Source organism: Carassius gibelio, chromosome A9 (assembly GCF_023724105.1).
Source record: "Carassius gibelio isolate Cgi1373 ecotype wild population from Czech Republic chromosome A9, carGib1.2-hapl.c, whole genome shotgun sequence".
Lineage (NCBI taxonomy): Eukaryota > Metazoa > Chordata > Actinopteri > Cypriniformes > Cyprinidae > Carassius > Carassius gibelio.
This window is the reverse complement of record NC_068379.1, coordinates 2,488,250-2,549,394: the sequence shown is the minus strand read 5'-3', so window position 1 is coordinate 2,549,394 and position 61,145 is coordinate 2,488,250. Positions and strand designations below refer to the sequence as shown.

General features: G+C 39.2%; 3 protein-coding genes and 1 long non-coding RNA gene across 6 annotated transcripts; 2 read left to right on the top strand and 2 right to left on the bottom strand.

Annotated features, from left to right (window-relative positions):
- Positions 1-4,658: 4,658 nt before the first annotated feature.
- On the bottom strand, positions 4,659-14,303 carry LOC128019417 (uncharacterized). Of its 2 annotated transcripts, XR_008185150.1 has the most exons (4): positions 14,158-14,303; positions 13,029-13,644; positions 8,213-12,906; positions 4,659-6,149 (listed from the first exon to the last, which is right to left on the bottom strand). It is a non-coding gene; the product is annotated as an uncharacterized LOC128019417 (long non-coding RNA). The 2 variants fall into 2 exon arrangements; XR_008185149.1 differs by lacking the exon at positions 14,158-14,303 and having other exon boundaries at positions 13,029-14,151.
- Positions 14,254-20,509, top strand: LOC128019416 (indian hedgehog B protein). Its single transcript, XM_052605379.1, has 3 exons — positions 14,254-15,131; positions 16,808-17,069; positions 18,867-20,509. The coding sequence occupies exons 1-3, from the start codon at positions 14,832-14,834 to the stop codon at positions 19,544-19,546; spliced, it is 1,242 nt and encodes a 413-aa protein (XP_052461339.1). The 5' UTR covers positions 14,254-14,831; the 3' UTR covers positions 19,547-20,509.
- Positions 20,510-29,424: 8,915 nt separating this feature from the next.
- On the top strand, positions 29,425-32,046 carry LOC128020350 (uncharacterized). Its single transcript, XM_052607180.1, has 6 exons — positions 29,425-29,441; positions 29,634-29,725; positions 29,778-29,831; positions 30,534-30,803; positions 30,968-31,144; positions 31,764-32,046. Exons 1-6 carry the CDS (start codon positions 29,425-29,427, stop codon positions 31,967-31,969), a joined length of 816 nt encoding a protein of 271 aa, XP_052463140.1. The 3' UTR covers positions 31,970-32,046.
- Positions 32,047-34,764: 2,718 nt separating this feature from the next.
- Positions 34,765-52,629, bottom strand: LOC128019415 (uncharacterized). Of its 2 annotated transcripts, none has more exons than XR_008185148.1 (2): positions 51,993-52,629; positions 34,765-35,228 (listed from the first exon to the last, which is right to left on the bottom strand). XR_008185148.1 is itself a non-coding variant. In XM_052605378.1 (2 exons), exons 1-2 carry the CDS (start codon positions 49,193-49,195, stop codon positions 35,138-35,140), a joined length of 3,855 nt encoding a protein of 1,284 aa, XP_052461338.1. In that variant the 5' UTR covers positions 49,196-49,924; the 3' UTR covers positions 34,765-35,137. The 2 variants fall into 2 exon arrangements, 1 of the variants encoding a protein (XP_052461338.1); XM_052605378.1 differs by lacking the exon at positions 51,993-52,629 and adding an exon at positions 45,432-49,924.
- Between the last annotated feature and the right edge of the window lie 8,516 nt (positions 52,630-61,145).

Genomic DNA, 61,145 nt, shown 5'->3' with positions numbered 1-61,145 from the left:
GACTACTAACAATATAGCATATAATCGGCAAAGTGAAGGCTCAAGACAAGAAAGGATGACAGACAAAATCACAAATGATTAAAGTCTGTTAAAAGTATGGTAGAGGTAAAATTATTATCTGGCAATATCTGTGAATAGTTTGGGTCTATTAATATTAGACACAACATAATTAAACTCTAATGCCATGACAAGATGCACATTTGTTTTACTTTATTCTCTTTGAATTCAAGAGGTTCACAACACAAAACTGTCATGCACAAAGTGCACATGATGAACATAGCTTAGGCTGTGCTTTCTCAAGTATAAAGTGCAATTGGAGGACCAACCCCGTAGCCTCAGTCATTTAAATCCACAGAACTGAACATATAGTCTAAACAGCCTAACTGCTTACCACCTTGTGAATGTACAGTCGTCTTCTGCCATCTTCATTAGCCGCTTTTCCACTGTTAAGCGTGACTCGCGAGCACAGCAGGGGCAGAAATCATGCCTCGCGCCACTCCTGTAAAACCCTCCTTCACGGGACTATATCACGCAATAACAAAGTAACACCAACAAGAGGGAGATTAATGAAATCTCGCGGTCTGGCAAAGGTTTTTTTTTTTTTTTTTTTTTTGTAACGCAAGCTTTGCTGAAAATGTACCGAGTAAAATATTACTGCGTTACAGGAAAAAGTAATAAATTACTGTAATGCATTACTTTTGTAACGCGTTACTCCCAACACTGGTTCAGACACACTCTCTCTGTTTAAATCTAGATTAAAAACGCATCTCTTTCGCCAAGCATTCGAATAATGTATCTCTTAAATTGTGAGTGTAGTTGCATCTGATCAAAGGTGCATTTTTATTCATTAGCTTGGGTTATTTTAGTTTGTTGGATCAGCAGCTATGCTAATGATGTCTCTCTGTGTTTCTCTGTTTCTGCTGGATCTTCATCCCGTGGTAACTAGGATTTACACAAGCTCCAGTCTGGATCCAGAACACCTGAGAAGAGATGATGCTGACCCTCAGAGGACCTCAGATGATGCTAACCCTGAATCAACAAACTGAACTAACAATTATTGCTACATGTGTGACTGCATCATATAACAATTATTAATTAATAATATTAATAATGTTCATCGTCTAGCTGACTACGTCGTGTATAAATCTTTTCTAAAAATCCTGTCAAATGCGCACAAACTGACAGTCACCACCATAAGCTACTACTAAATATTGTAGAAACATTATTTTCTGTAAAGTTGCTTTGAAACGATTCGTATTGTAAAAAGCGCTGTACAAATAAACTTGAATTGAATTGAGCTTGCTCTATCTGGTAGTATTTTCTCCTCTTTGCATTTTTCTTCAGCATCTCTGGCCTCTGTTAATGGCCGTGTTACACAATTTGTAATATTTCAACACAAATGACATTTTGGAAAATGATTGTGGTGCAGTTTATGTGCACGCCCGGAACAGAAATCGGTTGAAATAAAATAAAAAATGGCCAGTCGAACGGTGCATCTTTACTCCACTGTATGAATAGATTATTCATTGTTAAAGCTACAGTTACTCACCAAGATGGGTATTTTGACATACTTTTGTATGTATTTGTCCATCCAAGTGCAAGAATGTGCACTGTACACACAGAACACAGCGTGCGAGTACTGAATAGAGTTGTCTTTCGTTTCTTGCTTAAAAGCTTTAAAATTGCTTGATTTTTTTAATTAGAAAGGCTTAAAAACATGTGCAAATAATAAACTTTCATGACGACAACAGTGGCATGATCTGGCCTGTGACAAACCCATCAACTGTCCTGAGCATCTTTCATGCTGGCCTCAGGTCATCGGGCAGTCCTTATTGTAGAGCCCTGGTGTTTATAAGCACATATTTTATTGATTCTTTCATTCAAATGCAGTGAACTCACTTGTCCGGGTCCTTGCTCTGCGTGTCTGGCTGTTGCAGACTTGTATTGAATCCGTGTAGTTCTCTGCCTTGTCAATCAATGGGTAAAAAGCAGTTAAATCTCTCTGTTAGCCATACATGTAATTATAGCTTGCCAAAATGTTACTAAATATGCCCTCGCTGGCTTTCTGGTTTTGTTTTTTCCTCCCCTTTTGCCTTTTGAAGGAGTTCTAATTGGTGGAGACAGTGTGTCAGGATTAGAGGCTGGGAGTTTTAAACCCCAACACCCCCTGAAACCACACCCCCCCCCCCCCCCCTCCTGTTCCCTGCTCGGAGCAGTAGCGCAGGCTCTGTGAGGGACATACAGGGCTGTGTGCTCGCTGTGGCGGGCCTCTCAGCACCTCTGCTCTGGTTCTGCTCTGCACCTACCTCTCCACAAAGGCCACAGTCAATATACCGCTACATATGACTCAGGCATTTCAGGGAATTGTTGTTTAATTTCAAGTTCAACAGTCACTGATTTACCCAGGTCCTGGGAAGGAAATGCCTTGACTGAGCAGTGAAGATGAACATAACTGAAGATTAAAGATGCATACAATCAAATATTGGGATGCTGGATTCGGGCAGGCACTGTAGGTTCCGGGACAGGTGTATGAGAGCAATCAATCAGCCTCTTTCGCCTTCTCCTGGAGTTGTCAACTCTGTGGGTGCCTCATCGAAGGTGATGGGAGGTTACTCTGCCCTCCTGTACACAGCGCAACTGCTGTCCATGCAAGTCTGACTGAGCCAAGTCAGAAAAACACAGAAACCCTGAGGTGTCTAGACTTACTTTCCATGACAAAGCCTGCTGGGACCTGCTGATTAATCAGGTTAGAGTGTGGGTTCAATAGCACTAAAGAACATGAATGTAAATTGTTATTTGAAATCTGCTAAATGACTGGGAGTTCAGTTCAGCATAGATGTTTTAACACTGCTGCTGCAGAAAAAAATTGTCATCTGAACGCTGATTGCACAAGAGCTCATAGTCCCAAACAGCCCACTAGTGGTTATCCTGATTTTTGACGTCAGAGCATGGAAAATATGTCCATTTCATGGTTTTAGAGTCCTCAAGAAAAAAGCAAAACATCTTTTTCTCTTTGCTTGTATAGTGCTTTATTCAGTACACATTGTTTCAAAGCAGCTTCCCAGAGAAAAACTGGAAAATAGCAGTGTTGCAAAATTCATCAATTATGAAATGACTTCAATTTCAGCTTTAACCAGCTTTATTATTGTTAAGCCGCTTTATGTCATGTTGATTCAGTTCAGTTTAATAAATTAGGTGAAAGGGCATCTGTCTCATCGTATTTACTTTATATGCTGTATATTTACTGTATGAAATATGTAGTTAATTTTCAATGATCATCAATAGAGAAAGATGCATTTTGAGTCCTTGACCTTGAGAAAAAAAGTGCTTTAACATTTCTTGGTATATTCTTGCAAAGATATCATGAAAAAGTTTGTCTGCTTTTCTGAGAACAGACTAGCTTGGTAAATCCTTCTATCACATCAGTCCCATGCTGACATTTGTAATGTTTATGTTTATTTTTTCAATTTAATACAACATTTGTTCTATATATGCCCCATGGATTTTCACTGTAAGAGTTCCACTCGATTGTTCCTTTGTTTTTAAAAACAGACGGATTAATTCTTTGTTGTGCCCACAAATGCTGTCAACATAGCTGAAATTGTATTTAAGCCAAAAATATTCCTGTAAAACCACATATGAACAATTCTGTATTATAAAACCATCAGAAAATAATTGACTCATGCAGCAGACCTGTGAAGCGTCACTAAAGGCGAACCCTGTGGCCTTTTTGACAAATGGCAGTGCAAAATACTCTCCATTAGCAAGTGAATTCACTCACTGACCATTTGTTTAGGTCCATTTTAAATAAAATCCAATGAAACAATATGAACAATCAGCGAAATCTCTGGGAGCCAGCTAAAGTAATATTGTACTCTACACAATAAACTCAAGAACAATGAATGAGTCTCCGAGTGTAAATATCACTCCCCTCGTGCCCAATGCCCTGCAGGACAGACCCCTGATGGGCTTCTGGAGCCGTCTGTGTTTTGAGGGTGTACATGGAGTTTGCCATATTTATATCAATAATTATTGCTTAGAGTAGGCACTGAAGCTTTTAAATACTGTAAGTGATGATTATCCACTAGACTATCAACAAAGTGAATTTCTGATAATTGATTCCAGGTTCACAAACAGTGTACCTCTCCATGATGAATGACCCACACATGTACACCAGACTGTCACATACACTAACAGATTTACAATTATATCTATATTTGGTGACTATATTGCCTCATCATAACTATTTCTGACTCTGAGTTCTTAGGAAATAGTGTAAAAATGGTTTGCACTGTGATTGTGAATGTTTTTTCTCCTTCCTTTGCTCTTTTTTTTTTTCAAAGTTGTGTTGCAATTCAGAGTTCATTGTACCAGAGGCTGTGCAGCTATCAGAAAGGAAGGGCTACGAGAGGCCAGTGCAGCCTCTGATTATACTGCTTGCTTGCTCGTGCTCTCTCGCACTCATTCTTGCCCTCTTCCCTTTATTCCACAGGTTGAACATTTACAGACAACCTGTCAATAAATGTTCAAGCTGTTTGCTTTTGTGAACTTTTAGATGTGATGCAAACCTGTCCATTGAAAGAAATACTGCATTGAAAATGGGCCGAGATTCAACAGCATGCTTACATCCATTTTATATATTGAGAAAATTAGCAGTACATTAAAATGTCTTACCCACTATGAAATGGTATTGGAACATTACGTTACTTCCTGGTTAAAACCTGTCAAAAATTGTGAAGACTAAACAAAGATATTTTTGTCTAGTGATGTTTTGGTGATGTTTAGGTTTGTAGAGATTCAGATTATAATTTGTAATCACAAAGATCTTTATTGCCAAGTATGATTGCACATATAAGTAATTTGTAGGAATCCAGCACACAGAGACAACAACAACACAGATAATAAAAAATAATTATATGTGAATAAAATACAGACAATGTCTGAATGCTTCCATTGGCAAAAATGCATTTGGTGTGCTGTTTCCGATGTTTAGGAGTTTGTCCATAGTAAAGCGTATAGGAAAAAAAGTTAGTTAAAACAGGACATGCAAACAAATTACTATTTAATAGTAAAAGTACCAAGGGGCTACAAACTGAGGCAACCATGCACAGAGCCATTTTATGAATTATTATAATTGATTTTTGATCTTGAATCGATGTAATCATATATTATGGTTCAGTTTCTGGTTCAGGCATAGTTCACACAGTCAGATGGCGTGAAGGTGAGTAAATTAACAGCAAATTTTCATTGTTGGGTGAACTATTCCATAATACGGTTAACCAGTTGATTGGCTCTAAAACCACATTATTTACTCGCCAAAGCCTTTTTGTATTCATTTTACTCTCAGCTGACAAATATCTCATGCCATTAGTTGGTTAGTTTTTAAGCGGTGTGAAAAGCTCATTGGTTGTTACAGATGGGTTAATATGCCTCGTGCCAGCAGCACACCAGCAGCCACAGCTGGGTTGGATCGAGGCTGTTTCTTTCCAACACAGCTGTGCTCTGAACTGACCAGGGCGCCCATTGCTTTTGCCCTTTAAAAACCACAGCCGACCAAATCGCTCTCTCTCTGTCTGTCTTGCATACCCACTCGACAAACATATAGTCTCTGTGCCAGTCTAGTGCGGCCTTGCATCTCCTCTCTAAAAATACTATTAGCAGCAAAATACAAGGATTATATAAAAGCATGAATATAAATGTATAAATATAAAGTGCATAATGAATGTATTGATATTTGCCATTTCAGAGTTGCAGTTCCTCAGGGAGTGGCGAACCAGAGCAGCCGGGACACTCTTTAAAGTGGTGCACTGGGATGTGGGAATGTGCGCTTTTGGGCCGGAGTGCTGAGCGATGCAAGTGACTCTGGCTCTCGCTCATATAACATCACTGATCAGCCTCACTCAGGCTATACCTTTCATCTCCAGACCTTTCCACGTGCATTCATAGACTCGAATGTTACTGTGTTGTGGAATAGTTCCCTCAGTTTATCCTTTTGTGTGTCAGGTTATCTCTGTTTATCTCTTCTCTCACTATTTCCCCTCTTGTTCAATCTCTTGTTCATTCTTCTCATCATGTTCTCTTATAATGCTTTTAACTTTTTCCTCTTCTTTACACTTCTCTGAAGTATATTTTGTCCAGGAAGGGTGTTTCTGGGAAGATAAAAGATATGTTGACTGAAACAAAGGAGACAATAACATTAGTCATTATTATAACTTCTGATTAAATGGCAATTCCGGTCAATTCTGTTGTTCTTACAGAAGTATTAAAACTAGCGTGATTAAACCCCCCGCTGCTGACGTTTGAAATCTGCGAAGATCACAGAACAATGTTTTGGTTTCAGTGCATCTGTACGCCGCTCACTGATTGCACTTGCCTGTTTTAAAGCACTACTGATGACAAATTGGGGCTGAGGTGGGACTGTTAGCACACGCTAGCACAAGAGTACCAATGAGTTCCAGCGGCTGCATGGGAGTTGCCATTATTACTTCCTTCAGATTTGAATCTTTTTGTGAACATGAAGTTTGTTCAATGAGTCTCCTCCACTTTCCTTCCTATTCTGAATTTGACTTTCAATTGTGAGTCTGCAGAGAACACCTCCACCCATATCTATATGCGGAAATAAAAGTTTGATTATTTATAGATATCCAAAATTATAAGTGGATTTTTCCACTGCTTTTAGTTGGCGAGAAGAATTAATATTAGCTCTTGGCTTGTTCATTAATATAGCAATTTTAATACATTTGGTTATGCGATTAATTTAATACAGTCAAGGCAATGTCATTTTTTACTACTATGATTTTTTTTTCTTGCATTGATCTATTTAAAGGGATGAAAATGCTAATTAAAATGCTATTATCATTTACTCACTCGTGTGTCATTATAAAATCAGTTTGACCTTCTTTCCTCTGTGAAACATAAAAAAAATAATTGTTAAAAAAATATTTGTTTGTTTTTTACACCATTGATATTCATAAATTTTAATTTAACCTAGTCTCTTATGCTCACCAAGGCTGAAATTATTTAGATCAAAAATACAGTAAAAGCAGGAATATTATGAAATATTATTACAATGTAAAATAATGATTTTCCTTTTAGACATATTTTAAATGTAATTTATTCCTGTGACGCAATGCTGAATTTTCTGCAGTCTTTACTCCAGTTTTCAGTGTCACATCAGAAATCATTCTATGCTGATTTGCAAAATAAAAAAGATTTTATTTTTTATTATTATCAATGATGAAAACAGTTGTGATGCTTAACATTCTAGTGGAAACTGTGATACAATTCCTTTGTAAGTGTAGCTTTGTAAGTGTAAGTGTGTTACTTTTGAGCAAACGTTTGAATGGAAGTGTATTGGTAGAAACTAAGTCAGTCCAAATGTAAAACACCAGAAAGCAGAGCATGATGTTGCTTACCTATTAATGCTAAACTATATAATAAATAAATAAATAAATAAACAATAAATCACATATTGTAAATATTAGATGGCTGTAAGTATCCTGATTGTCCCATCTCAATCTAATTCAGTTCCCTTCCCCAGACGAAAGCACTATGGGACAATTTACTCTAATATATACACAAACCATGAGGACAGAAAAGATTCAAGATTCAAGATTTGTATTCGTCACATACAAAATTATATATAGCATATATAACCAGTAGTGAAATGTGAGTCAGGTCCGCTCCATGGACAGTGCAATTATTAAAGAAAACAACACAGATTAAAATATACATAAATAAAGCTATGTAAGAATGAAATAAAAGTAAACAATAAAAATATAAGAGTAAAATATAAAAAATGTATATTGTAGAATTAAATATAGAACGCAAAATAATGTGCATGAGTGTAAACTGTAGTCTTAAAAAATTAAGATGTACAGGGATGTACAAGAAGCAAATGTGCAAAACAGGGTGACACTGTCAGTGTGTCTATGTGAGGTAGTGAATATAGTAAAAAGATAAAGTGAACATGAAGTGGAGGCATGAGGATGTTAAGAAGCTGGTTTAGAGTTTGTGTCATGTGTCATGAATCAGATTGTGGTCTTTCTTGGAAAACCCTGAATGATATAAGCTCTCTCTGAGAGCAACAAACAGTAAGTCTGCTTTAAGGTGTATGTGTGCATACTGATGTTTGAGTGTGCATTCATCGCAGTGTGGTATTTTTGTCCATTATAGCCCTAAGTGAGCATGTCTGTGGTAAGACAGTGTTTACCTATGGTCGGATTAGCTATACTGCAGGCCTGTGGGTCTCCCTCCCTATATAGGTGAGACAGGGAATGTGAGGGGACCTGAAGACAGACAGGGAAGAGGTTAAAATTAGCAAAAAAGGACCACTATGTTGCTGTGCCGATCATAAGCAGCATTTAACAGTCCAGGAGGAGATGTGGCCGTGATAATGAACTGATTCATCGTCACAGTGTGTACTAATGGCTAAGAGTTGTGGAATGATGAAAGAATGTTGCAGTAATCCTCTGGTGTCCACTAAATCATTACACTGAGGAAACATCCAGGTATTTTTAACCAAAAACTAACTATATCCTAGAAATGTGGGAATGATTCTTGCGGTCCACAGATCCAAGGAGACCCACATTATTACCAAAAGGATTGATTTTAGGATCCAGTAAAATAATAAATTTAAAGCCACAATAAAAGAAAAAAAAAACAATGCGAGAGGTGAGAAGTTTTATATGCCGATCGAGTCATACTGCCAGGAAAGACACAAAAATCTGCTCACCATAAAAGACAAGAAAGGAAGGAGACTGAAAACAGAAGCAATGTAGAAACACAACACAACGCAAATCTAAATTACTTTTAAAGAAAGTTTATTTTAATATTGTAATATTGGTAGAATTGGAAAATTACACAAGCAAGATTTTAATTTGGGTAATTTACATTTACTCTTTTTTTTTTTTTCAGGTCATTTGCATAAAGCACATATAACACATCTTCGTCCAAGCTTGTCTTAAAAAAGGTGAGGGGCCTAGAGAAATATACAGACAGGAGGCCCAGACTCCCTACAGCTACAGTCGCAGATAGGCTACATCTACAGCACTAAAGGTTTCCTTCCAGGCCTGTGCCATGGATTGACAGAAAGAGATACAAACAGATATAAAGAAAGAGAGACTATTATGAGACAGATGAGAGTAGGATGCTATCCCTTCCCTTCATCCATGTCAGCCTACTGCTGCTGAAGCATAGTGTGTGCACTTGCGCACACGTTCCGCTAGCTTATCCCCAGCTCCAAGCAGGCACCCTCTAATTAGGGCTGCGGGCAGGACTACAGTCTTTGAAGCTTGAAGCAGCACCACAGCAGCTTGCCACAGCCGGGGTGACAGTGGCATCCCACAGTAGATCACGAGACAAACCCGTACAACATGGACACGCAGGATCTGTTCGGTCTTTTCTTCACTTGCGTTATTGCGCAATAGTCTCCCTCTCACCTCTCTATCCTTTCTGTCCTCTTCCTCTGTGTTTCTTCAAGCACCACCTTTCAGAACAAAAATCCATGAATAGATCCATAAGTTTCATGAAGATCAATCCAACCTTGGGATGCTTGAATGATTACTTTAAAGTGCAGAAATATTTGCATTGGCAGGTGTACAATTAAACAAGCTTGACAGCTTCTGACATAATATCAAACTTAATTTCCTGCTCACTGAGAAATCATTGTACTATTGCCTTTTACCTCAGTCTTGCCTCTCAGCAAAAACTGAGGCCTAAAATCCAGCCTTTTTTGCTTGTGGGCTCTATGTCAATACTGGGCACTGAATGTTGATGTTTACCTTCATTTTAGCTGTTTAATCATATTGTCACAGCCTATTTAAAGGAAACAGGCTGTTAGCCAGTACACAGCTGGCGAGGGCAGCAGCGGTATAGTAAAATATAAATATAATAAGAACGTTTTTGAGCTGGTGAATCCATTCTGAGCAGTGAAACATCACCACAGTGACCACAGCTGTGGCATGCGTGCAGGAAAAAAGCAGCCCAGGCCTCTGAAGCCTGAGAGAAGAACCCAGTAGAACCAATAAACAGGCAGAAATGTGCAGCATGTGCCCTACTTCATTTTAAACGCTGCCATTAGGATGGATCCCTCGACAGCTATCGGTTAAGCAAAACAACACTGGACAATCATCAAAATAATGATCACTACGTTTATCGTTATTAAGATCCCTGTGAATCACAAACAGCTTTGACTTCTTTCGGGTTCTTTTAGGATAGGCCATAATCAGAGTGACATCTTAAACTAATTTCTGGTGTATGAATAAGCAATATATTTGAAGTGGGCTTCAAAACACGCTGCATGAGTTAAAATTCCTTAATCCCAAACACAAAAGAAAGTTTCAAAAGAGGTTATTCTAGAAACAGAAACACTGAAACCCACTTTCATCCCATCATCTCATATATTCAGCCAAGAGTAAAGGTCATCACAGCCATGGAGGTGATTGAGGTTTCAGCTCATCCGTGGAAAAAAAAGAGACCTGAGGTTTCAGGTCGGTAATGAAGGTAAAGAGAACCATAGAGGGGGGAGGTCCCACAGGCTGCTATTGATGCATTGAGTTATTCAGGGCTCTTGACTTTAGGCCTCAATTACAGCCATTTGGCAGCAGCACTAACGTGTGGAGTCGCGGCTGTGGCGAGTCCGGTCCACACTGCCCGACCCTGTGCTTGTCCCCTGGGCAGTGCTTTGTTTTTTTAGCAGGCGGCTAGCTCAGGCTGCTTTTAGCCTCTGCTTTTATACATCTCTGGTATTATTTTTTCCCTGCTTGCTCCAGCTGTGACTGCCCCAACCACTCCTCGTGCTCCACTGCATGTGGAGGAATGGAGTAATTGGACATTGACATTGCACAGCCCTCTGCATGCATGAATGAATTCAGTGACATCTTCTATCTCTGCTCCAATCAAAACAGAGGCCTCCAGAGACTTCGAGTGAAGTTGGGATTCAGGTGCCCTTAACAAAAGTTCTGTCGTAAATGATATATTATAGATTGTGCACCTAAACTACACACCATGTCATGTAATGACATGAGCAACAGGTTTAATTAATTAAATTAATTAATTAATGGAATTTTAGAAAGATAGTGTTGTCTCAAATGTTGCACTTTCTCATGTGTTTTAACACACTAACACTATTTTGCTACAATGTGGCGCAGAACAGTGTAAAAGTTTGCAAAATGGGACACACCTTTCACTCTGAGAAAAACTGCAAAAAACGAAGCTTGTCACTAAGGCAGTACCCTCAAAGCGATTGTACCTTATTTAAACTTAAAAGGTTCATGGTAGTACTTTAAGGGTAATCTAAGGTGCTAATATGCAACGGTTAGGGCAGCATTGTCCAATCCTGCTCCTGGAGGGCCAAAGTCCTGCAGAGTTTAGATCCAATTGGATTATTATTGAAACTAAACTCTGCATGATAGTGACCTTCCAGGAGCAGAATTCAGTATCCCTGTTTTAAGGGTAGGTAAGGTGCAACATTTTTTCTTTAAAGGTTTTTCCTTTGCAATTTTATAAGAGTGTTTAATTGTAAAATTGCCTTTGGCTTCCAACGTAGAGAGAATTGCTGGAGTAGGGGGGGTGTTAGGACCCCACATAGTTTATCATGCAGTTTGAGGGCACTGCCCCTCTTTCCCCTGAAGTTTTTAGGGACAGCAGGAAGTGGTGAGGGGGAAAAAGCTGCTATTACCTTCAGGGGATTGAAAGAGTGGCTCACAGAACACCAAATCCCACCACAATCCACAAGTACGCCATTCCAAAGAACGAAAACAACTAAAAACAGAGTTGTTTACCAGTTAATAGTGGAGAAACACCAAGTTGCCCACGCTCTTTCTCTCTCTCTTTCTCCTCCTCCCCCTCGGCACTCATTCTCCCTGTCTCTCCTGCCCACCCTTTGTTGGTTAGTTCCGTGGGTAGCACTGGTGCCCATGTGAGAACCCAGCAGACCCAGTTCACTCACCCCAATGACAGCAGATGAAAGGCTCCCTGGCTGGCATTATTTGAAAGGCACCCATCTCCCTCTGTTTTGGCCCGGGTGTCCTCTTATTTCACAGGGCAAATTAATAACTCTGCTACATCAATGGACTCTCACTAAAAGAGCCTGGGTTGGTGACTGAACCACTGCCATCGCCCGGTTGACAGGGAACAGCCACTGCTGCGTTGCCTTTAAGGACGTGGGCTCTTTTCTTGAGGGCAGGAGGGATTTCTGACTGGATCTGACCACTTCTGAGGCATTGTCAACAGCCAAGTTCAATAGGCAGGCCTGCAAGGAGCCATGTCTTTATTTACATCCATCAAAGGGAAGAGGACATGCTCAGTGGGATCCACACACTCTGTAATTGTGTCTCTGTGATCTTTCATAGTCAAGATGCAAAAATTTAAAAACAAGTTGCATTCCATTTATGCATGCTGGAATTGCTCACACATACCTGGTTTCCATGGGACTTTACAGTACCTGTAAATTAAATCTGTGGAAGGTGAGCTAGTGGAAGTTAGTCACCAAGTTTAGAGGAGAGTTTGACACAGTTTTTTTAAGACTTTGGTGACTGTAATTCATGAAGTGCTTATTTCATGTCAAGAATATATTTAGATTAATGGTCCAGATACAGGGCGGCATGGTGGCTCATTGGGTAGTACTGTCGCCACACAGCCTGGGACTCCCTGCTGAGCAATGAGGCCTTTCTGTGGGGAGTTTGCATGTTTTATCTGTGTTGGCATTGATTTCCTCTGGCTGCTCCAGTTTTCCCCACAATCCAAAGTGATGCAGGTGAATTACAGAGCCAAAAATGCCAATAGATGTGAATTAATATATGTATGTCTATTTATGTTAGCCCTCTGATGTACTGGCTTGTTGGATTTCCTGTGATCCTGCATGGGTCAAGAGGTTTGGAGAACGGATGGATTGGTCCAGTTAATCTAGAAAACAAGAGTTCAACATAAATAGCAAATAAAAGACTATAATGATTGTTTAGAGGAACAACTGGCCATTATGGTAAGAATGAGGGATGGGTAAAATCACCACACAGTTTCACACTGACCTGTACCAAATGGTCAAAATGAGAGTGAGTTTGATTGAAAGAGTGTTTTCCTCATCCGCTCAATTACACTCTTTTACTCCTTGTTCCAAATGAGGACATACCAACCAACAAACCTAAAATACTTTGATATTTACAGACATAAATAATAAAAAAATAAATCAACACCAAACACCATGTCTGTTAAATTTGCTTTTGAAATGGGCACAAAACCACTAGCCCCATTCCGGCAAATATTTGCAGAGCTAATTTGGAAGACTTGGGTCTGTTTCCTTTCCCTCGTTTAAAGAGAAAGTGAACAGAGTTTGAGTGTCATGGATATATCTGTTCTTAAGGTGCTGACCGCTGGCTACCTCCACACAGTCATGACTTGTGTAAGTGGAGTGTCTTCTCTCAGAGCTGTAGAATAGAGCTGCTCCTGTGTAACAGTCTTCCAAGCTATATGGTCCTGTCTTTACCAGCTTCATCTTCAGTTAGAACAGTGAACCCCTCATGCATGTCCCACCACTTCTTATTACCTCAGCACAGCCCAGCACACACTGGAACTTTGTCTCCTTATATCTGATACAAATCAGATCCATTGAACAACTGATGTGAATGGAACTTGGGAACCAGGAAGCTGTAATATACAAACCAACATTTCTTCAGCTCAGCCAAATTTTCACAATGCTTATCTTGTCTGTTGTCTATAATCTAAGGGTCAATGCAGATTTTTAATGACCTGACACATAGTCATGAGAGTCTAAGGCGATCACAAAACACCAAAATGACCTTCCTATTTGTTACATCACACTGGATTTGATCCGGCTGGACAAATAAGTGTTTTTTTTTATATTATTATTTGAAAACGAAATTACTTTCTATACACCACTTTTATGTAATATTGCATAACTCAATGTAAAAAATAAAAAATAAAATAAATAATAATAATAATAATAAGCAACTGGTCTTTGACTCATAAGCAACATAGTTACACCTGTCACCAAAAAGAACGGTCTCAATAAACGGGTGTCTTCTGATCAATAAAAGATCAATCATTCATTCGAAAACGAATGCGCCAGGTTCTAGTCTAGTGTGTTTCCTTAAGCGTATCAATGTTATAAACAGGTTGGGGAGGGCAACAGTTGCTCACGTTTGTTTGAGGAGCAGCCAGGCTAGTTCTCTATTTGTGGATCTATGAATAGGAGAGTCTGAGTTCACAGTTCTTCCCCGAGACTTGTGTTTGCCCAGCCAGGCGCTGTGAAGCGTTAAAGGGAGCCGGTGGGTATACGACGCACCCAATGTGACCCATGGGGAGGAGTGGCAGGCAGGGACAGACAGGGGCAAAAAACTGGCAGGGTGCGGTCTCAGTTCGCCGGCAACTCGGATCACTTGACGTGCGCCCAAGGACGTGCTCATTCAAAGACAGCAGCCGCGGCAGTCTCTGAGTCTGACAGCTGTGTGCGCCGGAGTCGCCATGTATCTCTCTCTCCTATAATCTGTTAGATAAATAAATGGACTTGCCTGCTCACTCTTATTTCGGTGATTTTCTCGAGAGACCAGCGTTTCGCATTCTATGGGCACGGAGCACTTGGTACCACTGGATCTTTTCTCCAGCGTCTCTCCATGACAGCCTCTGCGTAAAGCGACTTTTACGCACGGACGATGGCGTGGATAAGGGTGATAAAGAAGTAGAGGTTGTGTCGTCCTCCCCATCTTTTACCCCGTGGGGGGGAATAAGGTTATTCCGGGGGGTAGTTTCTCTTTGAACGGCGAGCTGTGCCACCATACCACTCCGTGTCGGAGTGCCCGGCCAGTTGGGGTGGAATGCGTCTTCCCGTGGTGTTTGGGCTCCTCGTCGGCTGCGCCCTGATTTTCGCACCTGTTAACGAGGGCTGTGGGCCGGGGAGGGGACATGGGAAAAGGCGGCCTCCAAAGAAACTGACACCCCTTAATTACAAGCAGTTTAGTCCAAATGTAGCCGAAAAGACACTGGGAGCCAGTGGGAGACACGAGGGAAAGATCACCAGGACCTCGGAGCGCTTTAAAGAGCTCACACCGAACTACAACCCCGATATCATCTTTAAAGATGAGGAGAACACAGGTGCGGATCGACTCATGACGCAGGTGAGCGACACTCGGATAATGCAGCTCGAATGAATTCAATTATCTGCCCATTAGAAACACTCTCAGATCCTCTGATTCGATTGCGAGCGCATTAAACCTGTTGCTCAGCGGTGTGCCCTTTGCTCAGCCCCACCGACGCGCTATAATCGATCTTCACAGCTTTCAGAGGAATTTGTTGCTGACAGCTGCTTGTCTTTTAACATGGCTTAATAATAAAGCTTCTTCGATGGCATTATGTTTTCAAAAAGCATACGTTTGGGTTCTTGAGTTTGGTTGTATGGCGCTTTGGATATAAAATTATTATTATTTGTTTATGTAACTTTGCTGGTCCTTCAGATAAACATGTTGGTTTCCTATTTAAAGCTAAAAACTTTACTAAATGACTAGAGAATATGCATTTCTTATGATGGTTCTCTGTTGAACGTACAGGTTTTCTCATTCATGGAAAATCTAGGACCTGTCAAATACTACTTTTCGACATGCTTATGAACTCTTTTATATAAAATGTGAATATTTCGTTTTTGCACAATGGATCGAAATAACAGCGTTTATTTTGCATGCAAACCATATAAAAAAATATTTTCGTGTAGTATCTTATAAGCAAAAAATGTAAACAAAAAAATCAAAAAGTTTCTTATGTTAATTCACTCTAAAACTTGAATTAGTCATAAATGGAAATAGTTCTAAAACAAGTAAACTTTCCATTTAGTGTGTGGTTTATTTAAATCATTTATAAATAAATCGTAAATGACTCTGAACTTATGACATAAAAACATTTTAATTGTGGTTAGATACATTATATCTGTGCTTTGGCAATGAATGATCCTTTCTATTCTGAAATATGAATTTGCTGTTAAAAGCAAATTTGTCTTGTGTATTCTAAAGGGTGGCGAATGTGGTTAGGTTAAATGAGTAAAAGTGAATCACTCAACATTTTGTACACATTTTGTACTTTGGTTGTTGAAAAATACCTGTGGGATGGTAAAAATAAGTCAGTATGTATTTGTGGGTTCAGGCATCACTCAGTTCTCCTCATGATTCAATAATCTGTCATTATGTAATGTTTTTCATGGGTGCTTTTGAAAGCAAACTCTTCAGGCATGAAAGAGAGGTGCCAATGTGGAAATACAGGGATTACAGTAACTTAATAAGTTAGTGTAGAATTAAATACTAATTTATTTAGGAATGCAAAACTTATTGTTGGAAAGTGTGCAGTGAAAAGCTCTGCATGGAAGACACAAAACAGGGTAAACAAAGGGAATTTGAATAATAATTTCTAAAATGTCTTTTAAAGCATAGTGATCAAATCATCTTTATGTTAACAAGATGTAAAGCTTTAGCCTGTGTTTTTTTGTTGTTGTTGCATATTTTCTGTGGTGCTATGACTGTATTCAACTCATTGAAGAGGTGATCATGGACTCTTTAAAGTATAATTTGCAGATCTCTGGATAATGTTTTTATTCTTCTACCACAACAACATGATTCAGTGTCATTTGAATCAACTCTGCCTGCTTTTTTGCCTGTAATGTAATTGTTTGTATGTGTGTGTGTGTTTTGCCCTTTGGAGTTATAACTTGTCTTGTTTGCGTATTTCTTGCAAAACTCCAGTAAATGCAGGCCATGATCTTCCACGTGTGTAACCCAGGTCTAAACATCTTTCCTTGTTGCATTCACAGCGCTGTAAAGATAAGCTGAACTCTCTGGCTATCTCTGTGATGAACATGTGGCCCGGGGTGAAGCTCAGGGTGACCGAGGGTTGGGATGAAGACGGCAATCACTTTGAAGATTCGCTGCATTATGAAGGAAGAGCTATCGATATCACCACCTCAGATCGCGACCGTAATAAATATGGCATGCTAGCACGTCTAGCGGTGGAGGCCGGTTTTGATTGGGTCTACTATGAGTCCAAATCTTACATCCACTGCAGCGTCAAGTCAGGTAGGGCTGACACTACATATATCACTATGTCCAATGAGTTATTCAAAATAATATAATGTAATATTCAGCCATAATACTCCTAATTTTACTAGGCATCCCATCTAAAATGAATTCTTAGGAAAAAAGGGACAAAAGCTGTCACTGGGGTGGTACCTTTTAGGTACTAACATGTACATGTTAGGTACTTATATGTATCTTTATGGTACCAGTATGGACTTTTTAGTTACAAAGGTGTGCCTTTTGAAAAGGTACCGCCCCCAGTGACCTCGTTTGTACCTTTTTTTCGGAGACTGTGGGTAAAATTGAAATATGTATGTAGATTAAAACAACAAGAAATTGTTTTTTTTTAAAAGGTTTATGATTGATTGTAGAACACTGTCTGGTCTGTTCTCTGCTGTTTGAACTAAAGAGACTCCAGACTGAAAGATTCATATGCGTTCAGTGTGCAGTTAACTCAGGTGTGTCCTATTGTGGTAAAGGTGGTCATTTCTCATTAACTTGGGTGAGATAAGTCTTAGGCCTGCGATGAAGGTACCAACAGGTAACAGATCACATCATTAAACCTTAAATACCTGCCTCTACTTGAGTCACCAGAGACCAAATTATGGTTAGATTACATCCCATCCCACATTACATCCCATTTGGGTCTGACTATCCAGTTTGTTTTAAAGGCTGTAGAGTGTTTCACCACTGCTAGAGAGGAACGAGACCTGTGTCTGGACATATCTGAGGCCCTTCTGTTATCTTTCTGATAGAGCATGTAAACACAAGCATGACCTGTTGTCTTCTTCTGCTTTATCAAAGTCCTTTATAGGTGTGTTTTTCAGCTGGCTTCTTCAACTCTTGTCAGAATTGTAAGAATTCAGGGACTTACTTCAGTATAAAAACAAAACAAAACAGGGACACAGTTTAATAGAAGATACAATATTATGATATATATATATATATATATATATATATATATATATATATATATATATATATAAATCTTTATAACTCAAATATAAACAAAACATTTGGAGTTGTGAATTTTTACTTTATGCACGTCTGCACACACATACATACATATGCTAGAACAGTAAATATGTATTTATGTGTTTATGTAAGAGAGAGAGAATGTGCCTCAAGAAGTAGGACTGGCTGCTAAAGTCCTGTGAGATGATTAACCAACTCCTTTGTTTTCCAGACGGTAACTCTGTTGTCCCCTTTTCTTAGATCTCTTATCTCCGCCTTTCTTATCACATGGCCCCAGTACTTACCTTTCACAAATATTTGTGTAGGACTCAACAGAGACTTAAGACTCATTCAACTTTTTGTAGTGCATACATCACTCCAGACCCCAGACACTTCTGCCGGACAGAAGTCACAGGGAGCTGAGATTCAATCAAGTGGTTATTTATTAGCTTTTATTGCATTTTTACCCACTGACTGGAGTCGTGCGAAAAGAAAAACGAATTAGCTTGAAGGATGGCGCTTGAAATGTTTGCCCACACACGCCAGGTTATTTAACCACTGCAGCTTTCAATTTGATTGGATTTTTATGGGTTTACAATGAGAGCAGGAGTGTGTTTGTGCTTGGGTGGGTGTGTGTGTGTGTGTGTGTGTGTGTGTGTTTTAAAGATTGAAGATTAATCTGAAGAAGGCACTGTGCCATTTGAACAACCCAAACCCAGTCTTTAACGAACACATGACCTTTGAAATTATTTTAAGCTACTGTGCACATCAAGGAGTCGCAATAGAGAAAACGGTCAATTAGATTGCTCATTTGTCATTATATTCTCTCCATTTTTTTTTCAGAGCATTCTGTGGCTGCAAAAACCGGTGGTTGTTTTCCCGCATCGGCTCTTGTCACCGTTGAGGATGGAAGCGTGAAGACTATGGACCGCTTACAGCCTGGTGACAAAGTACTTGCTTCATCAGAGAGCGACGGAAATGGGCTGCTCATCTACAGTGAAGTCATCGCCTTTCTAGACCGCGATCCTTTTGCAGAGAAACAGTTCTACGCCATTGAGACAGACTCGGGTGCTAAACTGAGCTTGACTGCAGCACATCTCCTGTTTGTATCCGAAGGGAACTGCTCAGGGCCTGTAGCGAATGCAGAGCTGAAGTCTGTATTTGCTAGTGATGTGCAGCCAGGTCAGTGTGTGGTGTCCACACGAGGAGCAGAACAGCAGGGATATCTGTCCCGAGTTACTCGGATCCGAATACAGGAGGACAAGGGGGTTTTTGCACCACTCACCCGCCATGGCACTGTGGTGGTCAATGGCATCGTTTCCTCCTGCTACGCTGCCGTGGACCAGAACTGGCTGGCTCACTGGGCGTTCGGCCCACTCAGGGTACTTTCTAGCTGGGGAGGGACAGTTGGACATCAGGCTGTGGGGATACACTGGTATTCCTCACTCCTGCACTGGGTTGGGACTCATTTGCTGGATCCAACACACTTCCATCCCTGGAGCATGATGGACAATGATAGATGAAAACAAGCAGGGTTAATGAGAATGTCACGCAAAAACAGAAGTTCTGGAAGGATCAAAAAGAAAATAAAGGAAGAAAAGTCCTGAAATGAAGATCACAATAACTTATGACCCTGAATAGACCCTAAAAGACTAGAAAGGATACAGCTTTTCTGTGGGTTGACTCTCATTTGAGGAAGTGGACATTGGATGTGACAAAATTGATCTTTAAAACCCATATTTAACACTTTTCAGATGTGTTTTCTTTACTGCCTACACTGGAACATTATCAGAAAATATATCAAGACGCACACATTTCCGCTCGGATATCTCCTATTCAGTCTCTATCTCTCTTATACACACATACACATTCCCTAAACATATAGTTTTAGCCGTTGAAGTAAGGAAACTATAGATGAATTAGGATTAAACTCAGGTATGCAGTGACTCAACCACAGGCAATCAGACCAACGTGGCCTGATAAGGCTTGAGACGGAGGAGGAAGTTCTGTGAGTGGAAAGTACACACAAACACGCCCATAGAAACATACATTTTACAACTGGTTTAAGGCCCTTAAGGCCCTTTCAGGTCCGGAGCGGTTCATGATAACTGTTCTGCGTTCATTCATATGGTCAGTTAAATGTTTCTCACTGTAAATGTAGAGGTGTCTTACCCAACTTAATCAAGTATTTAATGGTCACATTGTACACTGTATTTCTCCATCCAGCATACATAAGGGTTTTGAGTACTTTTATGAAAGCTTCATTCAAACAAATTAAGAGTTTACTCTGTGCAATGTGTAGCAATGTTTATGCCAGTTTATGTAGTCCTTATGTGTGCTTTATGCCGTAATACTCAATTTCCTGACTTACTGTATTTATCTGTTTTGTGGCATTATTTACATTTTACTTAAAGATGTCAGAAATTATATAATATTTGTAAAACTATTTAAAGATCTATTTTTCAGAATTAAAGATTATGGAAATATCTGCCTTTGTATTTCTTTAGTCTCTTCACAAACTTTCTCTGTTTTCAGAACTCCATGTTATTTTTTCCATTCAATTTTTCTAGTAGGGATATTAAAAAAGACTTCATTATGGTGTTACAAGCCATGAACCGAATCAACCAGCTATGAGGTGAATCATATCAGCACAAACTTTTATTTGAAGCACAAAAGATATTTGAATGTCGGAAATAAGCCTAAGGTACTAAACTGTGTACCCGATTTAGTGATGGAAAGAACTAAAATCTCATGAAGCATGAGAGTAGTTTTTTTTTTTTTTTTTTTTGAGAGAGTAGGTACACCCGAATTATTCTTTTGTTGTGACTATCTCATGGATGGAATTTTTTTCATGCTATCATGGGTAATGTCGTTTTTCTACTACAAATTCTAAGAAAACCATAAACCACAGATTGAGAACTTTGGAGCTCAAGACTAGTCTTTTTTTAAGGTATAAGTTATCTTAAAAATCAGTTCCCCTATAAAGAAAATGAATGGGATTTCACTTCCAGAACCCCACTGTTGCATTCTATCCAGTGGTTCTCAACCGGAAGGTTGTTCCAGTATTGTTTTAACTGAAACAGTTTGCACTAGAAGAAAATTAAAATGTAATTTTCAGGATCATCACTCCAGTCTTCAGTGTAAACAATCCTTCAGAAATCATTTAAATATGCTGATTTGCTGCTTTTTTTTTTGATGAACAGATAATCCAAAAGAACAGCATTTATTTGAAATAGAGATCTTTTGTAACAGGATAAATGTCTTTCATCTCACTTTTAATCAATTTAATGCCTTTTTGCTGAATAAAAGTTTTATGTTTTAAAATCTTACTTAAACCCAAACATTTGACCACAAAAATATGAAGCAGAAAAAAAAAAAGAAAAAAAAAAAAAAAGAAATAGAAATAATTTTGATGGATCATGTGACACTGAAGACTGGAGTAATGACTGCTGAAAATTCAGTTCAGTATAAGCAAACTTAACTGTCACCACTGTGAAAGCATCAGTGCAGTCTCTTACCTCAGGATGCTGAGAGCTGAGAGCTGATGCTGGCAGACAGGCCTCCTGCAACTCCTGCTGCAATGCTTTTTCCAGACAGCAGGGGGAGTGCTGGGGCTGAAAGTACAAAAGAAACATAATGTTTTACAAAAAGCACGTGGAAAGTTACATTTTCAACACACAACTAATGCCTACATGGCAACAAAAAAAATATTTCTCATTACCAGAAAGGGGGAAGTCCAGCCAGGGTATAGAGTCGCTAGGAAAGACCAAGCAGATGACTCTGGACTGTTCCTGGACTGAATGAAGCTGGTGTTTCTCTTAGTTGAGAGCATGAAATGAACCACAGATAGAAGTTACCTACACAGGATGGACACAAGAGCATGAACAATATCTCTGTTACTGAGTGTGGACCTAAAGAAATACCTACATACAGTGACCCAACAAGTGCATAAATGTCAATGCACCTGCATTATTTTACGTACATAAAAAAAAAGATTAAAAGTGATTGCAATAATGGCCTAGAAAAGTAAAATATATATATATATATATATATATATATATATATATATATATATATATATATCACATGTATTTGCAGATTCCACATAGTTTTATTTTACATCGAATGTAATATTTATACACTTCTCACATGTCTGAGGTTGGTAAGATTTTATTTGAGGTTGGTAAGATGTTATTTGATCAACAACAAAAAATAGTAATAAAGGCAATAATATTATAAAATATTATAACAATTTAAAATCAGTTTTCTATTTGAATATACTTATTATGTATTGTATTCTACGATGTAAAGCTTTTCAGTATTCCAGTCTTCAGTGTCACATGATCCTGAAATGTCTTCACTGTGGCTTTTGAACAATGTAATGCAATACTTTGCTGAAAAGGAATACATTTCTTAAAAAAGAAATCTTACTCACCCCAAATTTTAGAAGGATAGTGTAAACCTAATTTGAAATATATTCCAACAACCATTAATCTCTACACATATTGTAATGTATATTTACAAATAAATGTTTTAAAAAATACATCAAACTGGATACTGTAATTCATACATTTTAAGCTGCACACAAACACCCCCACATCAAAACATTTACACATCCTTAGATGGATGAGAATAATAACTAGACAGTCAGGCACTGTCTACTTCCACGCAGTTGAGAAAAACCAATAAGGATTTCCCAAAAGCAAGATTCCAATACGAGCTTACCATCACTCATAAAAAGCTTTAAACTGTTTCCCATAACCTTTGACAACATTCAACCTCATATTAAATTAAGAACATTTTAGCCAAAGATCACTGTAACACAAGGCACAGCTTTGTTGGGAAACTTTGCCCAGATCAATGATATAATCTTCTTACAGCCAAAACACTGATCTAATGTACTGCAGGTTAAAAGCTGTAAAAGAGCCAGTGCAACACAGGAAATCCCATAAATCATGACTGAAGGTGTCTGTGTTGAACGAGTTTTGGAAGTGAAAGTAAACTTCTTTCAATGTTGTAGAAATGGCTCTCAAAATCAAACTAATGGCTGGAATTCACTACATGACTTTCCCAATCTGGGGTGCGTTTCCCAAAAGCATCATTAGCCAACAAAAAAATTAACAGTTTACATGCCTAGGGTCTTTGCATTGTAATAATGTACAGAGATACTTCATATGTATAAACGCTGACTTGTTAGGTGATGCTTTCTCATTAAAATCATACAAATTCCTATTAATTCAATGGAACATTTTCGCACACTAGGGATTACCAATATGGCGGCGTGGCGGCTTCACTTTGATGACTTCATGAGCAATCCAGTTCTGTTTTATATAGATCAGTGGGTTAGAGGCATATTTCGTCGTTAGTTTGCTGTGTCGACGTCATTGATTGCGCCGCACCTGGGCTGTGTTCTGCTTAGAGTTATAGACTCTATGCCATATTCTTTTAGAAGATTTCACCATCCACTTTGAATAATTTAAAAGACTTAAAGTTGTGGTTTATTATTATTACAAATACAGGTAGAACAGCATCCAGATGTGAGATTAACCAAAACAACGCTCAACTGCAGGGAAAACACTATTCAGAGATGACTTTAACAACGCTCCGCAGTGCGTGCATTAAGCAGTTTAAGCGTTTTCTGCCAGGTCACAGGGTAAGTGACTAATTATAGGTGATGAATGCTGGATAATGTTTATTTTTATTTTTATAGGAGTCTGGTATTGATAAATAAATGCATATATGCTTGTGTTCGATTAATCAATGTCTTGTTTATTTATTTATTTATTAAATATCCTCTAAATTAATAACTCTGACGTCATTGTATGGCGCGATCGTGATCCCAAGGTTCATTGCGTTTTTCTCTTTCCACTCGGTAAGTAGAAATTAATTAATAGAGATCGAGACTATTCTTAAAGATGAACAATGTCATAAATATACCTCTTGGAAAAGGAGAAGCTAAGGCGATAATTAAAAAATAAATGTTAAAGAAATGGCAGGATAGGTGGGATGTGGATAAAAGTGGAAGGAAATATTACAGCTTGCAAAAATCTATTAATGCTCAGGGTGTGAATAGAAGTAACAGAAGAGAGGAGAGTGTTTTAACCAGGCTAAGGTTTGATCACACAGGGTTAAATAAAACACTGTTTTTAATGGGCAAACGTCCATCAGATGAATGTTTGGAATGTAGGTCCAAGGAAGATGTAGAACATGTATTGCTATATTGTAAGAAATATAGAGATGAGAGGATGAGGCTAAAACAAAAGATAAGTCAGACAGGAAGGAAGTGGAACCTTGAAGGTTTATTAGGCACAACAGGAGATGGGGTAAAGGATACACAGAAAGCAGTTATACAATATCTAAAAAATATAGGGATATACAATAGGACATAGAATTTTTTTTTTTTTTTGATATAAAGTAGTATCAATGGATATAGCTCATGTTACATACTCTGATACAGTAGGTGGCGGTATGCACCTTTAAAAGTCATGGTTGCAATCTGCCAAAAAAATGAAAAGAAGAAGATGAAGAGACTATTCTTAAATTTACACAATAAAACTGTAGAATCAGGACAGGTTGTGTTTAGAACTTTTAGACGTGTAAGGCAGCAATTTATTAGGACGGTTAATGATAGAAAACGTACATATACTTACTATATATATATATATATATATATATATATATATATATTTAAATTACTTGCTGCACCACATGTGCAGTAGGCTAGCAAAGTTAGCTAATTAAATTCAAAGTTAATTTTTTTCCGCGTATAATCATGAAGGTGCAATCATGGGGAATACAAGATTTTCAGTACTGATGTGTTTCCAGTTACCTATTTTATATAGCTCAAACTATTAAGCCATTTTAGCTAACATTATAAATGGTCAGGCCAGTAATTGTTTAAAATCCACGGCTAATTTGATAATAAATGCCTAAATATTATCTAGATTCAAGATTTTTATTCGTCACATACAAAATTATATATAGCATATATAACCAGCAGTGAAATGTGAGTAAAAATATTATCTGTTATTATCTGTTTAAAAATTATAATCTGTTATTATTATAAATTATTATCTGTTATTATCTATAATAATAACAGTAGAAACAAATTCATAACAACAACAGTATTGTGTCTCAGCACAATTTCTCACTATAGAATAAAACCATGTGTATAATTAATGTAATAATAAATGATGTCGTCATAAGTTATTGATTGATTCATGTACTTTTTTTACAGTGAGTTCTGCTGTGGTTTTGTTTGGAACTATTTTTGTTGGCGAAATAGAGCAAAACTTACATTATTAACAATTAATAAAATAAATTTTACATACACTCAAGCCCAATCTGACCACACAGGTGAAGAGAATACTGGTGTAAAATGTTAAATTCTGTTTTTTTTTGTTTTGTTTGTCTGTTTGTATGTTTTTTCTTTATCATTAGGTCCCTCAAATTTGCCAGCAAAAATTATCTTTATTCTAACCACATACACACACACACACACACAAATAAATAACAAAGGCACTTTTAAGAGCCACGTTCGTCTTGTTCACCTTTACCCATCACCTGTACTCTCTTCAGCTCTCTTTCTCGCTCCCCACTCCTCTCTTTGTCTCTCTTTGTCCCCCCTCCCTGTATATTTATTTATTTGTCCATCTCTTTGTTGCGAGTCTTTCTGTCTGTTTGTTTTTCTGTCCATCACTATGTCCATGAGTGATTCAGAAATCCAAGAAAATCTAATGGTCTTGGATAACTTGGTTGATCATCAAGAACTGAAGGATGAGCTCCAAAGTCTTGATGGCTTTCTTGGTGAGTTGCAAGAAGAGGAGGCAGCAGCAGCACCATCAAAGACACCTGAGCCAAGGCAACCAAAAGGTGCACTGGAGAAAAAGAGACGTGCATGGAAATATTGTCTATGCAAGGCCGAGATCAAGCAGGGATCAGTCAAAAAAGGGTCAGTATTGTTTTTCATTAAAGATGTTTTGAGAAATCACATTGTTTAGGACCTTAATTTTGTAATAAAGCAATTAAGAAAATGAAGGAATACATGTTTAGCTTGATATTTCAGGGAAACAATCAAACCAGAACTAGTCATTTGATTTCTGACATAAAAAGTAGATTTATTAAAGATGTCACTAGTCTTAAGTGAAAGTGAAAAATTAAGTGAAAGTGGGACATTAATGTTACTATTAAATATTTTTGTAAAGCAGTATGAACTACAAAATTAGCACATAAAATTTTTTTTATTTGTGGGCTGTTATGACATTTTAGGAAATCTTGTCAATATTATGGTTATGCAGTAAAATGTGCCTGCCTGGTTACCATCATAGTAAATCGCTTGCAAGTTATTGGTCTTGGGAAGGCTGTATTTGAAAAGACTTGTTCTTCTGAGTGTGTTGTCAATGGCCAACCAGCTTGTTTCATTTTAATTTGCTTCTATATTAGCATTCCTATATGCTGTTATCATCTATATGACACCTTATAGGCAGCTAAACGAGAATAATTGGACTGTCCACATTAGGGTTTGGGAAATAAAAAGCTCTCCAGCTGTATGTTAAAGGGATAGTTCACCCAGAATTAAATTTTTTTTTTTTTCGTAATTTATTCACCCTCAAATTGTTTAAAACCTGTATTCATTTATTTGTTCTGCTGAACACAAAGGAATATATTTTGATGAATATGGGTAACCAAACAGTTGTGGGACATCGGTGACTTCCTTAGTATGGAGAAAGAAATACTATGGAAGTCAGTGGGGTCCACCAACTGTTTGGTTACATACAATCTTCAAAATATCTTCCTTTTTGTTCCATTTAAGTCTGGTAATTTCAGTTGTAAATTTGAATAATATATGTAAATGTTGATTTGTGTTGTTTTTATCCTCTACAGCTGATCACATTCAGAACACTGATCCTACCTTCAATGCTCCTGTGACACTAACTGTGAGGTGGCCTTTGCTCCAGAGACTGTTGGTGTGTACTTCATTGTACACCATTTTCATTGTTTCCATCTATATCTGACAGTGGGTTAGAATGTAAATAAATGTTTGTATTTTTAAATTTGCTATTTTAACAGAGTGTTTTCTACAAGATCTCCAGCACTCACTGAGCGATTCCTCAGGTTATGAGGCATCACCTCTTGGAACCCCAAGAGATCCTCTTCTGGCATCTTCGAACTGGGGCATTCGTCAGAGTCTCTTTTCAGAGAGGTGGAGGGCAGAGAGACCCCGTCTGGTAAACACGGCTGCAGCAAAAGAAAGTGTGGCAACACACATCTGCCAGCAGTGTTGGAGCAGTCCAGCAGTTATCCGGTGCAGTGACTGTCGACCACACCCCTTCTTCTGTGCTGAATGTGACATCAGCGTGCACACCAGACATGTCCTCCACAATAGAGATGCCATGACTGCTGGCTTCTTCCAGCCATTGCCTCCAACAACTGTCGTGGTCGATAAGGCTCTTTCCCAATGTGGTAAGTTTTGGTTTGTGTTTGTACAACATATCTAATTTTCAGAATAGTTAAGCTCATAAGTTTTATTTTTTAAATTATCACTCTTTTTTTTAATTTTTCTCTTTTTGATTGAGCTTGAATTTATGTAGATACCCTGTGTCAATCGGCTTTTTGAGCATATCTTGTGTTCTTTTTCAGCAATGTGCTTCAATAACATTGATCCATTACAATCTTATATTACTCAGTCAATACAAATTATGTTAATTCACATGTACTGTGTGATCTTTTTCAGTGCGGCTTGTACCTGTGGAAATGCCTGACAAAATCTGTGGTTGTTCACCAGAGTCATTGAGGGTCAGTCGAGGAAAGACTGTTGCTGTGGTCACAATGAATGGTAAGAATGTGAAGAACTTCATTTTGTCCTGTTTGAGAAGCATCTTATGAAGTATACAAAGTAATGTATAAGTTGTATTAAGAACCCAAACCCTGACTGACCCAGCAAAGGATTGCATTACAGTGGATGTGTTTTTGATTTTTCCAGGATGATATGATCTAAGCATGCCCGAGTTATTTTGTGAGGCATGCAAAGCCACTTGGACTCCTGCAGTGGCCGACCTTAACAGCAGTGACTACTGGCCGGCAACTCTTCAGTTTGCCACAATTTATACTACCGATATATTTTTCTCATTTGAGGAAATGAAGATGGTGGCACCAGGACTGTCCTGTCAAGCATTTTTAAGAATGCTGGATCAGCGAACTGTTCGCTTTGGTCATGTGAGTATTGAATGTATAAATCCTGCAGTATCGTTAATGTATTTGAATTGTGGGCTGAAAACCTGTTTGATGTTAATGTATTTGTTGTACATTTATAAGCTTTTGGTTTCTTTATTTTTAATAGACTGGCAAGATCTCTGCAGACAGTTTTCAGAAAAGATTTTTTGAGTGGGAGGCTGTGCGATTTGAGGTGGACAGTATATGCAAGGAAGAGCCCTTCATCTTCATCTGCCAAATATGCTCGCCGTTTCCGTAGATGGAAACCGCAAGCATTACCGTTTTAAGAATGCTGCTAGGTACTTCAAACTGTGTGTCACAGTGTTCTTACATATTAATAAGATAACATGGCTCTTTATTATGCACTAAGTAATCTTACATTATAAGTTATAGAGTTGTCGAAAATACTGACTTATAAAAATTATAAAAAATTATAAAAATGTGACTGATGCTTTTAGCGCTGATCATTTAAAGCCATTCTCAGACATATCCAATGAGTGTGTGAACACAATGGCCAATCAGAGGTGTTTATGAATCCGCTCAACAGCGCTCAAAGCATTACGTTTTTTAAATTTCAGACTGGTACTGAAGTTGGTACTTATGACAACTCTAATAAGTTATCATAAACTGTATTGTACCTTTGTTGTTGTTTTTGTTGTTGTTGTTTTTTTAGATCTGAGGAACAGGCCATCTAGCCAAAGATGAAGATGTTACAAGATTTGTGGACCACATTCACAGCACAACCAAACATGTAAAAAGTGTATATGATGATAAATAAAACTACAATACTACAGTCACCTCTTACTGAAGAGTTTGTTTAGAAGAGTCTTGTTTTCATTGACCATTATCCATGTTGTAGGTCAGTGGGAGAGGTGTTTGTGGAGGGGAGTGGTCAGCAGCCAGAGAGACCTCACAAAGATCTGCCAGCAAGGTAGACGAAGAGGGATTGGAGGTTGCGGTTTGTCGGCACGGAGTGCTTCTCTGTGCTTTAAATATGTACAGGGGTGAAATTTTTGCCTATCCCCTGTACCTTCAAGAAAAGTTGGCCAGTAGGCAAGTCACTTTTTTTTTTGTATGGATGTGACCTGCAAATATTGGCCCTACCTGCAAAGAGTTACAAAAAGCTGCCCAGAGCTCCAGCACCTCCTTAACATGAGACCATTCCTTTCGGTATTTCATGCCAAAGCCCATGATTTTAAATGTGAGGTAAGAAAATGTTGCTATGTGACAGAACCACATTATCTTAAACCAAACATCTGCAAACATCTTGTTCTTTGTTTATTTATGTTTTCTTTCTAACAAAACATAGGTCAAAAGCAGGTAAGATGACCACATAGTGCTCTAGTTACATAATCACATAATAACATATTTTATGCATCATATCTTTTGTGTTTGCAGGACGCACAGACATGCTGACTCTCATGGCCATGCGATGGAATCAGCAAAAGTTCCGAAATATGGCAGTTTCACTGACTCGCCGATATCAGAAGGTAAGGACAACTGTAGAGTTTGTTTTACATGGTCAGTATTGTGTGTTTGCAGTGACAGAGAGCCAACTGGAAGACTGGCTCAGTGATGTAAAGGAGTGGGCAGATGGTGAGGAAATGATTACTGTTAAACCTCAAGTTCAGAATACTTAAAACATTTAGGTAAACTAATTTTTCAAGTTCAGAATCACAGACACCCCATCACTCCCACAGTTATCAGCCTTACCCCACTCGTCATAGTGTTAATTACAAACAGCTAATTTACATAAACATCACATTCAGATCTTGTTTCAATGTTTGATGGCAAATAACACATTTTAATATAACTATCAAAGAGACTGTCATTATATGTATATAATCAAACAACATACAGTACATGTGGTTTCAAAAGTTTAGCAGCCCATCCTCAACCAAAACACATGCTCTACTCTTCACCACAGTAGTAACCCTACAAAACTAACTTAACAGAACCTCCTGTAAATCCCAGCATAAATCAATATTAAAGAATAGCCTATGATAATCTGCAAAAACACACAAAATAACACTTAATTTCAACATTTATTTATACTGTCTAACACAACGAATGCAGGAAATTAGAAATGTGCTGCAATTAAACTGCTTACTACAATTAAATTTTGAGTTCCAAAAACTTTTTTTTTCTATTAAATACAAAGAACTTCCATTATTATTTGAGTGAAATGAACTCATTTCATTTAATCAATTACACTGTTTGGTTTTACAGTGCACAAATAATTGTAATTGTTACTTTTATTTTAATTTAAACTGCAAACTACCTATTTCTTCTCAGCAGCAAGAGTAACAACCACAAATGATGCTGATGGCTTGGCCAGCAGAATTGAGGTCCTAGTAGCGAGTATCAAGAGACGTTCCCATCGGCTCTACAAAGATATCGATGGGAACAAAGGTCGTGCCAGAATCCGCCGCAAGATCAGGGAGGAGAAGGGCATCCTGACATCTGTTGTGGAGAAATACAACAGAATGGTTCCAAGCACAGAAAGTCTTTGCATGGAAACCATTCTGTCTGGTGGGACAGCTTGGCCATGGCAGCTACCACACAGTGGTGTGTACACTAGTCTGTTGACTGCTTCTGACAAATCTGATACATACATTATGACATATTACCCACAATGCTTCAAATGTCATTCTGTGACTTTTTTTCTGTGATTCTTTAAAGGTTGATGTTTGATACATATGAATTAAGCCTTTCTCATAAATGCATTCCAGACTCTGTCGATCTAAGGACAAAAAGAAGAGCGTTTGACATCATCATGTCAGTAAGAAGACTTGAGGAGGAGCTGAAGATTCTTGTGGCAGAGATGGACCACCACTGGAAATCTCTTTCAACTCGTGCTGATACCCTCAGAGAGCTGTCCCACATGTTTGCCAGTGAGACAATGAGAAGTATGTATTGTATTTGTACAAAAAATGGCATAAACATTTAGGGTTGCTATGACCATAGATTTCCAACTGTCAGAATATTTTTATTATACAGTTAGTAAGAGTGATCTGTTAACTAAAATCTACTAAAGTGCATATTCCCATAACTACATATAGGACATGTCCTCTCTAATCATTAAAGTAAGTAGCCTAGTAATAAAAAAAAAAACAATATTATTGAACGATAAGTGGCTTTTAGCTCTATAAGTCATTACACTTGGCCTAATTCTCCACTCCACTCCAACTGGTAGCTGAAAGTAGAGAATGATGCTTTCTTGTCCTTGATGCCCTCGCAATGCTCAAACTTTGAATTTCCTTCATGACATTTACTATCTAGTGAAAATGAGGACCAGCCGTTTAATCCATAATAGCTGTCCGTGACTGTCTGATTATCACCAAGACCTATGGCTATGTTTGGTTGTGTTGTTTGCAGGAAAAACAATTATTTGTCCAACTATGGTCATTCTGACTGACTAACAATTCGTTGACTGTTTGGGGGCAGCCCTAATAACTATACACAACAATGATGTATGTTTATAAAGTTTCTAAAGCATGCTTAATGTTATTTTGTTCCTCTTTTAAGATTCACCATGTGGCTTAAGTGAAGAGGGTTTGAAAGGTCTGCAGAGCATCATCCTGAGAAAGCGACATAAAGTCAGAGAAATGAAGGTGCAAGCAAGAGACTGTTACCTGCAAGTTTTGTCTGGAGAAGGCAACATCAACTTTTTGTACAGTGCTTCAGCTGATGAGTATGACAGTGACTGTGAAATGTCTGATGACGTACTGTAATCCACAAGACTGTGACACCTTTCATCGTTCTGGACAATGACCTTAACTCTGTATATAAAGAATGTAATAAAATCTGCTTTTCATCACCTTTATAAATGGAAACAAAAGTGTTGCCTCTTCTTTCACATACATAGAAATGTGTGCATGCATGCCTCTAGAACCAGTATGTGGTGGAAATTAAGTGCATTAATTGAAGTATTGTATGGTACTTAGAGATTTGAGGTAAGAGTTTCTTCTCATCCAAACTTTAATTTATACTCCACTGTAATTCAGAGAGAGAAAAAATGCACTTGACAGCATATGGAGAGCTTTTAAATGACATTTTGTTGCAAAAGAAACTTCTCAACAGTACAATTAGTTGATTGGCAGAAAATGACTTGCCAAATAATTTTCACGCAAAAACATTTAATGGTTCCAGCAGGTTTGAACTGTTCACAGCTTTTATCAATGCATCTTTTTGGGGTTTTGTGTAATTGTGTCTGCATTTCTCATTTTCATACTTGCTCACAAACCAAACTCTTCATTTGTTGAGAAATAAATAGCAGATTAATTTGTTATGAAAATAATCATTAGTGTACGTTGTGTACAAAATAATGAAAAATAATCTTGCATGAGTAATAATAATCTAAGGTTATATGATTCACGGGGGGAATGAAATATTAGAACACAGCTTGTGGCTGTGGAAGTGTAGAGTGTATTTCAAATATAACAACTGAAACTTTTTAGAGACATAGAAGAAGCTAATTATGAGGAAGAAAAGCATTATGATAAGGAGGAATCATTATTTCCCAGGTTAATATTACATCTGCTTATGTGTCATCTAGTAAAAGTATTGGAGTCAACTGATTTGATTTTGTGGTGCTCAAAACATTTCACCACTTGTGTAGCTTCATCAGCTGTGACCTGATAAACAGCATGATGATAGCACTTTTTAAGTCTCTTTTTATTTCTATTGAATCCAATTTGTCTTTATACTATTTTATAAAGTATCTTTATTCTATTTTGTAGTCTACAATAAAATGATTTACATGGTGTATTGTATAGTACATTTTGTTAATTGTTTTGGAAATAAAAAATGCACTATATCATCTTATGAGTTTGTTAAATTTCATGATTTTGTAAAAAAAATAAAATAAAACAACTGTAATTACTTACCATGCTTCTTTTACATAAAAATTTTTAGTCATATTAATGGCATTTGAGACAATAATGAACTATTGTTGTGTTTTATACCCTGATTCTTTTTATTGTGCACCATCCTGTGCCTATGTTACTGTATTCAGAGTCTCACAATATCAGCAAAACATAATACGAGCATGATGTAAATATAGAAAATGGGGAAAAGAAAACAATATTCAGATATAAATGTGAATCAACAGTTTGTTGTTCATGATGAAGAGAGCATATCTGTGTAATTTTTACTGTCTTACCTCCCCCAGGGACCCGGTAGCGCCCCCTGGAAGAGCCAAAAAATGCACATTTCAAATGGCTGTAACTCAAAATCTGGTAAGCATATCGAAGAGAAAATTGGTAGAACAACTATTTATGCTATGTTTACTAAATGATGTTGAACAGAGATTTCTGACATGCATGGAAAGGCGTTATAAAAGCATTTTAAAAAGTGCTCACAGTACAATACCAAATTTCATTCTGACTCTCAAATATGTCATAGAGGTTTATACACTGAACATATTTTGATGCCCCTTTGCTCATTAAAGATTGTATTTATTTAATTTAATTACTAAATGTTTTTAAACTGCATTACCCATACGCCTCTGTAATTCTATCAATGGAATGGAAAACAATGGCGCAGTAAATTGTAGTTCATTGAAATTACACTAGGGTTAGGTTTAGGATCTCTGTAAAAGGGTAATTTCTTTTAACATAGCAATACCTCATTGATAAATGACAGTATGACTTACGTAATAAAGATAACAAAACATAGTTTGCAACATTAATCGCTTTTTATTTTGGCCTTAAAGTTACTCCAATCACAGCGTGTCCTGTTAGAGCTGTGTCACGTCATACTTGTCCATATATGGTAATTACAGTACAGCTACGGCCGGAAGTGATGCAGCGTTATTTCAGGGTAAATAACGGTGAAATAAACTTGTTACTTATCAAATTGTGTTTTATTAACACCAACCCCTACCCCAACCCTAAACTTACCATTACAATACTGCAAATACAGTTATTAAATTAATTAAATAAATATTAAATGACGGAATATTGATGTGCGCATGTCCAGTTGCCGTAGCTATATCCCATTCCGTTCTAGTCCTTCTCATTGAGTTGACTTGCGGGTATCATGGAATTACATGTGATTGGCAGGTCTACAGGGCCCTTTTGTTTCTTTACTATGTAGTAGAATATTAAAAATAATTATTATATAATTTATATATAAATATAAAATTCACTGAAACAGATTACAGTGAAACATTTTTTAAGTCCACTGGTTTCCATAGCATGAAGCAGAGGGTAACTAATATTAAATAATTTTTGCAGCTGTGCACTGTATGTGAATTAAATAATTCAATATATCAAAATATTTCATTTTTTATTACAAAATGAAAATTACTGTCATAGTTATTCTAGCATGCAGTAATTTTTTATAAGAGGTATGTTAATCTATTAAACATAAAATACTTATGTAACATTTGCAGGTATGTGACCCAACAGGCTTTAAATAAAAAACGTTTTAAAGCCTTTCACTCTTTTTTTACAAAACAGGAGATACAAGTCTGCCATCAGGAAACATATTATTTTCTTCCCTTTAAAGAAGCCCCCCCCCCCCAAAAAAAAAAAATAACTAGACTAAATGCAAGAAACTTATAATAAATTGGCAATTACAATTATGACTATAAATAATAAAGTAATTCATATCTATTATTGTAATCAAACACTTCAAATATGACTACAAAACTTGAGTGACAATTTAGTAGCTTTTGGAGTATTATTTGGTATTTATGAGCTTATGCTCACGGACAAGAAACTTAAGATCTCGCAAGAAGACAACTGTAAAAAGACAACTGTAAGAGACTAAACACTAAAAGAGACTGGGTACTGTGCAAAAACTTTACTGAAGAACAAACAGCAGGAAAAAACACTCAAAAATAAACTGCATTGAAGGGTGCTTGATGAGTCCAGGTGTCTATGGTGACCATGTTGTCATGCTGAAAGCTGGTTGGGATGTGGGGACTTTGGCACAATGTGTTGGAATTCACTCGCAGGCTCCCATGTGTCATCCCAGGTTTTGCCACTGTAAAACATCATAAGTGCACATAATGTTATTAGAACACAGAGCAAAAATCAAGATCACTGTCAGGTTTATGATTAATGTCTGGCATATTTTCATTTTACACAGTTTTATACTTCTATAACATTACATCTCTTTTTTCTCAAGTACAAGGTCTGGCAGCTTTATTAGGGGCCAAGCACCGAAGGTGCGTAGGACCCTCTTGTTTTTGTTGGCGTTCTTATTATTATTAGGGGCCAAGCACCGAAGGTGCGTAGGACCCTCTTGTTTTTGTTGGCGTTCTTATTAGGGGCCAAGCACCGAAGGTGCGAGGCACCTATTGTTTTTGTTGGCGTTCTTATTATTAGGGGCCAAGCACCGAAGGTGCGTAGGCACCTATTGTAATCGTTGGCGTTATTATTATTCTGCTTCTTCTTCTTCTTCTTCTTCTTCCGCCGCAAGTCTATGGCAGCCCATAGAACCGATTGCGGGAAAGTTGTATAATTTGGCACACTGATAGAGGACAGTCCCAACATTAACTATAGCAAATTTGAAGTCTCTAACTCCAACTCTCTAGCGCCACCACTTGTCCAAACTTTCAATGTTTATATGCTAATAACTTTTGAACCGTAAGCCAGAAAATGGAAATTCTTTTTTCCTCTGAATCCTTGGCTCAAGCCAAGTCGAATGAATCCCGAAATTCAAAAATCGCAAGGTTTAGTTTTTTCGTTATTTTCAATTATTCGAAAAACCTACTTTTTCGAACTCGTCCTAGACGGTTAGTCCGATTGCCACGAAAATTGTCTCAGATCATCTTCAGACCAGGCCGGCAAAAAGTTATGGAATTCAAGTTGATTCGTCCAACCGTTGTCGAATGACACGTAAACAAATTTGACGAAAAGCACGCAAAAATGCACGTGAGGCTATATCTCGGCAACGGTTTGGCATATTGTGGCCAAACTTGGTGTGTGTTATAACAAGCATGAACTGAGACGACCTGCAGTGTTTCGACACAGCGCCACCTAGTGGTCAGGAGATATGAAAAATGCATATTTTGGCTTATAACTTCTAAATGGTTTGGCCAAAAATCACACAACTGGTCTCTTTAGATTCAGTGAGTCATGTCGAGTCGAATGATATCCAATTTTCCTGTGTCGGCCATTTTAGGCGTCGGCCATTTTGAATTATATTTTAAAATGCTGTATTTTTTGAACGCAGCATCGTATCGTTTCGCAAATAATTACAAAAATATTCGGCTCCATGCCCTGAAGGTACTCAAAAAGTTTGGTGGCAGCGCCACCTTGTGGCCAATAGTTATAATGAAATATCACATAAATGCTAATAACTTTTGAATAAATTAGTCTATTAAAATTAAATTGGTCTCGCTATATTCTGTGGGTCATGCCGAGAGTATTGATACCAATAATGTGAAAATTGGCCTTACTTCCTGTCCGCCATTTTGCTTAATGTTGAAAACCTACTTTTTCGAACTCCTCCTAGACCGTTAGCCCAATTTTCACCAAATTTGACGTGCATCATCTTCAGACCATGCTGGCAAAAAGTTATGGATTTTGTGTCGATATACGTAACGGTTCTCATTTAGCGCATCAACGAATTTGCTGGAAGGGTGCCAAAATGCATTTGAGGCTGTATCTCTGCAACACTTTGACATATTTGCACCAAACTTTGTATGTGTCATCGCCACCTCACACTGACCATGCCACATAAATTTGGTAACAGCGCCACCTATTGGTCAAGAGTAATAAACCATTCATTAACCATGAGTAATTACACTTTTTAAAATGCTAATAACTTTTTAATGCATTAGCCTATTTGAAGGAAACTGGGCTCAAAATATTCCCTGGCTTATGCCGATAACATAGATACCAAATATACCACGGTAAGCTGAACTTCCGGTCCGCCATTTTGATTTATGTTGAAAACATACTTTTTCGAACTTCTCATGAACCGTAGGTCCAATTTTCACCAAATTCGAATCAGATGATCTTCAGACTATGTTGACACAAAGTTATGGATTTTGTGTCGATAGACAAAACCGTTTTCGCATACCAAAGCGACGAAGTTGAAACACAATGACAAAATGACACTTGAGGCTGCATCTCTGGAATGCTGTGGCATATTAACACCAAACTTTGTGTGTGTCATTGAAAAGTCAAACAGAGTACACCAAATTGATTTCATAACAGTGCCACCTATTGTTCAAACTTTATAAGCCAAGTAATCATGCTACTAGAGGTGGTATTATGATTTTTTTTTGCCATTTCAATTACAATAATTCCAAAATTACTGTTATTGCTCATTAATGTATTTGGTGTGATGCTTCATGCCATGCTTAGCTCCTACATTTGCCGTTGGAGTGCTTGGCCCCGTAATTGCTGCTTGCAGCTATATTTATTATTATTATTCTTCCGACTGGGAGTCTATGGCAGCCCATAGAACCGAATGCGGGAAAGTTGTTTTGGTTTGACATTCTGATAGAGGACAGTGCCAACATTAAGTACACCAATTTTGGTGTGTCTAAGACATTCCCTCTAGCGCCACCAACTGTCCAAAGTTTCACTTTTATTTTGTTAATAACTTTTTGACCGTAAGGCCAATCAACAAAAATCTTTTTTCCTCTGATTTCTGAGCTCATGCCAATTTGAATGCATCCTATCGAGTCATTTTCCGTCATAGAAATATGGCCGCCATTTTGAATTTTTAAAAAAACCTACTTTTTCGAACTCGTCCTAGACGGTTTGTCCGATTCACACGAAAATTGAACCAGATCATCTTCAGGCAGTGCTGACCAAAAGTTATGCAAATCAAATTGATTCGTGAAACTGTTTTCGATAAACGCTCAAACAAATTTTACGTAAAGCTTACAAAAACAGTCGTAAGGCTGTATCTCTGCAACGATTTATCGTATTCAGACCAAACCTGGTCCATATCATGAAAAGCATAACCTGAGGCTACTTGCTGCGTTTTGGTGCAGCGCCACCTACTGGTCCAGAGATATGAAAAATTGCTATTTTTGCTTATAACTTCTAAACAGTTTGTCCAAAAATCATAAATTTGGTCTTGTTAGATTCAGGGCAACATGCCGAGTCAACTGATATCCAATTTTACCATTTCGGCCATTTTGACTGTCGGCCATTTTGAATTTTGTGCTAAAATGCTGTATTTTCAGAACGCATCAACGGATTGTTACGAAACATGGTATGGGTCATCAGCACAATGTCCTGAAGGAGCATGAGAAGTTTCGAAACAGTGCCACCTAGTGGTGATCTTCTTTTTTTAAATGCTTATAACTTTGGGTGTGGTCGACTTATTTTCACGAGACTCATCAAATTGGACTCCTGAAACCTTACCGAGTCCTACGATACCAAACATGCTAGGTTTTGCCTTACGGTTTGTGTAGCGTTGTGATTTAGCGCTTAAAAAACATTTGGCTATATCTTCGAAACCGCTTGTCTGATCGAGACGAAACCACCGTCAGAAGTTCGGAAACATAGGTCGATAGCTATACGCTAATGCCCAAATGCAAAAATATTGATAGTAAGGGGTAGTAATATTCAATCAAAGTCAAGAGTCAGTCGTTTTTTACGTGTTTTTTCACGTAAATGTCTATAACTCTGAAGTGAATTGAGATATTTTCACCAAAATTGACACGCATATGTATGGGCTCACTCTGATGACGCATTAAAAAAAATGGTGGGACTGAGCCTCTTGGTGGCGCTATAATACAACAAAACATGGAATTCCCATTGACTTCAATACACTTATGTGAAATAAAAGGCTATACTAAACAAATGCATTGGTGTTATATTCCGAAACTCAGAATGTGCCAACAACACCATCCCCTGAAGGTACTCAAAATATTTCGAAACAGCGCCACCTAGTGGTCAAAAGTTATAACTGAATTTACATAAAGGCTAATAACTTTTGAAAAGATCTGGCTATTGACATGTCACTGATCTTAATAGATTCCTTGGGTCAAGCCGAGAACATATATACCAAGTTTTCCTTATTTGGCTGAACTTCCTGTCCGCCATTTTGATTAATGTTGAAAACCTACTTTTTCGAACTCCTCCTAGACCGTTTGTCCGATTTTAACCAAATTTGACATGGACATTCTTCAGACCATGCTGGCAAAATGTTATGGATTTCATGTCGATATACGAAACGGTTCTCATTTAGCACATCAATGAAGCTGCTAGAAGGGTGCCAAAATACATTTGAGGCTGTATCTCTGCAAAGCTTTGACATATTTGCACCAAACTTTGTATGTGTCATCATCACCTCACACTGACCATTCCAAAATAATTTGGCAACAGCCCCACCTTTTGTTTACACGTGATAAGCCAATATATCCTATTACTAGTTGTTGTGTTTATTGTTTTCAAGCCATTTTGCCTAAAATCATCTTAAAACTGTCTTAATTGCTCATTCCTGCCGTTCGTCTGAAGCTTTCTTCTGTAGTGCTTGGCCCCGTTATTGCTGCTTGCAGCTATATTTATTATTATTATTATTATTCTTCCGACTGGGCGTCTATGGCAGCCCATAGAACCGAATGCGGGAAAGTTGTAATGGTTTGACATTCTGATAGAGGACAGTGCCAACATTAAGTACACCAATTTTGGTGTGTCTAAGTCAATCCCTCTAGCGCCACCAACTGTCCAAAATTTCACTTTAATTTTGTTAATAACTTTTTAACCCTAAGGCCAATCAACGAAATTCTTTTTTCCTCTGATTTCTGAGCTCATGCCGATTCGATTGCACCCTACGAAGTCATTTCCGTCATAGAAATATGACCGCCATTTTGAATTTCTTTAAAAACCTACTTTTTCAAACTCGTCCTAGACGGTTTGTCCGATTCACACGAAAATTAAACCATATCATCCTCAGGCAGTGCTGACCAAAAGTTATGCAAATCAAATTGATTCGTCAAACCGTTTTCGATAAACGCTCTAACAAATTTTATGTAGTGCTTACAAAAACAGTCGTAAGGCTGTATCTCGGCAACGACTTATCCTATTCAGACCAAACTTGGTACATGTCATAACAAGCATGACCTGAGGCAACATGCTGTGATTGGGCGCAGCGCCACCTACTGATCCGGAGATATGAAAAACTGCTATTTTTGCTTATAACTTCTGAACAGTTTGTCCAAAAATCATAACATTGGTCTTGTTAGATTCAGGGCAACATGCCGAGTCGACTGATATCCAATTTGACCATTTCGGCCATTTTGACTGTCGGCCATTTTGAATTTTGTGCTAAAATGCTGTATTTTCTGAACACATCAACGGATTGTTACGAAACATGGTATGGGTCATCAGCACAATGTCCTGAAGGAGTATGAGAAGTTTCGAAACAGCGCCACCTAGTGGTGATCTTCTATTTTTAAATGCTTATAACTTTGGGTGTGGTCGACGTATTTTCACCAGACTCATCAAATTGGACTCCTGAAACCTTACAGAGTCCTACAATACCAAACATGCTAGGTTTTGCCTTACGGTTTGTGTAGCGTTGTGATTTAGCGCTTAAAAAACATTTGGCTATATCTTCGAAACCGCTTGTCTGATCGAGACGAAACCACCGTCAGAAGTTCGGAAACATAGGTCGATAGCTATACGCCAATGCCCAAATGCAAAAATATTGATAGTAAGGGGTAGTAATATTCAATCAAAGTCAAGAGTCAGTCAATTTTTACGTGTTTTTTCATGTAAATGTCTATAACTCTGAAGTGAATTGAGATATTTTCACCAAAATTGACACGCATATGTATGGGCTCACTCTGATGACACATAAAAGAAATGGTGGGACTGAGCCTCTTGGTGGCGCTATAATAGAACAAAACATGAAATTCCCATTGACTTCAATACAGTTTTGTGAAATAAAAGGCTATACTAAACAAATGCATTGGTGTTATATTCCACAACTCAGAATGTGCCAACAACATCATCCCCTGAAGGTACTCAAAATATTTTGAAACAGAGCCACCTAGTGGTCAAAAGTTATAACTCAATTTACATAAAGGCTAATAACTTTTGAAAAGATCTGGCTATTGACATGACGCTGATCTTAATAGATTCCTTGGGTCAAGCCGAGAACATAGATATCAAGTTTTCCTTATTTGGCTGAACTTCCTGTCCGCCATTTTGATTAATGTTGAAAACCTACTTTTTCGAACTCCTCCTAGACCGTTAATCAGATTTTCACCAAATTGGACGTGGATCATCTTCAGACCATGCTGGCAAAATGTTATGGATTTCATGTCGATATACGAAACGGTTCTCATTTAGCGCATCAACGAATTTGCTGGAATGATGCCAACATTCATTTGAGGCTGTATCTCTGCAAAGCTTTGACATATTTGCACCAAACTTTGTATGTGTCATCGTCACCTCACACTGACCATTCCAAACTAATTTGGTAACAGCGCCACCTATTGGTTACATGTGATAAGCCAATAAATCCTATTACTAGTTGTTGTGTTCATTGTTTTTAAGCCATTTTGCCTAAAATAATCTTAAAACTGTCTTAATTACTCATTCCTGCCATTCGTCTGAAGCTTGCTTCTGTAGTGCTTGGCCCCGTTATTGCTGCTTGCAGCTATATTTATTATTATTATTCTTCCGACTGGGGGTCTATGGCAGCCCATAGAACCGAATGCGGGAAAGTTGTAATGGTTTGACATTCTTATAGAGGACAGTGCCAACATTAAGTACACCAATTTTGGTGTGTCTAAGACATTCCCTCTAGCGCCACCAACTGTCCAAAATTTCACTTTAATTTTGTTAATAACTTTTTGACCGTAAGGCCAATCATCAAAATTCTTTTTTCATCTGATATCTGAGCTCATGCCGATTCGATTGCACCATAGCAAATCATTTTCCGTCATAGAAATGTGGCCGCCATTTTGAATTTTTTTAAAAACCTACTTTTTCGAACTCGTCCTAGACGGTTTGTCCGATTCACACGAAAATTGAACCAGATCATCTTCAGTCAGTGCTGACCAAAAGTTATGCAAATCAAATTGATTCGTCAAACCGTTTTCGATAAACGCTCAAACAAATTTTACGTAACGCTTGCAAAAACAGTCGTAAGGCTGTATCTATGCAACGATTTATTCTATTCTGACCAAACTTGGTACATGTCATAACAAGCATGACCTGAGGCTACATGCTGTGTTTCCGCGCAGCGCCACCTACTGGTCCAGAGATATGAAAAATTGCTATTTTTGCTTATAACTTTTGAACAGTTTGTCCAAAAATCATAACATTTGTCTTGTTAGATTCAGGGCTACATGCCAAGTCGACTGATATCCAATTTTACCATTTTGGCCATTTTGACTGTCGGCCATTTTGAATTTTGTGCTAAAATGCTGTATTTTAAGAACACATCAACGGATTGTTACGAAACTTGGTATGGGTCATCAGCACAATGTCCTGAAGGAGCGTGAGAAGTTTCGAAACAGCGCCACCTAGTGGTGATCTTCTTTTTTAAAATGCTTATAACTTTGGGTGTGGTCGACTTATTTTCACCAGACTCATTAAATTGGACTCCTGAAACCTTACCGAGTCCTACGATACCAAACATGCTAGGTTTTGCCTTACGGTTTGTGTAGCGTTGTGATTTAGCGCTTAAAAAACATTTGGCTATATCTTTGAAATCGCTTGTCTGATCGAGACGAAACCACCATCAGAAGTTCGGAAACATAGGTCGATAGCTATACGCCAATGCCCAAATGCCAAAATATTGATAGTAAGGGGTAGTAATATTCAATCAAAGTCAAGAGTCAGTCATTTTTTACATGCTTTTTCATGTAAATGTCTATAACTCTGAAGTGAATTGAGATATTTTCACCAAAATTGACACACATATGTATGGGCTCACTCTGAGGACACATAAAACAAATGGTTGGACTGAGCCTCTTGGTGGCGCTATAATAGAACAAAACATGAAATTCCCATTGACTTCAATACAGTTTTGTGAAATAAAATGCTATACTAAACAAATGCATTTGTGTAATATTACGAAACTCAGAATGTGCCAACAACAACATCCCCTGAAGGTACTCAAAATATTTTGAAACACCTAGTGGTCAAGTTATAACTCAATTTACATAAAGGCTAATAACTTTTGAAAAGATCTGGCTATTGACATGACGCTGATCTTAATAGATTCCTTGGGTCAGGCCGAGAACATAGATACCAAGTTTTCCTTATTTGGCTGAACTTCCTGTCCGCCATTTTGATTAATGTTGAAAACCTACTTTTTCGAACTCCTCCTAGACCGTTAGTCCGATTTTCACCAAATTTGACATGGATCATCTTCAGACCATTCTGGCAAAATGTTATGGATTTCGTGTCAATATACGAAACGGTTCTCATTTAGCGCATCAACGAATCAGCTGGAAGGGTTCCAAAATGCATTTGAGGCTGTATCTCTGCAAAGCTTTGACATATTTGCAAAAAACTTTGTATGTGTCATCGTCACCTCACACTGACCATTTCAAACTAATTTGGTAACAGCGCCACCTATTGGTTACACGTGATAAGCCAATAAATCCTATTACTAGTTGTTGTGTTTATTGTTTTCAAGCCATTTTGCCTAAAATAATCTTAAAACTGTCTTAATTACTCATTCCTGCCGTTCGTCTGAAGCTTGCTTCTGTAGTGCTTGGCCCCGTTATTGCTGCTTGCAGCTATATTTTACTAGTGTTACTAGTTACTTTTAATATTACAATTTTCCATACAGTTCTTGTACACTGAAAGCAATGTACTTAAAAATTTAGTGATTTCAAATTGTTTCTGATAAACTGAGGGATTAAGTTATATTAGTGGGTTGAGGAAAATCTCCTATTTGTTAGGAGAAAAAACACTCTTGGATTAGTTGAAAAGTGGCTACTTCTGACGTGCAGAGGCAGAATAAGTTTACAAATTTCAACATGTTATCATATTGTGTTCCAAGCAGATTTGGCAGTTCTACCATCTCTGGATAAGGGTAGTGATTTGTTTTTGTGAATTGTGGGGACATTTTATAGGCGTAATGTTTTTACACTGTACAAACTGTATATTCTACATTAGCAAACTGTATATTCTGCCTCTATAGCCAGGGGCACACTTAACAACTAGCCGAAACATTCTGAGTTCAACACACAGAGACAGTTTTCTTTGAATAAAGCACATTTAACAAGTAATTTAAATGCGACTGTAAACACTGACTAAACGCAACTGGCTATGAGTTGACACACTTGGGCATGATCAGTCGTAAGTATTAAATTACAGTCATAACAAGCCTTACAATCCTTAAGTGTGTGCCTGGCTTAAACCTACCCATCACAGGAAACTGTCAGCATTTTTTAATTAAAAAAAAAAAAAACACTGTTTAGTGTGTCCTCATAAACCATGTTTATATTGTAATACCCATGTCATTACACACATTTGTGTCCTTGTATACAACCATGTATACAAGAGCGTACACACAAACACACTTTACATACTATAACTCTTTTTTTATGTGAATGGCACCTGTACCAATCCCTTTATTTGTTTTTTCTGTCTGTTCCTCAGGATTGCAGATCTAGCTCTTCCCAATGCCTCTAGCTCATCGCTATTTAAATCAGAGTACTGACCGTCGACCTCACACCAGTTTTTCTACAGGCTACCTCAGAGGATTATTTACTGCCAAGTTCTGGGAGCTTATGACAAAAAAAATCTAAGTTACTTTTTCACATTTATTGACTGACAGCTCTCCTGTCCTAATGTTGAGAGAAATAAAGTGCTAAAGAGGTAATGTGTGCGCTGTGTTAACATGATGGTTGTTGTAGCTCTCAGTCCTGCAGAGTTTAGCTCCAACCCTCATAAAAACTCACCTGCCTGTAGCTTTCTAGCAACCTTTCAGACCTTGATGATCTTGTTCAGGTGTGTTTGATTAGGGTTGGAGCTGAACTCCGCAGGACTGTGGATATCCAGGACCAGGGTTTGCCACCCCTGATCTAGACTAAATGTGAACATTTACTCACATTTACGCCCCTTCACTGTACAGGAATGGATATGCATTTCCTTCTGCCTGAGGCTTATTAATTTCATGTTTGGTGTGAAAGGGCCTTAAACATTTGACAAAATATATATTTTTTGTTGTTATTAAAAACAAACAAACAAACATGCCCAGGTGAAAAAAGTAAGGCAAATAAAAAGTAATGTAAAAGTAACTAACCCATTGAGCTTTGCCGTTGTTAGGACGTATGTGAGCGGGCTATTATCTGTTCTCACTGTGAACTTAGCCCCATAAAGATAATCATGAAACTTGTCCACGATTGCCCATTTCAATGCAAGAAATTCCAATTGATGAATAGGATATCGCTGCTCAGGGACACTGAGTTTGCGGCTTGCAAAAGCAACAGGCCTCAGACCATCAGGATATTCTTGATTGAGAACAGCGCCTAAACCATTCAGACTTGCATCTACATGGAGTACATATGGTTTTGATGGGTCAGCAAATGCTAGCACTGGGGCATGAGTGAGGCAGTGAATGATGTTATGAAATGCCTTGGTGCACTCTTCGTCCCAGCGCTCCCCAAAAGGCTCTCCCTCTTTGAAATAATGCTTCTTCTCTTGAGCAGCCTTGCGCCTGTTTTTAGGAGGATAGCCCTTTGTGAGCTCAGTGAGTGGTCGAACTATGGCCGAGTAGTTCTTAACAAACCTTCGGTAGTATCCGCAGAATCCGAGAAACGATCTTAAAGATCTCAGATCTGTAGGCAACTTCCAGTTCTTGACAGCACTCACTTTCTCAGGATCGGTGGCTATTCCTAGTGCAGAAACTATATGCCCAACATACCTTACTTGTGGCTGACAAAACTGGCACTTGTCAAGTGATATCTTCAGACCACACTCTTCAAGTCTGTCAAGCACTTTCAGTAGTCTGTCTTCATGCTCCTCTAAGGTTCGTCCGAATACAATGATGTCATCTAAATAGACAATCACCTGGAGCAGATGCATATCACCCACAGCTCTCTCCATCAACCGTTGAAAGGTTGCTGGGGCTCCAGTTATGCCTTGGGGCATCCGTTGAAATTCATAGAACCCCAGGGGACATATGAAAGCTGTTTTTTCCCTGTCTTCTTCAGCCATAGGTATCTGATAGTACCCACTCCGAAGGTCTAGCACAGAAAACCAACGACTGCCGGACAGGCAATCCAAGGCATCGTCAATCCGCGGAGTGGTGTACTGGTCAGGGATTGTTCTGTTGTTCAAGGTGCGATAATCAATGCACATGCGAACACTTCCGTTCTTCTTTCGGACAATTACTATTGGTGACGCATAAGGACTTCTGGATTCTTTGATGATGCCTGCTGCCAGCAGATCTTTTAGATGGCGGCGTATGTCATCTATATCCGCTGGGGCTATGCGTCTGGATCTTTCTCTAAATGGTCTGGGGTCACTGAGTCTTATGTGGTGCTCCACACCCTTGGCGAGACCCACATCCCACTCATCAAGAGAGAATGCATTACCTCTTTGGGACAGTTTCTGACGCAGTCTTTTTCTCCAAACCTCTGGAATCGGAGATTCACCAAAATCAAACAATGTCTCATCAAGGACCTTGGAGGTAGATTTAGGTCTCTGAGCCATCATAACTGTGTCAGTGGGATACACATGAGCAAGAACAGTTCCAGGCAACATAGTGACTTCTCTCAATGTCTCATTTCTCAGCAGTACTTCGAAACTGTTGACATTTAGCTCAGATGATGTTAGCACCACCGGCTGAATGAGCACTCCAGCAGGTAGGGTCACAGAAAGAGGTGTTTCAACCATGACTATGTCTTTTTCTAAGGGCTCCTTGCATCCAACTTTGCAGACGACATATCGTTCACCTCTGGCAGGGACAGATAGAGGACCCGGACCCATCCATTTTACTTCCCCCTTCGGCTCTTCCACATCCACCTCTTGGCTTTGGGAGAGTTTCACTGGTTTTGTCTGTGGCAAAATCCTGAAAGCGTGAGCCTGTGAGTCTGGAATGTCAGCATCTTTGCAAAGAGCAGCTAAACGATGGAATAAGTTGGCATTCGTCCCAATGATGACAGGAACATGGTCTGGGCCACTTGACTCGGGACAAACTAATGCTAACACAGAGATAGACTCACTCACTCCTGTAAGTGTGGCTGGAAACTCCACATCTACTACTATGTAGCCTTGATATGGGTAGCTGGAGGAGCTCAAACCCCATATTGAAAGACCAGTGATGGGGTGGATGGGAACATTGGGCAAGTATTTCTTTTGCCACTTGTCAAATATTATTGTGACTTGAGATCCACTGTCCAATAAGGCATTACATGAATGGCCATTGATCTTAACACAAATAGTGGAGGCGGGACCTACCAAACCACTAGGAAGGTTACTTTGAGCAGGTTTACGAACATGGCTCTTCTTGCAGTGTGCATCTCTGCTCACAGTCGGATGTGGAATCGACTCACTCTTCCCACCCTTGGCTCTCTTTAGTGCACGGAGCAGCTTTCTGATCACTTCCGGGGGGTTTTCTGATTCTTGACACTGGCTGGCAATGTGCCCATCGCCACCACATCGGTAACAAAAGAAATCATCACGGCTGACTGAGGGCCTGTTTCTCTCATAAGAGCTCACAGCTTGCCGCTGAAATGTCGTTCTTTTCGGGGTTGCACTGCCCTCTACTTTCATTACAGACAGCTGTTTTTGCAGTTGCTGGACTTGAGTCTTCAAGCTCTGTACTTCAGGGTCTATTCGTGCTTCAGCACTCTCAGAAGTCATCTTTTCTTTCTGTTTTGGGGCTTCAGGTGATTCTGGTGCCTTGCGTGACTCTTCCAGCTTGGCACGCAGCTCCTTGACCTCAGCTTTCAATGCTTGAATCTCAGTGGGTTTTGGTGGTGGCTGCGCTTTTGGGATCACCGGTTTCACTGTTGCATCAAGCTTACACCGTGCGGCTTCATTTTCCTCCTCCTCCCGAATCTCGTTCAGAAGTTTCAAGAAAGTAGGCGGGGACTCTTTTCTCTCTCTCAGCCGTAACTTCAGCAACATCAAGTCGGACTCAACAGCACCACGAAGAAGTTGCTCAATTCTCACCCGGTCAACTTGTGCAGGTTGTAGTCCACCTCTCTGAACTACTTTGGTCAATGACTTCTCCATTCGACGGAGAAACTCAGACAGTGCTTCACCGGAGTTCTGGCGAAGAAGTCTGAACGCAAAATACAAATCTTCACCGGATTCTGAAGTCCCAAAAACACTTTCAAGGGCAACAAGGTACTCAGATGCACTAGCATCACCATTAGACAATCTAACTGCCTTGATAATCTCAAGGGCAGGACCCTTTAAGTTTTCCACAATGCGCTTACGCTTCTCTTTTTCAGCGCAATCACTTTCTGCTATCATCAACTTAGCTTGCTCTATCCAATTCTCCATAGTTTCCTCTCCCGCCGGGGTAGGCACCACCCCTGAGAAAACACGCAGTCGCTTGTAAGCAGTGGAATCACTAGAATGCTTAGTTGTCTTTTCCAGGAGCTCACCAACTGCACGAATCACTGCTTCAGGAGAACTAGTGGGAAAAGGGGAAAACAAAGCTTGAACATCAGTCATGGATTTGCCTTCATCTTGTAGAAGTTTTCTGAGCTTTGCTGAAAAATCATCAGGACCTGACTCTTTGTCTCTGACAACCACAATCTTCCATGGAGGATCTCCATCCCTAGGTAATACCTCAGTAGGGACTCGAGAAGGATCAATCTTTTCACGACATTCACACAGCACCAGCAAACTTGTTTTAGACGGACCTTCTTTCGAAGAACGTACACGTACTCTGCCAAATATTTTCACAGTTTCAATTGTGCTCTCAATAAAGGCTATGGCAGCATTAGCTGGAACATCCAACAACAGTAATGCATGATCGGGCTGAACCAATGCATCGTTACACCAATCCAGCAGCTCTTGTTGCAAAGCAGAACTGTTTCCTAATTCCATTTTTTTTATCCAGATCAAAGAGAGCAATGTAAGTTCAAATTAGCACTCTCTGGAGCATCAGCAACGTTAACAGGAAGGAAGTTACAGCAAAGGATCCCAGCGGTGCCTCCAATTTGTGTAGCGCCCCCTAGGCCTATCTCCTGGTACTAAAGGGCGTTCCTGGGTTCTTAACTTAATCCCAGTAAAATGTATGTAATATATAGAATCTTTGCTGACAACCTGTTTAACTGTCTGTTTGTGTAACTTTACATGTGCTTTGAATAACTAATACACTTTTAAACCACAACCCTGTGTACTTACTTTTGTGTAAATGACTTAAACTATATTCACATGAAATATTATTTACATATTAAATCCATTACCTAATGATATCTTTCACTAAAAAAAAATACTCAGGACTCAGTTATTAAAATATTAAATAAAAATAGGGTTTACTGAATAAATAAAATATTAAATTCACCAAAAGAATGAATTCTCACAATAAACAAAAAATAAAATAACAAATAATACACAATATGTATAAATGAAGAAAAGTATTCAACAAATACTCACTTATTGAATAAAATTAAATCACCTCAAACCTCAAGTTTGAATTATCCTCAAAATGTAAAAGAAATCAAAATGTTACTCGTACTTCAATAACCTCAAAATGTAGTAAGAGCTTAGAAACTTGTAGGCTACATTAGCCTCACTTTAGCTAACATTTAACAGTAAGCTAAAATACAGTACATAACAGGGGCGTGTCTAGGGGGAGGCTGGGGGAGGCAATGCCTCCCCTAGGATAAGCCCTGCCTCCCCTGAGAAATGATCTGTCCCTCTGATGATAAATTAAAATTTAAAAGTGGATTGTTTTGTGCATATTTTTCCATAGCTTGCAGATTGGTCTGATCCAACAAAAATCCAGTTTGGCGCTGTTTGACAGTGCGCGCTTCGGGGGTACGCGCTCAGAAAAAGCGCATCATGTGAGAACAGAACGCTAATTGAAATGTTTACCTGGCAGAGCTTTAAAGCAGTGGCGTGTCCAGAAGGGTGGCAAAAAAAATTAGATTTGCCACCCCAAAACAGCGTATGGGATCGAAGTGCATTGACAGCTGAACAGCCTGATTTTTTCCTCGATTTCTGCCGAGGGTAGGATGTTGATAGTTTTGGTTGTGGGCGATAAAAATGTCTCTACAATCTGCTTTCGAAAAAAATATCGATGCATTGTGTGCTGCGCACATTCTATCAGCTGCAGTTCTGGCCCAGCGGGATTAATATACTCGGACATACATTAACATCACAGTTAACTCATTCACATTTTTTTTGCATCTGTTTAAATCCTTACTGGTTATTTAAACGTTTAATTCGTTCGTGTCCTTTTCTGATGTGCGGTCTTTCTGAGCACAAAGTGCGGCCCGAAAACGAAAAAGCCCTTCGAACTGAGCCTGATTACTAAGTTATGTTTTGTGCTAATACTGTCAAAACACACAAGGTTTATGTATACACTCATATGTTTAAAATGAAAGTAAACAACTGAAAGAAACAGATGCATATCTGAATATTAGAAGGCGCGCAGGTCTTAAAGGGACAGTAGGCTACATGCTGCCGTGTGAATTAAAAGGATAGGTCACCCTAAAATTTTATTTCTGTCATTGTATATACACTCACATGTTGTCCAAAACCTATATTAACTTCTTTCTTGTGCTGAAAGCAAAATAAGATATTTTGAAAAATTAGGATAGCCAAACAGTTGCTGGTCCACATTGACTTTTATAGTAGGGGGAACATTACTGTGGAAGTCACTGTGAATCAGCAACTGTTTGGTTTTCCACCTTCTTCAAAATAGAGTTTATTTAGTAGAAGAATGAAACTCATTCTGATTTTTTTTCTTCACTATTTAAATTTTTGGGTGAATTGTATGTTAATGAAACAACAAACACACAGAGAAAAATCAGTACTCTATACTCGTGACTGAAAAACTTTAATTCAGTTGCTTTAATAGGAATCAATGTATATAGTTTTTATTTTTATATTTGTTCATTAAATTTTTTTAATGCTCCTACTAAATACACCCCTTGTACCTGAAAATGAAGCACTTTATTTGTATAATATCTGTATTTGTAATGTGTATCTTTGTTATCATTTTTTAATAACAAAGATAAAATAATGACAAAGATTTTAATCCATGCACTTTGGCCTAAATATCTGCCACACTCTTTCATATTTTGTTACCTTAAAAGGCTTTATAATAGGGAAATTAGTTTGGCTGTGATGCTCAAACAGCTTGCAAAATAGAAAAACCAACATGACAAATATGATAAAATCATGGTATTTCTGAAAAAAAATTATTTTTATTATATCACCCACCCCTGAGGGAGACCAAACCCATACAGACTCCAACCCCCCATAAAATAATAATAATATTTGCCTATGGCAAGCACCACTAATAATAAATAAAAAAATAAAACTATATTTAAAAAAAAGTTATGTTGCCTCTGCTAATCATATCATAATTGAAATTCTTGTGCCGATATTTTCAGTTGTCTATGTTGCCCCCCCAAACAAGCCAAATGCCCCCCCAAACATGACATCCTGGTAACCCCTCTGGTACATAACACATTAACATGAAACATTCACGCAGGCCCACGCTCACACACACTACACGTGATTCACCCACCCCAGTCCTAGCCGGCAAAAGAGCTAAAATATAACAATTAACCGTTGCAGGCCTGGAGCGTTGCTTGTGTTCGGCGTGGCCAATAAACAAAATGACCCCTTCACTCCCTTTGGAGCAAGGAAAAAAACAAATTTAAGATACCTTAATCCCAAATGAAGTTCGTCCGTCGAATAACCGCACCGTCACAGGCAGGCAAGTCTCTCACACGCGATGTCCATGGACTGGAAATCACTCACACGGCAGACTTCCTCTCGGCGGCGAAATGTTAGCTTTGGCAAAACTTCAATAACTACAAAATGTTCGGTTTTCAAGTTCACAATTCAGTCCGACTGTGTGCACAAACACAGCCAAAGTCCAACTGGAAACTATACAACGTTTGTCACGTTCTATTTTAATGTCCAAACACTAAAACACGGAGCGATTTCTCGAAGCAACTTCTGCTCCGCTATATCGTCTCTCTTCCTCCTTTTTTTTCCGGTTGTTCACCTTTCACCTCACGTCATTCCATGCATACCAAACGTCATATATTATTATTAATTTTTTTACTACCAAACATCAAAATATTACCTGTTACATTACACATTTCACTTTACCAATGAAATTCTTTAAACAAAACCCTTAAAATAAATTTAAACACATACTTAAAACAAACAATTGTATAACAAAAATACAACTCCCATAATCCCTTTCACTTACCCTAAATTAATAGAATGGAAATGAACTACAATAAATTTGTTTCTTGAGCTTACTTCTAAATTCAATTTTTTTATATCTTTAAGATAATTTCTTTAGTTCTAATGTATAATTATGAACCTTAATTAATCTAAATTATTTAGCACTTAGATAACTGAAATTTTTTAGCACTGGGCTACAGTAACTAAGTAACGCAATGAGTTACTTTTTTAGAGAGTAATGCAATATTGCAATGCATTACTTTCCACAACACTGGATTCACTGACATGAACTTCCATGCTGCTTGCAAGACAGCAGTTAATTTGGCAACATTGTATTGGGTCATGGAATGGACTAATCCATTGCATTGAAATGGAATTAACTAGGAAATAAAACATGACTTACCACACAGTGCAACCAGTGAACTTTCAATTCAGCTTTCCCCTACACAAACACAAACAAACACAAGTAATAATTACTTTAACTGTTTAAGCAATCACTGGATATTACCTTTGAAAGGCCAGCACATGGCCTAATAAGACATTTTACCTCATTTATTCGTTCCCCAGTTATTTTATCAAAAAGGAAAACCTTCTGCCTACTACATTTTTGACAACCTGAAATAATGAAAAGACAAGTTTTTTAAGCCACGAATGCCATCATGCTTTGTAGCTGAATCACACAAGCCCATATTTATAAATTCACATGTGAGGAGATATGCAGTCTTTTCCATTCGTGTCAAAGTGAATTTGTTCCTGTTTTTGTCAATCAAGCAAAATGTACAGGATTGGTTTCCCAACGCCCTTGGACATTGGCCACTAACACAGAGCTAAATAACTATGTAAATAACAAAATACTGTGAACGGGCTATCAATGTCCTGGTTAGCTGAATGAATCCAATTTAGATGAAGTCAGCTTTGACTAGGAGCAATTTTATTAATAGTGTGGAGTAAGTTGTACCATGCAAAAAGTTACCTGTTCTTTACCAGTGGCACCTCCTGACTCAAAGGCTTGGAAATGGAAGAGGCAGATGGATATGGAGGAGAGACAGGGGTGGTAGAGTTTGACGTGATAAAGGTGTTTAACCTTCTTTTCCTCTGCCACAGTGGAGGTGGAAGAGGGGAAGAAAGTGAGGGAAGAACAGTTGTAGAAGTAGCAGAGGAAGGAGGACAGAGAGAGGTTGGAGTGAGCGAGCAAGACACAGGAACAAGATTGAGAACAAATACAGTTTCAGACTGCTTGGTGAGGCTCTCCAGCTGCTCCGCGGCGACGCTCTCCGGCTGCTAAAATACAAATTTAATATGTACATAGTAACAAAGAAATATACATGTATTCTAAACAAAAACATTACTCTTACCTTTTGTTAAGATAAACTCATAAGCCCTCCACATCTTCTCCAAAAACACTTTGGTGACAGGAGTGGGGTGCAGATGCGTGATAATATCTGCCACCCACTTATTTGAAGCCCTTTTGTCCTGTTTCCCAATAAATAAAATTGGCTTGTATCCAACAGCCTCAAGTTTCTGCACCTGAAATGAACAAAAGCAGTTATTAAACTGCATTAGTTATTACACACATTGATTAGTTACAGTACACCCACTGATCTATTAGAAACATCAGTACTGTTAAATAAATTTCATTTAATGAAAAACAATGCAAGAAAATGAGCCATAACCTGTTTCATTAAGATTATTTTAGAAGACACATTACTCTTGAACTGTATACAATCGATCATCAATATAAGGTAAGGCCAGAGGTACTGGTAGTTTCTGCCATTGCCATCATGACTTACTTAATACTTGACACAGAATACAATTTTGTAACTCTTTAACAAAATGTATAAGTAAAGATGGATTCTTCCATGTATGAAATAAGATGTATGTAAATATGTTTGTAAAGGCCAGATCATATTAGTATGATATTTAGTATGTCAAAAACATGGCCTTTCGGTTTCACTTCACAATAATGTATGAAATATGAACTTTTTAACTTACTGCAATACGGGCAGAATCAATTATACGCCCAGCATTTCTGCTTTTAAGGACAGATTTCCCCCACTGGCTATCCAGTGATGCCACTTTTTCTTTTATTTTGTTTTTGGTGGACAGGCTTCCAAAGCAGACATGACAAGTTTTCCTGCTTGCCTGACTGGTAGTCTGGCAAGAAGGGCAGGGCCTGAATTTGGGCCTTGTCATGACTAGTCAAGAAATATACACAAAAACAAACAACAGATGGACAAACTGTTACGATAAAGAGGATTTTTAGGAACTATTAAAAGAACTGGAAGGATGGACAAATAAAACAAATAAAGATGAAAATAGAGATAAAGATATAGAGAGAGCTAAAAAGAGAGTGACAAGTAAACTACAGCACAGACAGGTAAACAGGACAGACGTGGCTCTTAAAAGTGCCTTTATTGTGTGTGAGTGAGTGAGTGAGTGAGTGTGTTTGTCTGTATGTGTGGTCGGGGTTTGGAATAAAGAGCAGGCAAATTTGAAAGACCTGATGAGAGAGAAAAAAAATATATTAATAATTGAACACCTTACACCAGAGGTGTCAAACTCAGTTCCTGAAGGGGCTCAGCCCTGCTCCAGGAAACATACCTTTAACTTTCAAATAAACCTTAAGGACTTGATTAGCTGAGTAAGGTGCATTTAATTAGGGTTGGAACTAAACTCTACAGGGCTGCGACCCTCCGGGAACTGAGTTTGACACCTGTGCCTTACACTTTACACCAGTATTCTTCATTAATGTTACCAGATTTAACAGTTTTTCCACCCATTTGGTTGATTTTGGGTTGCACCATGTGTGAATAAATGGGCTTGGGAAGGTGGAATTTTGTTATTTTAATACAAAAGAAAGAAATAGAAAAATTGCAATGTTCAACATAGCCTCCTATATAACCTCTGAAAGAACATTTAAATTATTTATTTTATAGTGAGAAATTGTGCTGAGACACAATACTGTTGTTGTTATGAATTTTTGTTTCTACTGTTTATTATAGATAATATTTAGGCATTTATTATCAAATTATCCGTGGATTTTAAACAATTACTGGCCTGACCATTTATAATGTTAGCTAAAATGGCTTAATAGTTTGAGCTATATAAAATAGGTAACTGGAAACACATCAGTACTGAAAATCTTGTATTCCCCATGATTGCACCTTCATGATTATATGCGAAAAAAAATTAACTTTGAATTTAATTAGCTAACTTTGCTAGCCTACTGCACATGTGGTGCAGCAAGTAATTTAAATATATATATATATATTTTTTCTATCATTAACCGTCTTAATAAATTGCTGCCTTACACGTCTAAAAGTTCTAAACACAACTTGTCCTGATTCTACAGTTTTATTGTGTAAATTTAAGAATAGTCTCGATCTCTATTAATTAATTTCTACTTACCGAGTGGAAAGAGAAAAACGCAATGAACCTTGGGATCACGATCGCGCCATACAATGACGTCAGAGTTATTAATTTAGAGGATATTTAATAAATAAATAAATAAACAAGACATTGATTAATCGAACACAAGCATATATGCATTTATTTATCAATACCAGACTCCTATAAAAATAAAAATAAACATTATCCAGCATTCATCACCTATAATTAGTCACTTACCCTGTGACCTGGCAGAAAACGCTTAAACTGCTTACTGCACGCACTGCGGAGCGTTGTTAAAGTCATCTCTGAATAGTGTTTTACCTGCAGTTGAGCGTTGTTTTGGTAAACTCACATCTGGATGCTGTTCTACCTGCAGTAGAGCGTTGTTAAACTCACCTCTGAATAGTGGGGGACACCATTTGACCAGCCTCGGCATAGATCATTTATTGTAGCCTATTCCTATCTATTCGTATTTATTGTAGTCTCGATCCATCCACAGCAAATATCTTTTTTTTTTTTCATCCACAGCAAACAAAGGGCTGCGCGTGCTTACCCAAAGCGTCAAATTTCGGCGCCTCAGGCTTGGGTTCAGGGTTCCATAGAAGTCAATTGGACTGCCCTGCTCCTTGAAAAATAAAGCCAAAGGGATACCCAGTGCGTTAAAACGTAACGCCAAGGGGTCCTGACCAAGCGTCCATATGTGACGAGTTGGGAGTGAGAACGTGTTGGATGCGCCGACTTACCGTAATGGGAAGATGTGACGTAGCAGAAACGAGTGAGAGTGAGATGGTGAATGAGGAAGCGGGAGAAACAAATCGTGGATGGGAGAAAGTTATTTCTAGGAAAAAACAAAAGAGAAGAAGATCTAATAGTGATAATAGTTTAAATGCTAAATCTCTGAAGTCAGGTGAGGATAACACTGGAGGAAATGTAAGACAACAGGAAGAAATGAAGGTAAAACTTCAGTTTGATTCGCCATGTTCTTTGAATCCATTGAAGCTATCAAAAGCGTTATACAACGCTGTAGGAACTGTGTGTGACGGCTCGTAAGAGAGGAGGAAGCAATTGCAGGTAATTAGAATGGTAGTTTATTGATGGTAGAAAATACAGCGAAACTGAAGGATGAAGGCACAGTCCAGGATGTGGGCAATGGTGACGGAAGGTCTACAGTGGCGTGAGAAGTGCTGGATGGTGAAGTCGGTGGTGACGGTGTGGACGGTCAATGGATGAAACCAGGAAGTGACCGGAACACTCACACGAAGACGACAACACGAACACAATCCAGAACACTAACACGGGAGACGGTAATCCAACAGGGAGACTGCAACATGAGTGAGGATCTGACAACAGACAGAGAGCGAGGTGAGTATATGTAGCTGAGGGGTGATGAGGATCAGCTGGAGCGAGACAATCAACACCCAGGTGACCACAATCAACTAAACGAGCACATGGAGACAACGTAAGTACAAAAACAACCACAAAACATGACACGGAGGAAACACTGGATTTCCTACCGTGACAGTACCCTCTCCCCTAGGACGTCACCTGACGTTCCCAGCCTGCTTTACCTGTAGATTGTAATCATCTATAAGGTGGTGATCCAATATGTCCCGAGCAGGAACCCAGCTTCTCTCCTCCGGACCGTAACCCTCCCAATCCACCAAGTACTGAAATCCGCGTCCCCTCCGTCTAGAGTCCAGAATACGATTAACCGAATAGGTGGTTTCCCCATTAACGAGACGAGGCGGGGGGGGGAACCGGGGCAGGCGGATTAAGACGGGAAGAAATCACCGATTTAATTTTGGACACATGGAACACGGGATGAATCCTCCTGTACGCCGGAGGAAGGCTAAGACGCACGGTTACCGGATTAATAATTTTGGTAATAGAAAACGGGCCAATAAATTTGGGAGCAAGTTTGTTAGAAACGGAACGCATAGGAATATTCTGGGTAGAAAGCCACACTCTTTGACCGACGACGTAACGGGGAGGCTTCGACCGGTGGCGATCGGCCTTAGCCTTGGTGCGCGACCTAGCCTGGAGCAGAGCTCTGCGAGCTCTGGTCCAGGTGCGGTGACACCTCTGGACTAGTGCGTGTGCGGAGGGGACCGAAACCTCGGATTCCGTACTGACAAAATTAGGTGGTTGGTACCCTAAACTACACTTAAATGGAGACATGCCCGTAGATGACACTGGCAAAGAATTGTGTGCGTACTCCACAATTGAGAGTTGCTGACACCAGGACGAAGGATTATTGGAAGCCAAACATCGCAAAACCCTTTCGACATCCTGATTGGCTCGCTCGGTTTGACCATTGCTCTGGGGATGGAACCCGGACGAAAGACTAACAGTCGCTCCTAACAATTTACAGAATTCTCGCCAAAATCTGGACACAAATTGGGGACCCCTGTCAGAAACCACGTCTGTCGGAAGGCCATGTATACGGAAGACGTGGTCAATGACAGCTACCGCTGTTTCCTTGGCTGATGGCAATTTGGGCAAGGGAATGAAATGAGTCGTCTTCGAGAACCGGTCCACTACGGTTAAAATCACCGTATTGCCCTTAGAGGGCGGGAGGGCGGTAATGAAATCTAGCGAGATGTGGGACCAGGGTCTCGAAGGGACAGACAGCGGTAAGAGTAACCCCTCTGGAGGTCGATTGGAAGTCTTCCCAATAGCGCAAACCGAACAAGCCAAGACGAAGTCGTGGACGTCACGAGCCATACCAGGCCACCAAAATCGTTGCATGACTAGAAACCTAGTTCTACTAACCCCTGGGTGACAAGCAACACTGGAACAATGACCCCACTGGAGAACGTCTGACCGTAACCCCTCCGGCACAAACAATCGGTTCGGTGGGCAACGAGCCGGGGGCGTTACCCCTTCTAAGGCAGTCAAAACCTTCGATTCGACCTCCCATCTGAGCGCGGAGATAATGATGGTCCCCGGTAAAATGGGCTCGGGAGTAGCAGTACGATCGGAATGCTCAAAAAGACGGGATAAAGCATCGGGTTTGATGTTTTTGGAACCCGGCCGGTAAGAAAGTGTAAAATCGAAACGACCGAAAAATAATGCCCACCGAGCCTGCCTGGAGTTAAGTCTTTTGGCGGTTCTAATGTATTCGAGATTCTTATGGTCCGTCCATACAATGAAGGGTACACCCGACCCTTCAAGCCAGTGACGCCATTCTTCCAGTGCAAGTTTGACTGCCAACAACTCTCGATTACCAATGTCATAATTAACCTCCGCAGGGGATAAACGGTGAGAATAATACGCGCAAGGATGAACCTTTTCGTCTGAGGATGCGCGCTGGGACAACACTGCTCCTACCCCCACCTCTGACGCGTCGACCTCCACTATGAATTGACGTGAGCGATCAGGGGTGACGAGAATGGGAGCCGAAACAAAGCAGCTCTTCAGTTTGGTAAACGCAGCCTCGACTGCGTCTGACCACCTGAACGTCAATCTAGGGGAGGTCAAAGCGGTCAGAGGCGCGGCTAGTTGGCTGAAATTGCGAATGAAACGCCGGTAAAAATTGGCGAACCCCAGAAATCTCTGCAGGGCCTTGCGAGACTCTGGGGATGGCCAATCTGCCACAGCCTTAACCTTATCAGGGTCCATGCGAACACCCTCAGTCGAAATGATGTGTCCTAGAAAAGAAACAGACTGTGCATGAAAAACGCATTTCTCTGCCTTGACAAACAACCCATTCTCTAGCAACCGCAGAAGCACTCGTCGTACGTGTTGCACGTGTTCCTGGAGAGACGAAGAAAAAATCAATATGTCATCCAGGTAAACATATATAAATAGATCGACCATGTCTCGTAACACGTCATTAACGAGTGCTTGAAAGACTGTCGGCGAGTTGGTTAGCCCGAAGGGCATGACGCAATACTCAAAATGGCCTCTAGGGGTGTTAAAAGCAGTCTTCCACTCATCCCCCTCCCTGATGCGGACCAAATGATAAGCATTACGTAAGTCCAATTTAGTGAAAACAGACGCTCCCTGCAACCTCTCAAAAGCTGAAGACATAAGCGGTAAAGGATAGGTATTCTTTACCGTTATGTTGTTCAACCCTCGGTAGTCAATGCAAGGTCGCAAGGATCCGTCCTTCTTTCCCACAAAAAAGAACCCCGCCCCCGCTGGAGAAGAGGAAGGGCGGATGAACCCCGTTGCTAGAGAACTGGATATATATTTCTCCATGGCCGCCGTCTCTGGAATAGACAAGGAATATAACTTGCCCTTAGGCGGAGAAGTACCTGGCAATAACTCTATCGCACAGTCATAGGGACGATGAGGAGGAAGAGAATCAGCCCGAGACTTACTGAACACCTCCCTCAGGTCGTGGTACTCCGCGGGCACGTTAGCCAAATCCACTGCCTCCCCCTGAAACACAGACTCAGAAACATTAACACCAGCAGACAAAAGACAAGACAAATGACATTCCTCGCTCCAGCTAACCACAGATCCGAGAAGCCAATCGATCCTTGGGTTGTGTTTCTGGAGCCAGGTGTGACCGAGAACAATGGGGGATAGAGGTGAGTCCGTGATGAAGAATGACATCTCTTCCGTATGGTTGCCAGCTGTGATGAGCGAAACCGGTAGAGTGGTCTGTGTGATGATCGGCAGTTTGTGTCCGTTGAGTGCAAAAGGTGCAATGGGGTGTTTGAGGGAGGTGAGAGGAATGTTGAGCTTCCTGGCGAATTTGCAGTCCATGAAACTGCCCTCGGCCCCAGAATCCACCAAAGCGTGAAGATTAAGTGCGTGGGTAGACCACCGTAGACTCACCGGAAGGAGTGTCGATGTAGATGAGGTCTTCTTGGCAGAGATCCCACCCGATAGTAGCCTCGGTTTTACTATCGGGCTTGGTCTTTTACCGGACAGCGCTGGATGTGATGTTCTTGGCTGCAGGAAGTGATCCCACTGCGCCTCTTCGTTCCACTTACACTCCGCCGCCAGGGTGCGGAACTCGATGGCATAGTCGGATACGGACCTCTCTTCCTGGCGTAGATCCGTGAGAAGTCTAGCCGCCTCCCTCCCGGCGACGGAGCGGTCGAAGACTCGTCTCATCTCCACCGAAAGGGTGTGGAATGATGCACAGCAGCTGTCCTGGTTCTCCCACACCGCCGTTCCCCAGAGGGCAGCCCTCCCCGTCAGTAGGGACAAGACGAAAGCCACCTTCATCTCCTCGGTGGTGAACGTGCGGGGCTGTAAGGCGAAGTGTAGAGAC

Coding starts and splice junctions, on each gene's coding strand:
- LOC128019416 (XM_052605379.1), top strand. CDS start 14,832: ATGCGTCTTCCCGTGGTGTTTGGGCTCCTCGTCGGCTGCGCCCTGATT. Junction 15,132..16,807: donor CGGATCGACTCATGACGCAG/GTGAGCGACACT, acceptor TTGCATTCACAG/CGCTGTAAAGATAAGCTGAA. Junction 17,070..18,866: donor CCACTGCAGCGTCAAGTCAG/GTAGGGCTGACA, acceptor TTTTTTTTTCAG/AGCATTCTGTGGCTGCAAAA.
- LOC128020350 (XM_052607180.1), top strand. Junction 29,832..30,533: donor TGTAAAGGAGTGGGCAGATG/GTGAGGAAATGA, acceptor TCTTCTCAGCAG/CAAGAGTAACAACCACAAAT. Junction 31,145..31,763: donor TGCCAGTGAGACAATGAGAA/GTATGTATTGTA, acceptor TCCTCTTTTAAG/ATTCACCATGTGGCTTAAGT.
- LOC128019415 (XM_052605378.1), bottom strand. CDS start 49,195: ATGGAATTAGGAAACAGTTCTGCTTTGCAACAAGAGCTGCTGGATTGG. Junction 35,229..45,431: donor ACAACGGCAAAGCTCAATGG/GTTAGTTACTTT, acceptor GATGTTTTACAG/TGGCAAAACCTGGGATGACA.